A 60,321-nucleotide genomic window follows, 5' to 3' on the forward strand; every position below is an offset into this window, starting at 1 on the left:
TTTCTATTATTACAATATGAATTTGATTAAGTCTATAACGACGTGTAATAAAAACATACATACAGGAAATCAACCCTACTAACTTTGTTAAAACAGTTTTAAGTTCTTGATACAATAAAGACATTTTACATATGAAAATCGTCCGGTCGTCTTTGTGACACGATTCCTCGCTTGCATTTTATATAATTTGTTTTGATTCTCTGTGGGTGTGAGTGTAGGTGTGTGCAAGGGCGAGGGTGTCTGTGTGTTTGTGTGTTGGGATCAGCAGCTTTAAATGTATAAAGAAAACAAGAGGCCCAAAGGGCCTTAACATGATCCACCCAGTGGTTCTTTCGAGGAAGTCCAAAATGTCTTAGCCAAACAGAGGCCAGGGTTGTACATTTATATAAAGCAAGTCATGTTTTCATTTACAAGTTGAAATATAACTTAGTAGATACATGTATAGCTAAAGTAAACAAAAAATCAGATCAGTTTCAAGTCTATCCACAATCTTTTCCTTGCCGAATACAATAAGGCATCCAACTAAAAAAACTCACATAAAACAATGTGGTACTTCGGAGACAGGAATATATATGTATCAAGGCTGAGAAATGTAGTGTTACCACAGGTATTGAACCATATCATACATGTAGCTAGACATAGAAGGTTCAGCAAGTAATAAGATCCGGGTTTATTGAAAGATCTGGCTACACATTTTTTCTCGCCTATATGGTTGTCATGAACACACCACATGTCTTTATTAAAGATTAATCTGTAACAAATATCAGAAGGACTAATTTTGGACCAGTTATTTTTATTCTCACAAACTTCGCAGTCCTTTCCCTAAAGATCATCTATATAAAGTTACACTTTTGGTTCAGGACAACAAGATTTGCTAAGATTTAACAAATTCTACCCCTTTCTGTCCCTTGAATATGCCCCCATTGAGGCCACACATTTTTCTATTGTAAACTTAAAGAAGCTTACGTTACCTAATTTTACTCCTTTTTTACCCCCACCTGGGGCCCCTATTGCAGCCATTACTTTTTTTCCCCTCAAACTAAATGTGTCTTATTACACTGATGCTTTGTGCTTAGTGTGGTTGTAACCCAAAAACATGGTCAATGCCATTAGAATCCATTTAAAAAAAAAATCTAATTGACCGCTTTTTGCCCCTGATGAAGCCCCAGAATCCCTCAGAAACTTTTTTTCAACTCAAAGTCACATGTTCTTCACTAAGGGACCCTATATACTAAATTTGGTTGAAATCCATAAACTTTGAATTTTGACCCCTTTTTAGTGCACCCTAGAGGGCCTGTTTATGACCCAATTTTTTTCTAATTCCTAAACTTTGTAGACCTTGCTCAAAGAACCATTAATTCTTAATTTTAGGAAAATCTGATACTCGGTTCATAAGAAGAAGATTTTTAAAGATTTACCTAATTTTACCGCTTTTTGTCCCCTCCTGTAGCCCCTATTGGAGCCACACCTTTTCTTTCACAAACTTGATGCATCTTACTATAGGGATACTTTGTGCCAAGTTTGGTTGAAATCCATCCAGTGGTTCTTCAGAAGAAAACGAAAATGTGAAAAGTTAATGACGCACGACGGACGAAGACAGACAAATCATGATGGCAATAGGTCACCATGAGCCGATGCACAAACTTAGTCTGACTGTTGGTGCATGCGAAGAAGATTTTTAAAGATTTACCTAATTTTACCCCCTTTTCTCCCCTACTGGGGCCCCTATTGGGGCCATGCCCTTTTTCTTCGCAAACTTTAAGAGGCTTCCCATGGGGATGTTTTGTGCCAAGTTTGGTCAAAATCCATCTACTGGTTCTTGAGAAGTAATCATTTAAAAAAGGTTTTTACATATGGCCACTTTTACACCCCTTATGGGCCCCAAAGGGGACATTATCTCTTTTTCCAATTTAATTTCATATGTCCTTCACTAAGGGATGCTGTCTACCAAATTTGGATAAAATCGGTCGAAGTTGAATTTTTTACCCTTTTGAGTGCCCCATAGTGAGGCCGTTTTTGACCCGATTTTTTTTTCCATTCGCAAACTTTGTAGACCTTGTCATAAGTACACTAAATATCAAATATGAACTTAATCTGACAGTTGGTTCATGAGAAGAAGATTTTTTAAAGATTTACCTAATTTTACCCCCCCTCCCCCCTTTTCCCCCTCATGGGGCCCCTATTTGGCCCACGCCCTTTTTCGCAAACTTGAAGCAGCTTCCCATGGGAATGCTTTGTGCCAAGTTTGGTCAAAATCCATTCAGTGGTTCTTGAGAAAAAGTCGAATATGTGAACAGTTAACGACGCACGACAGACGACGACAGACCTTCGGCTCAGGTGACCTAAAAACACACACAGTGGAAATTATCAAAACCACACAATTGTGTATATATAGAGGTGATATAATCAACATACATACATGAAAAATTCGATATTAGGTACCGTGTACATTGTACTTATATTATTTCGTAATGCTAAATGTTGACTTTGTGAAAACCTCCAGAAATGAAAGGTATGGCTATATGACACAAACAACATCAAAAAACATCCACATTTTATAACAGATAAATCATAGTGACCCATATTAATTTATCTAATGATGTAGATGACGTGTGATTTTCTGACAACCACGTTACTCAGTGATGTGAATAAATGTATACTGTCTATATCTGCGGAAATCAGGAAACACGACAAACTATTGATCAATAAGATTGTCCGAACACAAATACAAACAGTTAAATAAGATGTTGAGAAATGATGATCAAAATGAATCTTAGAGGATGAAATATAAACAAACAAGAAATAAAACAAGAGATAGGGTAAAAACATGTGAGCTGTTCTATGAAAACATAGATTCCATAATAAGATAGCACAGAAACATATAGGCAGTTAATAATGCTTATATCAAAAAGACAAAAATAACTAGTGATACATCATCTCTGTTTGATGAAGATGCTAACTGATATGCCAATGATGAGAAAGAAAAACTGCAAGCATCATTATATTTTGTTATATTTTGGCCATTGCGAAGAAGACTAAAACAAATCTATTCCTGGAGTAGCTAAAAGAACCAATGTCTGAAATATATATTATTCCTTCTGAAGTTGTTTTTATTATCAAAATTCTAGATGTAGACAAGACAACAGGGTGCAATAGGATTATCAATTATATATAATTTATGTAGTTGTCATACCCTTGTCGCTCAGTTTTGATCATTTTCACTTGATAAATAGAAATTAGCAAACGTAATGCCAATTTTGAAGTCTGGTGACAGCCATAATGTTTCGAGTTATAGACTGATATCATTGTTAAGTTCAAGTTTTGAATGTTTAGTCTACAAACAAGCTTTACAACTTTTTATGATGGAATAGTCTTATCTACATATTTCAGTGTAGATTTTAACCAGATCATTTATATTAACTCGTAATGTATCACACTCTCCTGCTAGAAAATCATGAACATATAGGTCTTCCTTTTTAGTGACCCTCTAGGTGTCAGGCATCCATAATAGTACCCGAGTTTGAATACGTTATTGTGGGTTGTCCATAAATAAGATTAACACCAACCCTTAGTTTTGAACTTCTATATTCAAAACGTCAACATAAAATACTCCTAGCAGTTCACATTAACAGCACAAACCACCACTCTCGCCGATATAGGGTATATAACTCTCTTATAATACATATCAACAAATATTCATCATACAACACGAGTTGCCGCCCTTGAATCTCAGCCCCGCCCACAACTACCACAGCGAAATGACATCAGATTAGAAGCATTTATCGGAATCCCTCCACTTGAAAGCTAAAGTTATATTATTACGCTCGGAATATCATCAAAGAAACTCTGCTCTTTCATTCCGATACACTGACTGATAGCAAGCTGAAATAAAAATGCTGTATTTTTTACTTCAAATCACCGCGCTGCAACAGACTATGTAACGATCAAGTGCTGGAAGAGATCATGACGTCATTAACTTTTAAGGATTCCCTAAGTTTTGCCTTGTTCAATCAGCTATTACGCTTGTTATGACATCATCTAAAGTTTTTCCTTGAAAGCCAATCAGGTTTCAAGGCCACATCACAAAAATAAACTCTGTAATTCTAAAAAAAAAACTGCCCGGAAAACCTTCCAGTGGAAAGGCAATTTGTGCCCACACATAACATGATGCCTTCGAGACTAGGTACCATTCATCTGTGTGTGTATTGTTGTTGTACATGTTCGTATAATCCGTGATTGAGAAGTAAAAGAAACCATATTTATCTACTGTAAATGTGAATTCTGTTGTTCTTCAAATTTTCTGATATCTTTAAACTTTTATATAGACTTGCACAGGTCCGTTTTGAGAGCATCGACAGACGAAATAGAACATTTTATTTGTAGAAAATTAGTTTAATGTAAAAACTTAATTATTTGTCACAATTACACCAAAATCATTACATCATGTCAGTTAAGAAAATATTTAACATTGTAGGCTAATTAAACATTTACTATAACCAGGTACACACCTCAGTCATTAACTCCCCAGGTATAGACTAATTAAACATTTACTATAACCAGGTACACACCTCAGTCATTAACTCCCCAGGTATAGACTAATTAAACATTTACTATAACCAGGTACACACCTCAGTCATTAACTCCCCAGGTATAGACTAATTAAACATTTACTATAACCAGGTACACACCTCAGTCATTAACTCCCCAGGTATAGACTTATTAAACATTTACTATAACCAGGTACACACCTCAGTCATTAACTCCCCAGGTATAGACTTATTAAACATTTACTATAACCAGGTACACACCTCAGTCATTAACTCCCCAGGTATAGACTAATTAAACATTTACTATAACCAGGTACACACCTCAGTCATTAACTCCCCAGGTATAGACTAATTAAACATTTACTATAACCAGGTACACACCTCAGTCATTAACTCCCCAGGTATAGACTAATTAAACATTTACTATAACCAGGTACACACCTCAGTCATTAACTCTCCAGGTATAGACTTATTAAACATTTACTATAACCAGGTACACACCTCAGTCATTAACTCCCCAGGTATAGACTTATTAAACATTTACTATAACCAGGTACACACCTCAGTCATTAACTCCCCAGGTATAGACTTATTAAACATTTACTATAACCAGGTACACACCTCAGTCATTAACTCCCCAGGCATAGACTAATTAAACATTTACTATAACCAGGTACACACCTCAGTCATTAACTCCCCAGGCATAGACTAATTAAACATTTACTATAACCAGGTACACACCTCAGTCATTAACTCCCCAGGTATAGACTAATTAAACATTTACTATAACCAGGTACACACCTCAGTCATTAACTCCCCAGGTATAGACTAATTAAACATTTACTATAACCAGGTACAAACCTCAGTTAGGATCAATCAAATACCTTTCTTTCTTTCTTTTACTCACCAAAAGTCTTAAGACTTATAGGTACAGACTAAACATGATATATTGTACATGTATATGTTATAGGAGAGTGACTATAAGCATACAATACAGCATAATACAGAAGCACAAAAGTTATTTATACACAACATAAGAAACGCCATAGTTAGGGTTTACATACTATTTATTATTTAAAACACTACATAACAAGATTTGTCATAAGAAATACATTTGGCTCTTCTTTGGGGCTACTCACCATGTGTATACCTTATAAAAACATTCACATAACACCTTAACTTCCTAATAATTTAACCTGATCCGAAACTTAAATGATAACATGTTATTATCCGAATGAACATGTAAAATTTAGTTATTATCTAAATGGGGAAAAGAATTTCCTGAAATTCTATTGGCCTTAAATGTAACCTGGAACAGGTTATGAGACCAAACCCTGGAACAGGGTAAGATCTTAATCAACTATGTAACCTGGAACAGGTTATGGTGCAAGACCCTGGAACAGGGTAAAATCTTAATCAACTATTTAACCTGGAACAGGTTATGGGACCAAACCCTGGAACAGGGTAATATCTTAATCAACCACATATCCTGGAACTGGTTATGAGACCAAACCCTGGAACAGGGTAATATCTTAATCAACCACATATCCTGGAACTGGTTATGGGACCAAACCCTGGAACAGGGTAATATCTTAATCAACCACATATCCTGGAACTGGTTATGGGATCAAACCCTGGAACAGGGAAAAATCTTAATCTACGATGTAACCTGGAACAAGTTATGGTACAAGACCCTGGAACAGGGTAAAATCTTAATCAACCGTTTAACCTGGAACTGGTTATGGGATCAAACCCTGGAACAGGGTAAAATCTTAATCAACCACATATCCTGGAACAGGTTATGAGACCGAACCCTGGAACAGGGTAAATTCTTAATCTACGATGTAACCTGGAACAAGTTATGGTACAAGACCCTGGAACAGGGTAAAATCTTGATCAACTATTTAAGCTGGAACAGGTAATGGGACCAAACCCTGGAACAGGGTAAACTCTGAATCAACAATGTAACTTTGACTAGGTAAGTGACTAACAAACCCTGAAACAGGATAAATTTTTTCAAACAACCCTGTTACGTGGAACAAATGTAAGTGACTAAATCCTGAAACAGGGTATAAAACTTAAACAATGTAACCTATAAACAGCTTATATGACTAAAATAATACATAATTAAATTTGTAACATACCAGGTAAACACTCACACAAATACATATGCAAAAAAGATTGGGAATAGCCATCAACAAAACATGATGAGTAGCCCAAATACATGTTCTTAACAAAATGTAAAATTAAACAATGGCTTTGAAAATACTAAGAAATATATACAAAGCAAGGGTGATGTACGGGGATGGTGGGTGGGAAAGTTTTATAACTGTCCAATGCCACTATAAACCTGCCCACGTGCTGCTTCTCTCTACACTTTCAACACTTTTCTCTCTCTTACAAACAACTGCTCTCATTGGTTGATTCTGATCACGTGAACTTATACGTCATACTAAATTTAGACACCCTACATAAATGTAAGCAAACTAATATCTACCGTCAGTAATAAGTCTGTACTAATAACCTACATCAATTTGTAACCTATACATCCATGCTTACACACACCAGCCAGCAAATAAGGATGACGATATGTTGTGTATAAACTCAAATTAAATAAATTTCCATTTTATACACAACATAAGAAACGCCATAGTTAGGGTTTACATACTATTTATTATTTAAAACACTACATAACAAGATTTGTCATAAGAAATACATTTGGCTCTTCTTTGGGGCTACTCACCATGTGTATACCTTATAAAAACATTCACATAACACCTTAACTTCCTAATAATTTAACCTGATCCGAAACTTAAATGATAACATGTTATTATCCGAATGAACATGTAAAATTTAGTTATTATCTAAATGGGGAAAAGAATTTCCTGAAATTCTATTGGCCAAACGAATGAATTTTTGCTATGTGTACAGCAACAATGAGTGAGAGCCCCAAGAAGATAATAACGATAAAATTTATAAAATGTAATACTATGAAAGACAGATACCTTCAGAGGACCTAAGGTAGCAGTAAACAGTTAATTTGCATTTTTCCTGAAATTATTTGTCATGTTTGAGATATACAGGTATAGCAGATTGGTTATGGAAAATACATCATTACATGTATATATATTTATAAACTATATAACAATTACATTAACAGTAGAGAGATGAAATTTGTGTAAAAAAAAAATTTCCTCTGATTTCTGACATTTGATTGTCATGGTTACCTACTGAAAAAATGCTAAAAATGCAAAAATACTGCTAATTCCAACCCAACACTACAACTTTCTAGGAGAAATTTAATTCTAAACACCTATCTTACAATCAACAACACTGTCATGGTAACAAAGTACTTACATTTCAGCAAATTCCAACTCAGAAATTCTTCATAACATGACCACATGTAAACACTATGAAAATTTCACTTCCTGTAAAGCTAGTTTTTGGTGCGTAGACACAGATTCGAGACTGCCCAAATAGTAATCTCCAACACAAAGCTAAAATATTATCCTGAAAAAAATGAAACCCCACATTGTCCACTTTAACATGACAGAACCAATTTTAGCAAGGATTTTTTTTTTTCATTTTTAATTAAAACCTTTATAATGGGGTAATCTAATGAGCAAAAAAATCACCCATGGCCACACCGAGAAACTGTGTACTGCTACCTAATGTTTACACATGTTTCTCTGAGCCTGACTAACGACATTTTGAGATATTCTTATATACCTAGTGTAACAGTCAGAATACCAACGTCCTAAAGTCTGAATCACATGATCTTCTATACCAGCGGCAGCAGCGGTAGTTGCTGCCCCTATCCTAAATGAATGACCACTGTAGGGTTTGTCTCCAAGTCCTAACCTGTCCATAATTTGTTGAAGATAAGACAGAAATTTATCTCGGGATAAGGCCTCAGAACTATATCTGTCCTGAAACAGAGGAGAATCGGGAGTAGCCCCTGCACCAAGTCTAAAATTGTAAAGCTGATCCATCGTCGTAACTGGACGAACCATATCATTTTAATACAATACAGCATAATACAGAAGCACAAAAGTTATAAATACATGTAGCTGTAATTAATTAATTACGTCGCTTAGTGGCTAGATACAAATATTTACCTAGATTTGACAACTCTTTGACGTTATTTACAGATGATAGTTGGACAAGTTTGTAAACAGAGGGACTCTTATGATAATACTTCTTTATATATTTTAACCTTAAATCAATATAAAAAGGACATACAAAAATGAAATGAAATTCGTCCTCGATGTCTCCCAAATTACATTTGCTACAGTTCCTATTTCTGCGAATGATATTATTGTGTCTGCCTATTTCAATACTCAGTTTATGAGACGACGTTCTAAATTTAGTTATCATACATTTGTATTTAGATTCAATAGGTTTACGGAGATAAAACTGAATACAATGACTGTCTATAAGGTATTGATATAGTCTACCTTTTGAAGAAGCTGCTATCTTTGCCAACATATTTTGCTTAGTAACATCTTTCAATCTCTGTTCAATAATTTTAAAAGAGTTAACAAATGGTAGATTTGATTCAAAAATATAACCAAGACCTAGGGCAGTTAACTCATTCTTAATATTACAAATCCACGGATCATTCTCGTTGACACATTCATCATAACAAGTTTTTAATATCAAATTATCCGATTTTGTCAACTTCAACCAATACTTGAATACTTTTAACTTTCTTGTAACAATTAACGGTAATCTACCCAATTCACAATAAACTAAATCATTGGACGTAGATTTACAGACTTTAAGAACTTTTTTGCAGAAATTCAAATGGACTCTCTCTACATCAGGAGCTTTGTGAAACCCCCATATTTCTGCACCATAGCTTAAGATGCTGCTGATATAAGTATCAAAGACAGAGCACTGGGTTTCCAGATTCAAACAATGGTTCTTTAAAGAGGCTGATATTGAAAATAAGGCCTTTCCTCCTTGGTCTGCTATACCTAAGCACCACAGAAGTTCAAAAATATCTTCAGACAAGACAAAATGTAAAAACTTGACTAGCACAAGAATGTCCACCAAAATAAACAATAAATATTTCCTAAATAGATAAAATGACACAAGATTACAGTAAACAATGTAAAATGTAAAAAAAAAAATAATAACAAAACATAACAAAAAAAAACAAAAACAAAAAACAAAAAAATTACAGTATTAATCATGTATATAAAAAATCATGTTAAATCACAGATTATTTATGGGATGGAACAACTAAAAACATCAACAAAAAAACCTTTAAAATGATAATCCATAGCTATTTGCTGATTTGAAAACAAAAGTGATTACCAGTAAATTCTTCAAAGACCAATATAACAGTGAACAGTAAGACTCGAGACAATTCAGTAAACAAATGCTCACAGGCTAAAGTGTATATATGCCAAGTATGAAGTTCCAGTTACAAGGACTTTAGAAAGTAAAACCCCAACTAGATAGCAGAAGAACAGACGGATGGAATAACAGACATACAACATTAACACTGAGCTAAAGAAGATCTCTCTCCCCAAATCAGAGTGGAAGATACACTTAAAGGCTTCATTCAATGTATCGTATGGGCTTCATATCAAGTGTATATATCCCATCTGTTAATAAGTTTTATAATTTGTTTTTCTCTTTTACTCTCTCCTGCACAATTACGTACTTCCTTTAACTATGAAATAAAATCCGTAACACTTTTTCACAGACTTGAGAGTATTGTCAAACTAGCACAGTAGCTGTAAACTATAGGCTTTCCAAAACTTTGGATATGAAAGTAAACAAGTACATAAATACATTAAACTGTATCAAATCATTTCAAATTATACACACAGAAACTATAAAGTAATACAGTAAGTATGTTAACACCAAATATACACATGGAGGTAGTAAAATGTTTTGAATATTGGTGATTGTTTGTTCTGAATCAGTACTTTTATCTACATGTATTAGAATATAACATACCTATGTAGTGTACCCGCACTACATCATCGTTTTGTGATAAAACTTGCACACGGTAAATGCCTTCTTTCCATGACTGAGTCACATGTGACCTCCTCCGGGTGACACGGACAGGCACAGGAAAATCATTCAATTCACTGTAAATGAAAATTGCATTGAAATAATATGCATATTTTTGACAAATTTTCAGTGACTGAAATACAAACTTTGGACCTAATTGATATTAAAAAAGAAATTATTAGAATTGTGTAATGGTACTATAGTAGAAACATGGCCAAATATTTGATGTAAACAAGGGGTGTAGCTGGTATCACATAATCACATTATACAGTCATCGAAAGTTTGTTATCTAAGTGGGTTGATTTTTGCATCTGCACCGGCCGCGGTCACGTCTCCAAATTAATTATCATAATTATCCGTGTTCCTGATAATCTCGCCACAAAATAAACGATTATTATCACTACTTACAAAGTACTTACTCGTAGGAACCCACTGACACACCTTCTCTTTTGATGGAGGTGTTGCGTTTTGGTCTTGAACAGTTCCCAGACGGACTTCTACCGCACGTCATGTTTCCCATGTTTTTCAGTAAAAAGGGGAGATAACTGAGGTGAACTTCTTTTGTTGAAAGCCCGCGATTTCTTGATATGCAGTACAATCCAAAGTCTAGGCATCGTAAAATGCAACTCCCCGAACCGAACTAAATTTTAAAGATATTTTATTCTAAACCGTGTCGAGCACATCTGTCTGCTCGAGCCAACAAATCCTCTACGCACGAATTATCACATGTTCTGGTCGGATCCTGTCGGAGAAGTCCGTCCGATTGACCTTATTTCGAGGATAAGTGCACTTTAACATTCAGATAACAACTAGTAACAATTAGTAATTAGTTAATAATAACTGTGGTTACTATTGACAGGAATAATATTGAGTGACCGTGAACAACTAAAAAGCAATTAATATCTCCTAAACTACGGGATTATAACCTAACCAATGGCCAAGGATCAGGGTAATTCGTATATCATACGATAACGGGCAAAACAGGTACCTGCTCTAAATACATATCAGCTCAGTTTGTATAAGTGATTAAGATATTCCATATCATTAAAACAATTTACAGAACAACAAACTACACAATAAATATCCTCATCTAATGTATCAATCAAAATAAAACTCAATAGCAAAAAATAAATAAAAAAAAGATTAAAATATAAAAAAACTAATAATAATGATAGTAAAAAAGGCAAGTAACATATGATGTTTAACTGTATTCTGAAATTAAGATAAAAATATATTCGTCATCCGAAGAAGAAACTTATATGCTTTGTAGTTTCAAAAATATTCAGAATAACCAAATTACAGTAAAACATTAATTGCTACATATAAGGTGTCAGTATTTCACTTCACGTGATTTTTCTCATAAATTTTGGAATTTCCTATTTTCGTGTTGGTTGATGTGTGTATGTGGTGGTGTATTTATATTAATAATGTTTTATTGTATTGTAAAATGTGTTATTTCATAAAAAAAACCCATGTAATTTCCGCATTTATAAACAGCCTATCTCGATTAAAACGATAGTCCAAACGTTTTCTAAGTTTTGTCGCAATGGTAGTTTTTGCTTGTGAATTTATGTCATGGATCGTGTCAAGGCATACTTCACATACTTTCAGATTGTCCTTTCCAGGTGTTACAGATGAAGAGCTTCTTTGACAACGGAGTCTGGCGAAATGCCGGCAAAAGGGTGTTTTATTATCTTATTAACACATAACATATTGAACATTCAAGATGATGTCCAACGTCTCCGTAATTTCTTTTTTAACATTTGTTGATTTCTCTGGAGAACGAGCCGTGTCCAAGAAAGTATTCAATACGTCAAATTTTCGGGTTTCTTTTTTTATTGCAAATATATCTACTGGATGTAAACCAGCAAGGTGTCCTGTTTCACTGTGAACTCGCATTCAATGATATCACGGCGTTTCCGTGCCATTTATATGAATAAATTCAACAATGTCACTCATTTAAGTAGGCGATATCAGAAATCCACACATGAAAGTGGATTACTGCAATTCGTAGAGGCAATAATGCATATTTTAATGGATGATGTCATCTTTTTCTAGTTTAGGTCAATGGTCAAAATGGGGGTCAATGTCCACAACGACCTATGTTTGGTCACCCACCGCCTAACCTTGGTCGACCTAAACTCTATGTACACATACCTAATTCCAGTGATAAGTAGTGCACTGACACACTGAAACACTGAAATTTTGATGCAGGTTAATTGTTGGTTGGAATAACATACATTTGATATATAACAGCCCGCATTGCCTAGATTTACCTGTGCATCAAGTATGAAATCCCAGTAACTTTTTTTTTAATTAGGTCAAAAGTCAAAATGGAGGTCATTTAAACTGACTTTTTTAAATATATATAACACACCGCCTCACCTAGGTTAACCTTTATTGCAAATATGAAGCTTCATTAACAAATAGTGTAGCAAATAGAGTTCGAATAAGGTATAGTGCTGAAGGACGGAAGGACAAATAGCAAACTTCTAATCCCTCAATGTAATTGAATGAAGGAATGGAGAAAGGTATGAATAAATAAGTACAGAAAAATATTTACACATAATCAGTTATCAATCGAACGGTTTAGAGCTGATTATCATACACGTTATAAAATCATATCATTGCCGTCAGTAGTCAGTTCATCATTCCCAAACGATAGTACTTACACAAGAATTTGAATTTACACAATAAAGGAAACTATAATTCAACCTATTCTTCGATAAAACTGTGGCAAAATAGGAACAAAAAAATTCTTATGGAAGCAACAGAAAAAAAGTAGGATAATAAGCCAGGTACGGTTTTTTTTTTGTTTTGTTATTTATGTGTTATAGAGAATGAATCGGGATAATTAAAAACAATGGTACTAACAAGTCAATTCGGAAAAAAAATAACTAAAGGAAGGTTCCTTTCGCTTTAGTGGTCAAATGAACTGTGGTCAACTTCGCCGTTATGGTTCTTAGGGCCCGGTTCATTTCGCTATGCTTCATAATACCGTGTCATAACGAGAGAGGCCAGTACGCACACTATAAAACTTATGCAAAAATAGTTATTTGAGTTGCCTCCCCTAGACCACATATTAAAGGCGGCCGAGAATTTTAAAAAGAGAAATCTCGACAACAAAACAGACACAAAACAAAACAGTTGTATTTTGTTCGAATGACTGCAGCTGTTTACTCATTTTCTGGAATGTCGTTTGAAATAAAATAATTGTTTGCTTATCTTTCATTGCTTTGATTGTGTCATAGCATAGCTGATATTACGAGGTAGTTTCGTATATCAAAACGAAAGTAGAAAACCCAAAACCTGTGTGTTTGATCAGCAAGGAAAGGTGAATTCACGCTGAAATGTCTGTATTCTTGTTTTGAACATCCGTATGAAATTACCAGCCATCATGGCATCCTACTACCGTTTAATCTCGCATTTTCCGCCACAATATGCAGTGTCGCCTTCGATAATGTTAAAGGTAAGACATAAGATGATCTCTGAGTGATTACGTTGACTACGACAATCGTGAAAAGTTTAAAAGCCTTTTTATCGTCTCTCGTTTGGAATTTTGAGGTAAAACTAGCCTAAAACTCTATTGTTATTAGTACTGCTATCATCTCGTACTTTTATTGTCATGACTTTTCTATGTCTATCCATAACGAAACCGAAAGTAAAAATCCTGCCGAAACCAAAGATACCGTGTTGTAGGTATGCTACCCGTTACACTTAATCACAAAACCACAAACGAACCATAGTAATGAAGATTTTCTGAAATTCTCCACGTACGCAGATAAATCATCAATCATATTCCTATGTACACTGAGGGAGAAAATAATTTGACGTGATGCTAAAAAAATACGCTAAATGTTAACGATGTACTGTTGTCGAATCGACTACGCTTTGTTTAATATTTGGTCATATAGAGAGTCAGCATACTCGAAACTCAATTTAAACACACTGGGTAACAGTGTACGCCAGGTAAATGCTATGTATAATGTATTCCTTTATGCTGTATGCTTGTTTATCTTCCTCCTATCTCTCTGACTGTACCTGTAGCTCACTTCACCAGGTTGCAATGTTTCAGTTTTAATTTCATACATTATGCATTGGTTTACCGGTATTTGATATTATCCGGTGACTTTGGGTTCAATCAAATTCCTCTGTCCATGATTTAATCAAACTGACCTCTGTCTTCTAACAAAAATGCCAGTTTCTGTAACTTTAATTTTCAATTGTTGATCTTAACAATTAAAGTATCAAATATAGACTCGATGTTCTAGAAACCGAACTCGTTTCTATATCATCTTTCACTGAAACTTGGTTACATGAGAATGACATTTCTGTCTGGTTACTATACCCAATCTGTCTATCTCGACTCAAACAGATCGGTGCCGAGATAGCCTAAAACGCGGTTTATTTCTTTAATATTAAGCTGAGATTTGTTTTACATAAACAGATTTTATGATATTTGTTTACGTAAAACAAATATCTACAAAAGCAGTCCAGCTTTGAAGTTAAGTTACCTACTTTTGAAAGTGATTGGCGGGAACTAGTTTTGGGCGTAGAGGAATGTTTATATGGCACATTTTACAGACCTCCTAACTCCACTGTAATAATCTAGTCACATATTTCGCAAACGGTCAAGATTCCATTTAATACATGTACATTTGTATAACAAAGATAGGTAATTTCAATGCTTACTAGAAGTTTTTAAGTCAACCCACATAAGTACAATTCTAATATCTTTATATTTATTGCAACTTGATGAATAATTACTGTTCTATACTGAAGCCTCCACATCTCGTCCGATATAGCCTGCTTAATCGATGCCAATCTCTAAGATAACGTTATGCCGGAGAAATATTTCTTCACCAGTCCATGATATATCACTGTCCTACCTACTGATCATTTAATATTGTCAAGACGACTCGGCAAGTCTTCTAGCATCACGTTTGTTTCTTTGATCACACTGATAATTTATTGCTTAGCGAAAAACTGACCACAGTTGATTTATCTATTTTAATTTTATTGTTTATAATCGTACTGATATTTGCGAGACATTAGTAAGTTTATGCGAAAAAAAGAAGTGTTGGGCCCAAGAAGCCAAACATTCAATGAACAAGACTTACTTGTTAGTATTTCGCAATAACCAGAATTCATGTGTTAATACTAAAATTAAGAATAAAATACAGTATGTTTATGCATTATGTTGGAAGTTTTAAAGATCCTCAAATATTAATGCAAAAAGGTCGAAAACTATAAGTTTATTAAAACGAAACTCTGGTAAATTTTTTATATGTTCACTAATCCAAAATGATTTTTTAGTCACAAACGACTTTCAATGGCTTGTTAGTTTAACTATTTCTTCTGTGCCGAATCCAACGTTGATGATACTTATGCTAAATTCCGTCTGTTGATGACGTAATTAACGATATTTTCACATCTGTAAATATAATACTTGCTAATGTAAGAACGCTTTCTAAACTTTCTAAAGCTACGGGTCCGGATCTCGTGAATCTTCGATTTCCAAAGGAAGTCATCAATTAGGAGGCAATCGTCGAAATTGCCTCATATAAGGCTCCATCCATTGTCCTCATATTCATTAATAACGACGTGAACAATATTAATTCCATCACTGAGTCGAAAATCTGTCATCCCTCCATCTCCTATGACTAAATATAACACTAATAAAACAGAAATGGTTCATGGATTAGTGAGCCAGTTCCTTCACAACATAATAACTAATTTTCTTCCTATAACGTGTCTTGTTTTTATAAGACGTCTTTTTTCTCTGCCAAAGATTGGCTCCTTGAACTCCTGACCCGATCCGATAAAGTGTGACTCCTCATTATAAAGAGTGAACAAGATTAAATGGACCGAATGTCCGTCCAATCTCTCTTTAAAGTGGTAGCAGGATAGGTGAGAAATTCCATGCCATATGAAGGATGGAGTTTAGTTCTCTCATACTTGATTTGTTTTATAGACATGTAATGATGTAGATGAAGGCATGGAACACTTCTAGCTTTTTCGTAACTTTGTGAACGTGCCCATAGCGCAATGACCTCTTCTGATACCACGATCTTTACCTACAACGAAACCAGCAAGGACATCTTTCCAACAAGACTTTACGATAAGCGCGATGATATAATTTACATTTTCCCCTAATAACTGGATAGCGACACCCTGTATCTCCACATTATGATGTTTGAATGTCGCGGCTGATTTGATATTCAAGGGCCTGTTCCCAATATAACGATTTGCGTGCAAGATGTCGGCAACTGAAAGACAAACTCACTACACTGGCTTTCGATAGATGCAGGCTGATTTCAGCGGGAAATAATCTTGTAATATGATTGCACGTGTTTGATTCTGGTTAGTTTGTCTGGTTGTTCCAGTGTTGTTGCTTACATTTTCCCATTTTGGAACATGACATAAATTACTCGGAACCATTTATACGACGGATGTCTTCGAAGAAACTTATTCTTTCGGAACAACTGTGAATTAATCTTTTGTTCCCTTTCCCCCTGGTTTCAACGTATTTGAGTTTGAAATAAGATTCTTTTGAGAGTCAATATTTTCTTAGTTGTGTAATGAACATATTAGGGAACAACCAACCAGTTGAAAAACAGACTTTTGAAATGTCCCATGTGTATAGAAGATTGAGCCCTAGAATAAAGATTGTCCGCCATTAATTGGCCAGTAAAAAAGTTCCAAAGCAGATATATTTCCTGGCAGGCAATTATTCATAGATAATGTTGATATAAATTTGGTAAGTCTGATTGGAGTCTTTGTTCAAAATCCAAGTTCATATAATAAATAAATGAAAAAATAAGAATTTTCAGAATTTTCACTGCAAAATTCATAGTTTCAAAATGGCCCACTGGAAAAACTTTGAGCTCAAGTACCTCCCCTATTTTTCATTAAGTGCTGTATGAGACCCTAAACTTTTGTTATAGATCGTAATGTCCAAATTGAATGCAACAGTTTTAATTATATACCCCAGAGCGTTAACACCGAAGCATATGTAAATTCTTAAATATGTAAAGTCCTTGGGACCCTTGAAATGACTTTAAGATTCTTACAGTAAAAAATAACAATAATGTATTGGAGCCGTATGTTTAGCAACTCCACCTTTCCGGTCCTTCTCTTCTTACCTTCGCATGTTTCTATTTTTGTTTGATATATACAGTCAAATCAAGCCAAGTCCATACATTTTGTTCTGGACACGGTTTTATATGTGCAACACTTGTGTTTGAATCAAAGTCGACTTGTTTTAACATGCTTATCATATAATGAATGTATTGTATAAACGAATGAACCATAGGGTAGTGTGGTGATATTTGATCATTAACTATTATATTCTTTTAATGATGAAACGTAACCGTTATTTAGTTCTGCTGTATCTAAATTGTTATCAAAAGGTGCTATTCACTTGTGTGTCTTTTGTACAATCTATTATGTATGATTGACATTTGCTATGTTTATATTTGCAGGAACTTACGAAGGACGCTAAAGGGAAACTGAATCGTCTGTCTCTGTATCTGAAAAAGCTTAATGCTGATGATGAGGTGCGTATAAATGACACCGTTAATTAGTCCCCGACCGGAAAATGAAGGTGGGGGATGGGTGGAGGAGGGGATGGGGCAGTTAGAGGCTATGGGTTTGATATAATGTATGTGTCCCTCCGTCCTGCTGTACATAATCCTATTCGGGTTCTATCCGCTACACTGAAATTTCATATTTACAGAAAAAATTACATAGGTAAGGCAGTGTTATATATAAACTGTGGACTGTTGTGTTGACTTGGATTATGACTTAACCACCAGAATAGATATAGGGTTCTTAAATAGAAGAAACCGACAGCACATAAATCATGGACATAGTATACCGACATAAACACACAATACATTAATGCAATTATCCGCGACATATGGTACAGTTACTTGTGAAGAACGTTTAAAAATAATTGAATGAATACAGAATTACCAGGACTGGCTAATATGAGTCTGATCGATATTTGCTGGGAATAGGACGAAAATTTCCAATTACGTTTTCATCCAATCAAACATCATACCGTACGACATACAGGTACAAAACCTTGTGCTCTCGGGACATAGCTGTGACTGGCACATACACTTTCGAGTGTCCAAGGGCACCATATTAAAAGTAAGTGATTGTATGTGACCTCCATTTTGACCTTTAACCTAATTCAAAGAAAAAAGTCTCGCAAGGGTACGCGTTATTGTCTCTTCGAATCAGAGGTATCCACTTACTCGTTCTGATTTCTGATATCACCTACTAAAATGAGTGATATTGCTGAATCAATTCTACGAATGCGATTAGGTAATGAAGCATCATGGATTGCACAATGTAATTTGATGTAATTTCATAGTAAAACGGGGCAACTCACCGGTTTACATCCAGTGGATGAATTTACAATAAAAACACGGAAACTTATTTAGGTCTGGAAATCGTTCTGTCTATAATTAGTGCTTTCTTGGCATATAATTTCGTATACGGCACGTTTTCTGAGAAAAGTCAACACTTATGTTATATCAATAGATTACGGAAACGTTGATTATCATTTTAAATGTGTAATGTGTTACGTTATTCAGACTTTAAAACAGCCTTTTGTCTTAATATTAGGAAACATTCCACCAGGCTCTTTGTAAAAGGAAGCTCTTCTTATGTTAGATTTGAAAAGGACAATTTAAAATAGTAAACATATCCGAAATTCAACAGTAAAACTGCCATTTTTTACAAAACATAGAAAACGTATGGACAATTCTTCCGCGTGTATCATTATGTTTCGATCAAGATAGAATGTTTATATATGTTACAATTTCCATCCCGATAATCGAGTCACGACTTGAGCTATATTTTTAGTATATTATATATCAGTAGACAAAGAAAGAATATATCTGGTAATGACATTTTATCAAAGATGGCAGACATGATGTACAAACATATTTACGACAAAAACAACATTATATTTTTAATACAGCCAAAAAGACGGAGCATAAAATATACCACAGGACCGCGATGTTGTCAATCAGCGGTCTAGCGCCATAAGATAGGCTGTTTATAAGTGGAGTAATTGCACGTTTTTTAAAAATGTTATTGTTTTGAGTTATGCACGCAACAAATTTTAAAATACCTAAAAACATTAATAATGTGTTTCTGTAATTTTGGTTATTCTGATTATTTTCAAAGTACAAAACATATTAATTTCCTCTTTTATGCAGCAAATGCGGGTTGTCGAATATACTTTTATGTTAATTTCATTATGCAATTGAAAATCATGTAGTCTCTTTTTGCTATTGAGTTTTATTTTGATTGATATATTAGGTGTAAATAAACATTGTGTAGTATTTTGTTCTGTATATTCTTTCTTTTATATTATAATTTGATCACTTTTATACACGTTGATTATGTGTACACTGTACTTGGCTCGGGTGCCCATTTAGCCCGTTATCTTTTGATAAATGAATTGCCCTGATCCGTGGCTACTGTTTGTCCGTGTGACATTGTTTAGGTTTTTATCCCTTAACTCAAGAGATGTTGTTTGATATACAGTCACTCCATGTTACAACACTGTCGGATTCTTTAAAGTATCCCTATCTATATCAAACACGGTCATTATTAACTTATCGCTTGTTCATTATTTTCCTCTCCATGTAATTAAATCAGGTTGGTCGGCTGCTTCAAAAGGATTGAAAAGGAAGTTCGGGTAGTTCAATTTAACGATGTCAAGTTAATTGTTAGAGTACCTTATGTTGATGATTCTGAATACAGGAGTTTGAAACTAAAGATTGGTCTTTATTCAAATTTCTTGCCGACCCACAATGACGCGAGTATTGTTGTTGATGCCTGTCGCTACACCTTGAGGGCCATTTACCGGAACTCTGAACTTGCAATAATGCTCCATGAGGACATTCCACACTAAAATTCCTTATGGCGGTTGTGAAGTGTTAAGCTACTGTACACAGCAAACAATAAGCATTTGATCAAACATCTCCTACCCTGATTTATAAAGTCTAATGACCCAGAGAGGCCAATTCTTCTTTGTAGATCAGTTAGCAGTTTTGCTTCCCGAACATTTGAAACTTCATAAAAGGCAATGTCATCAATACGACTAAACACAACCTTACTACTAAAACATGTATGTTTTGAATGCAAAAGGGTTGCTATAAACGTTGATTAAGAAACAAACGCTAAATTATTATTATTGAAGTAATTACATAAAACAGCATACTCTAGAACACTCATTGACTGTAATTTCCAGTATTGTTTATCATATTTCAATTTACAGGTTAAACTTAAAGCCGCTGAAACCGTGCTTCATGACTTGAATGTAATTATGGAAAGGTTCGATGCAGTGTCAAAGAATTTGGAAAGGGAAAGCAAGCAAATATGGTTTGAAATGTGTCCTAAATGCAAGGTCAATGCAAACAAACCTGGGCTGTCAGAGTATGGAAATTCAGAATGCAAAACAGACAAACGTACGGATGCATATGGTTGGTTTGAAATTGGAAAAGGCAGAGCTCCATACGGAAATGAGGCAACAGCATCGGAACAACAAGTCAGTTTCAAAGGAGATTTGGAAAAAGGTATGCTCAAAGGATTGTACAAAAGACACAAAAGTACATCTCATAACCGATGCTTTTTAGAATTCTTGTTGGTTCATTAATTACTTGAGTTAACATGATGGTGTCGTCGATGAAACAGAAGATGCTTACTCTTCTTGAACGCCTTATTTTCCTGGTCCTTTTTCAGAAATCTCTTTTATTTGCATAGTTTGTGTTAGTTTTATTTGAATTTGCATTATGATAATGTTCACATATCAGCATTTTCCTGGAGTTTATTTTCTCTTTTTTACGAATTTGAAAGAGAGGACCGCAATTTTTCATCATACTATATCAAAAAATGTTTTGAAACCGTCAATGTAAACGCATTTACACTTAATCAGACATAGACTGTTCTTAAAATGATAACTAACCCCTAATGCGTAAAACTGCATTATTGAAGATGATGAAATGTCAGGATTAAAACAAATTCTAAACATTGTTGATATGTTCATGTACGTTGGTTATAATACTTTCTTTACAACACATAATGCAACATCAATCAGAAATTTCATTAAATGTTGAAAAACACAACAATACACGGCCTTCTATGTTAAACAAAATTTGTTTACAAAAAAGTCAAAATCATTCGCAATTTTACTAAATTGGATTACAATGACTTCTCCAGGTGTGGATGAAGTGACAGAAGAATTAGAACAAAGCTTCAAAAAGCTTCCTGAAGAAACTCAAGAATTGGAAAATCAAATCGGTACGTAAAGAAACAAAATCTCATGTATGGCCTGTCGTGTGAATACATTTTTATGGAGCGTTTATGGTTATTGGTGCTACCTCTCAGGTTTTACAAGAATCCGTTAATTGAAATTTATAATGTGTATGGTGTATGTTAAATCGTGTTTGAAATTTATGATTTTAATGTTGTCACATAAATACATAGATCTTATGTCATATTCTTTATATCAGTTTACTACTACCTCTACTATTTTGTATTCGATTCCTAGAGATAGAAATTAAAGGAATGAATAACTGATATATATATATTTATATTTACACGTGATCATTTCAGTTCCATGAAAGTAAATCTCAGTATCCTATGTTTCTTCTGTAACATCCTTGTTTTAAATGTGTCTTCTAATTAATCATTTATAGAAATTAGTTTTCTGAAAATAATTAACATGGCTATGCTTACGTGTTGTCAGCATATTGGTTATCTCCTCTTTCATGTATTATTCTATCTCACTACTGTTTAATATGAACCTTCTTAGCAACGTTGTGATAAGTCTTCAATAATATTTGGTTATTAAATTGATAAAACCCTTATGCATTAATCCTAGGATCCAAAATCTCAATACCAATGTTATATATCCCCGATAAAGTTTCACAAAGAATCGTGTCCATTGTTTTCCCACACCGACGCCACCAAATCTCTGGTTCGACCAATTTCTTTCAATAAGACAATAAAGTCGTAGTAGTTATACGAGAAGTGTAGGGATGGCATATCAATGTTGTGTTGCCCATTGTAGAAACCATAGCCATATCACCATTGATCCAAGATACAAGAACAAATAAGTACACGCGATGGACATTAAGTTTAAGAAATAATAGTATGACGTCATGACATCACCCAAATGAGTAAAACATATAAAGTTATATTCAATCTTTAAGATATTTGTTATTTTAAATACAGAGGAGAGAGACAGAGAAATTAGGCAGCTGAAAACAAAAATTGAAACCTTCAAAAAAGAACTAGAAACTCTCCAAACAGAACGAAAACGCCATCAGACAGAAAATGAAAAAATGAAAATAAAACTGGAAGAAAAGGGTAAGTACATTCCTGAAACCTGGTTAAACAGGACACGAAATGTATTCATTAGATACAAATCTTTTTATAACTTCGTGTTATGTTTATGTCGTCTTTTTCTCCATTCTTATCGAGATTACGAGTGTTTTAATTCTAAACTCTTTATGTCTTTCAGTTTTCAAACTAGTTGAACTCATATGAAAGAAGTAACGATGTCTTTCCAAATATACACAAAACAAACACCCTGCTTATGGTCTTTTACCGACTACTTTGTTCATTCTTGTGACGTATCTGATGAGTGTTATTTTATAACATAAAGTAGGGCTACAAATAATTAACATAGTAAGGTTCACGCTTCTTCAAACCATTTAAGATCACAAGTTCATTTTTACCGAACATAATTTGACATTATTTACAATATGAGTGTCAGTAATCAAATTTCATTATCTGTTATCATTATTGATTGTATCAAGTATTTGACATATTCATGTAAATTCAACAAAGTGCGGTGCTTAAAAACGTGATTTAATTATTAAGTCACTACTGTCGCTGTCATTTCTACCATCATGTGTTCGTGTTTTCAAATGAACTTACCTCTTTTTCAAAAACTATCACGCTACGTTATCAAAGAAGTGGTCAAACTGGACATTGAAAAACGACTGTGAATATCGGAATAACAGAGAAACGAACAACTTAACAAAACATAATGGTTTTACTGTGCTGTCTCTTTAAGGAGTGGTTATTAAGAAAGCTTTATAATGAATTACATGTTCTTCAGCTGAGGCAAAGTTTGTTAAATCTCAACCTTAACCTCAGATTGTGAGGTATGTAAAGGCTCGGAACTCCTTAAAAACTTATATAAACTAGAAGAACTCCCCCATATCATTGTTACCACAACTAATGATAAGTATTTCTGGGATTTATAACGATTATATTTAACAATTATCGGAACACCGAGCCGACAGACGTTATTTTTAATTTTTGCTGCTGGTTATGTTCGGTATGTGTAGGGTAGTGACTGACACCAAACCTTACGTTTTTTTTTTTTTTTTTATCAAACTCTTCAATTTTGAAGAAAAAATACAATAGTCGATTTGTGGCACAATTTTGTATTTCTAGTGAGTTGATCCTGCATTGAAATACATTGAATTACCTATTCTAATGATTCCAATATATACTAAGATTGAAAAAAGCAACTTCAACTTTTTCAGCATTTTGATAAAATAATATTTTTGAGCAATATTCCAAAATATGAAAAGCAAAAGTTAACGCCGAATTCGTCTTCACATTTTTTTCGTTTTTTAAAAAATGATGCATGGATTTGGGTATCCAAATTTACAAAGTGAAAATAACAGCAGTTGCCAGACCGATCCATAATATCGCGCCTTCTGCGAACAGCTACAGCGTCTCCAATTCTGCGTTGAATGGAGTTCATAATGACATTGAATGTTCGTATAGGAATATCATACCATTCCTCGGTAAGTGAATTGGCAAATTGGCGGAGGTTATTTGAGATGTTTGTTCGAATCCGAATTCTTCTGTCTAATGTATTAGAAAAGTGTTCGATTGTGGACACGCCGGTGTTTTGTGGAAGCCAGTCAACAGGGACGATATTCTTGGTTGAAAGAAAGTCCTTACAGATTCTTACAACGTGTGACCTAGCGTTTTCATACTGAAAGGTAAAATGACAGGCACAACATGATGGCTTAGGATCTCATCTCAATAGCGCACAGCCGTTAAATTCCCGTCAAGGATCGCTAAAGAGCCTTCAAACAATTGGAAATTCTTCTCCAAATCATTACCAATCCACCTCCACATCTTTCGTACTTAAAACGCAAGCGTCTGCAAGGCGCTCTCCTTGATGTCTGTTCACTATTGACGGCATCTGATCAAAATAACGTGAATTGAGATTCATCCGTTAAGATCATAGATCTCCGACGTCTCATAAGAAAACGTCTTGGCATATGTGCCGCCAAACATTGCATACGACTTTCTTATTTCCTCTAGCAGTCTGTTTCTCACAGTGTTTAGGTTTATTCAACAGTTTCCATTACCAATGGCATTTCGTGCCGTTTAGGCTGTCGTTATTCTCCTGTCGCGCAAGTGGGCAAGCCTAATGAACCGATCATGACGTCGCGACGTTATACACAGACATCCGGATCTTGGTCTATCATCAACCAATTCCACGGCGTCGAGACGCTTGATCAATTTGTGAACTCCGAAGTGAGTAGTGTCCTCCTTTTGAGTGTTACCTCCCATGAACATTGCAGGAGGCGTTCTTCTAGACGTGGTTTTTATGTGTTTGCAAACCCAATTATTGACTGCAACTGCATTGGCGATTACGTATCTTGGTGATATTGCACTATTTTTATATCTCATTGAATGTAAGGAATTATGATATTGCTTGTGTCTAAATCTCCAAATTCGGAAAAAAGAGAGCGAATGCTTTTTAAACGTACTTTATTGAAAAGTTGAATATTACTGTCAGTGGCAATATTGTTATTCTAAAGATGGAAAAATCTACTCCCTCGAAGAAAAGTTAGCAATGAAAGAGCAGGCGTTACAAAAATCGCAAGAAATGCAAGAGAAAGGAGGAATCGCAAAGGGTAGGCTATGGAACTTACTTTCATCGATGCCTTAGGTACAGGGATAATCTTGGTGTTTTGAAAGCATGACATACCTTTTTTCTGGTGACATTCGGCTAATGATTTCATACGCAAATGCCACCTAATTTGTTTTAGTCACATGGTAGTCCAATTTGTCTTATAGTCAATGAGAATGTAAATGGTCGATGGTAATTCGGTTTATTTACAGACGAAATGGAATCTCATTAATGAGTAACATTAATTCATCTTGCATCAACATTTCTTAACACAAAGTAATGTAGTTTGATGTTGTTTTATAGAAACAAATGATTACATTTCTACGTCAGTGATTCAACAAACATCTTCGATATTCAATCACGAGAATTTCCAAGAGACTGTTAAGAAATTAGACAATATGCAACAATCATTGCGTAAGTAGAATTGTATTTACAACCTTATTGCTGTTGAATGAAAAAGGTCAAATGAAAAACCTGGTACGGACAATATAGGTTAATGTTAAAATGTTTCAATTTTTGGGCACCTCTTTCAAACTAATATAAATGTGTTTAGAATTTGCAAAATGTCGTTACAGGCAGTCATTCATGCCAATTGGGGACTTACATCGACCTGTCGTTGTTAAGCATATTTCTCGCAGGACATTATTGTAACTTCAGCTGCTTTTATAATGCAAAACATGAGTTTTCTGTGTTATGCAAGTTGTGGAGTTGTCTTAGCGGAGATGTTATAATAATATTCTAGTTAAAGCTCTTACAAATTTAGTCTTTTGTATTTTCTGCTTAATAAGATAAAGGTTTAAGGGATTGAGAGGGAAATAATGATAAAGCAGTCTACATATATATGATGTATATAGTTTATTTTGCATAAGGTTTTAAAATAATAAAAAAAATGATAAAAAAATTGTAATATAGCACGATAACAATGTTTACAATGACCAAGGAATCCTGATTTATCCTTTCCAAATTTCTGACCCGACAACATGCTGGAGAACAGCCCTAAATTGGTTTGCAGAGTGCATTATCGGATTAAATTGTTTTTTCTATATATGATACCAATTGTCATGTAAATGATTAATTCATTATAACTACAATTTTGATAATGACATGTAAAAGTAAAATCAATACAGATCATACCAGTGGTGGCCAAGATTGTAAAGACCTTCTGTTGGAATTGCATAAAGTTATGCCTTTTTCGCTACAACACTGAATTTATTTGGGTTTTTTTTATCCATAAACACTAGCAAACACGTTTTATTTGTCCTATACTTTATGTGGTTTATATATGTACTTTGGGCTCGACTAAGGTACAGGAAATACAACAAATTTTGCTGTAATTGATTAAACTGTAGTTCACCTTTCATGCTTTAACGATATTGTCTGTAAACTGTGTTCTTTTATTAAAGCATCAATTTGATCAACCTTAATGTATTTGTATTTTTAAGTTGCAAATCAGGAACATCAACTGACACAGGAGCTGGAAAGAATGAAAGATGCTAATCAGGCACTACAAGACGAAAAGAGGGAGCTAACAAAGACTAATAGTGATCTTGATCAATGCCTTCGTAAGTGAAAAAAAGTGTTATATAGAAACAAAAAGGCTGTATGACTGTCAGGGAATCGACAACTTGACTAGACCGATAATTCGTTTGGGTGATTTTTTTTTACCAAGGTGTATTATTTAATCACCTGTTGCACAATATAAGACGTGCGCTTAATAACACTATTGTAACGTCATGGATAAATGGCGATAGTAAAACATCAGTGTCATCTGATTCCAATTTAAACTCACCTACAGGGATCCGGGAATTTTCCTATCCAAACGATGCGTCTTCAGGTAGATTTAATGTTGCTTTCATGGCGAAGTCGTATTGAATACACGATTTCAATTAATTAAATATCTTATAAGAGTCCAATGAATTATAGATGTATCGAACTTTTGATGCATATGTTATGGCATAACCACGAGTGTAAAAATCAATTGGCCTGATTCATATTTTTTCAGCAATTAATCTTAATTGGATATATTGTATTCACTTTGCCATTTAACACTTTTTAAGCCCGTGGATTATATCGTATTTTTCTTCAGAGCTAACATCAAAATGTAAATTAGTTAAAAACAATATAAAAGAAGTCTGATTAATTTATGACAATTGTAGAAAAGATTTTAAAACACTATCCAACTCCAAACAGGCCACAATAATAATGCGTCACTTTGTAAACTTGTGTTTTGCGGAAGATTATGTACGTCAATTATGACTTCTTCATGCGTAACTTTCTTTTAAAAATAAGCCTGAATAGCCCTTGAAGAGGTGAAAGCACAAGTAAGGGCGTTTATTTTGCTTTTTTATTTACATATATGTACATTCTCGTTAACTTTATCAACATGTAGGTCAGCTTTACGTAAACCAAGTGAAATGTCTGCAACCAGAAGGTTAAATTATTTCAGTTGTTGATGCCCGAAATGCTGTTGCCAGACGCTTATCTATAAGACTGCCTCGGAACACCATTAACATCTTTCATGTATTGAGACGTTTGCGATAGTCTTGCAACACATGGACCAGCCAAGATTCAGTCGTACACATGTGACCTTATTATTACATCCGAGTTGTAGACTCGAGTAACCGCATCCAAACTGTCACGTGTCAATCCAGTAACTGGTCGAACATCAGAAAAAAATAATACGACTGACAGTTGGCCATCTTGTTTTTTCACAGCCATAATCATTAACGTCATTTCTAGAGAAGTCCTAATTGAATCATTCTGAAGCTTCATATGGTGGTTTCTCTAGTTGTGCATAGTATGTTTTAGGACTGAGAAAAAACAAACTGGCTGAGAGATGGCCACCTTGGTTTTTGATAGTCATGGTTCTCAAATTATATATATATTATATATATATATAGTTTCCTCAGTGCATTGAATTCCATTACCAATTTTAGGAATGATCGGAAAAAAAGAAATGACTGAGAGGCGGCCATCTTGGATTTTGATGATCAAAGTTTTTTTGTCCAGTGCATTGAATTGAGAAGTAGCCATTGCATCCTTAGTTGTGCTCCTTTGATTTTGGGGATGATAAAAAGGTGACTGACAGGCGGTAATTATTGATTTTGACAAATATTGTTTCAGTTGTAGGATCGCACACTATAACACAATGTGCGCACAATATTTGAACGATGTATGCACGATGTGTACAGTCAAAAAAAATTGAAATGGCACATCCGTACAAACGAGGTGCGACTCTATAGCACAGCTGTGCAACTCTGCCGAGGAGTTTATAAATCCATACCTTTATGGCTTAGACACTTTAATATCTAACAAGTACAGACCAAATAGCTTTGTACACTCGTAAGAGTGGTTTGTATACAAAGGAGACCAGTTCTAGTGTACAGACACTCATTACATAATAATCATACTTGTAAACATTAGATAACTTTTTCACAGCAATCCCTAAATTTTACACGATCAGACAGATTTTTTTATTTACATTTAGCATGTACTACTTCATTTTTGCATCGTTCTGTGAAGAAAAAAAATATATACTGAAATGAACATGAAGTGTTATATTTGTTTTACCGGAAGCCTAGCCATTATAACCATATATACCCGTAATGACCTATATAGTCATCGATCGATCCTATATCGATAAAATGAATTATAGTTTGTCGATCTTGCTGACTTTCCAGATGTCTTTAGGCTTCTATATCAGCACAATATTGCTGATAAATAAGCCCTGATATTTTGTCATATTATTTATCTTCCAAAGTTCCGTTAATAGGTGAGACAAAAACATTACTCGATCTTTTATAGTCAAACAGCTCGAATATAGCATTCTCATTTATTTCGGTTGTTCGAATGAATTAACGAATTTCCGATCATTAGAAAACGTTATTTTCCACGTCGTTATGAAAAAATCTGATAAATTGAGAAACATTGCTTGCAAGTGTAGATAGCTTGTCTAAAAGTTGTTTTATATTAAAATCAGAGCCAATGTAATTTGTATCGTCGTTATTTTAATCCTAACAATACAGTTTGAGCAAGTTTTACTATGCTTAGTCAGATTCTTAGCAAAAAGCTACTGGCTTTTAATTCTTGAAATGACACTTTCTATTGATCGATAGAATTATTAATCAAGAATCTTCACAGCAACCATCCCTCCTCCTCCTCAACTACAATTTCCTTTTCATGCGATTTTGTTCAAGCTATCAGTTATATCCTTAAGTTTATAACTGTGTATTGGTTTTATCTTAATTATTTAGACATTGATTGTGATTAATTGATTTTCATTGGAATATGCAAATAAAATCATTTGTAGACTTTTAACTTTTGCAATAATTTTTTTTCCATAATTGATGATGTGACATACAAAAAGTAAATTATCAAATCAAAGAAGTTGTTTGCAGAATTCCTACAGTTGCCCACTTCAAAACACGTTTGTAACGCCTCATTTCATTAATAACTGAAGAGCATTTGATGTTTGCTTGAAAAGTACTAAAAATATTTACTAGATCTTAATCTTATGTACAATTCCATTGCTGACTGGTATCTCTAAATTGGAGGAAAACAAGAAACAAAAATAACATGAATGACGTCTATAACACGAACTCCCTCATTTTTACTATTACAGGCGCAAAAGACGCCGAAATCACCTCCCTGAAAGCAGAGAAAGGACCAATATCAATGGAAGTAGAAGCACTTCATGAAAAGTGGATGAAACTTGAACAACAGGTTACATGTTTACAAAAAACAATCGACGCATTGTCATCGACAAATGCGGTCTTACAGAGTCAAATTTGTGAGTTTTATTTCCGATTTCCAAAATAGAGATGTTCATTATAAAACATATTGTATGTCCTTTACATAAAAAGTAGAAGTAAAATGTTTAATTATTTTAGTTAACATATCTTTATTAGAATGATTAGATTGATGCTTTGATTTTTTTGTTGCCTGGTGACGCATGAGGCTAGCTAGCAGCTATTACGTATGTGTGCAAATATGTGACACCAACTGTACTGCAAGGTCAATAAAGGGTGCATTCAAGTGGCGGGATTTTTAAAATGATTAATGTAGATATCAGAGTTGAATGTCTGTTTTGTACGGACTGAAGAAGGGAAATGAACTTCACGCCGATGGTACCTGAACTCATTAAATGATGTCTTACTCATCTGTATAAGTTTTGTGATGGTGAAAAAATAAATTGTGAGGAAATGCAAATCTACTATTAGAATTGATCAAAACCGGAAGATAATCTTATGTTGTATCGCTTAAAATCATAAACAATACGTGTAACTTAGGAGATGAACTGTTTACAAACTTATGTTTCAGATTTTTTTCTGAAAGTTCATTTTTGCAATATTTTTCCTATCTTATAGTTGCTTGTAGAAGAATGGTATAGAGTAAACTGAAAATAAAACGAAAAAGATATTAAAAACTATTATCTAATACTAAGAACCGCCAAGCTGACAAGCTGGAAAATTGTGTTGAAATTGTGTAGGATTTAATCAGATAAGTGATACTTGTAGTATGTGAAATGAGTACTTTGGATCAGCATTACAATTTCGATGAAACAATTTCAAAAATATGCAGATCGAGCAGTTATATGGGGAAATAGTAATGTTACAATGATGATTTACGGACGTCGTTGATAAACCAGAAGCGAAGATTTGGCAGGAATCCACTATTCTAAAAATTATTTACCAGATTTGTTTTAATTAACAGGTTCAAAGGATGAAGAAGTGCGCGGTTTGAAAGCAGAAAATGACAGACTGAATGAAAAGATTTGTACACTCAAGGGAGATCGCAAAATGTTACACAAGGAACTGAAAGACGCAGAAAGTCAACTAGATGAGCTGGAACTCAAAAATAGAGATTTCCTAAAAGATATTGGTAAGATTAATTAATCAATTACTAAAAGACAATGTTTGTTGTCCCACCGATCAATCCGATACAACGTATATGCCGCCTAAGTAACATCATTGCCATTCATTTATGCTTTTAAAATTAATCCATAAATCAATCACCACACTAGGACAAAAGCCGAACATGCAATGAGATACTGAATTATTTCAAATCCTCTGTTCTATCACACATCTACATTCATTGTAGCAAAATCGTAAAAATGAAAACAAAAAATGAATTTCTGGTTTCCTTACTGTTCCTATTTCTTTGCTACAGACCCTATTTACGTAGCATTTTATTTTTCAACATTTAGGGGGAAAATGTTAGCCTGCTTGCGATACCAAGCTGCACTTTTACCTTTGGTCGAATTCACCTTAGACACTGGTTAAATATTCATACAGATCGATATAAAAACATCCAAGACACCTAAATGGACAGATAGTGGTCTCCATATCATCGTCAATTTGGTGTTGAAATGTATGAAATGTAAAAGCTGAGATTAGGTGTTCCAGTTAAGTAAACATCTCTTAAGCATTGTTTTAATATATTTCTGAATTGCTTTGACAGATATTGACGAAACTTCTATTGATTCATTTTTGTTTTCCATTTTGATAACATCTCATATCTAGGTTTCTGTACATGATTATCATACGAAATTACACGTTCATCCCCTCAAAGACGTTAGACTTCCTGTAAATAAGATTTCCCATGTTGACCCAGAGATTGTTCCTTATCTTAGCATCTCAATTGCTTTTTATAAAGAAATGATAAAGTATTTTCAACACACACGAAAACAGATATATTAAAAGTGATGGGTCGCTAATTTTATCATATTGAGAGAGTTCGTCAAGTTAACGCATTGGAATTAAAAAGATTTTTTAACTTTGAGAGTAGTTGGCTCAATGAGTATGTACATCCACTTAAGACTGACTTGATTAATCTACATTGAATCTTAAATCTGTACTCTGAGACAGTTTTGAGTGCACACACATCAATATTCGTCAGATTACATTTTGATATGATTTGAACACTTTTCCTATTTACAATGTATCTACCACAGTCAACTTATCGAATAAACGTAACGTATTGGAGCAAGGATAATCTCACAGTATAGGAATGCACTTAAAGTAATGAGGTAGGGTTATTCTTGTGATATACTGATCTAAGAATGGTAATGCGGTTGGGTCATTGTCATTATATACTTAGTGCTTAGTGGGTAGTACTTGTGTTTTTATGCATATACTGGTGATTAAATAATGAATTTTGTTTTCAACACAAGACGAAGTTCGTAGATAATACGATTAAAAAAACGTTCTTTATCTCAAATTATTTTAGAATGGGGATCGTATGGCTAGTTTTTATACATATTCTTGGGATTAAATGATAAATTTTAGTTTTAACACGAGCCTAAGAAATTCAACAAAAACAAAAAATATGCGCAATTTTGTTCGAAACGGTCCCTCACATGCTCTTACACAATTAGAAAGATCCTTTCAATCATTAGTGGCGTAAAAGTTCCACTTTCAAGTCAAGTTGTCGATCGGGTCAGGATGCTTCTCTGTGTGATTAGTTATATAGATTCAAATTCCTTGTGTACATACTCCTTATTCAGCATATTTATCTCTGATTTGCAATCTGGTATTTGTTCCTAATAATAAATCGATACAACACCAGAGATGGCGGGGAAGAGCCTTGGCAAGTGTCGGCGGAATCGTATTTCTCAACATTATTACAAAATGACATTACCGACAAACTCACTTGAAAGTGTAGAAAAGTGAATCAAAACTTGTCACTATAATTGCAGTATATCATACTCTCCACCTCACATTTCAATGAAAAAACTGATGATATCGTTATCATATATTTCTCCAATGCCCGATCTATTCTTAAATATATATGGATATTTGCATATCCAAGCGATGGTAGACAGGATGCCAGAGATCGTCGTCATTTTCATCTGGAAAACACAATACATGAGGACAAATCTGATATTAAAAAACGGAATGATCCCACTCAGATGTGAAATTCTTCGAACTGTCTTGCGTTTTGTGATAGTTGGGGAGAGATGTAGAGATGAACAAGGAATCAATGATTCAATGAATGAGTAAACTGCATCGTTGGTTATGCCCTCTTATAAGGTCACATCTTGTCCAAAAGTAGTACTTGGCTAATTCGCTTTGTTAGATAGGTGAAATTGAGGTTTCAGTATAAACCTCAGGATACCTTTTAACTTAGGGTGAGCTGTATTTCCTCGTTTTCGTTCTCCGTTATTACACTGGGAGCAGTCGTAACTATTTTTCCTTTTGGCCGATATTATGCCAAGTTTAATTTGAGTTAAGCTCTTTCCATTCTCTCAAGTTTCATAGTCATCGTGTTTAATATTTATAAAACAAATTTACTATATTATCCTTTAAAACATTATACATTTCATTTCACAGAAGAAAAGAAACTGAATCTGAGGAAGCAGGAGAAAAAAATCGAACACTTGACCAGTAATATTCAGGCACTTGAGAACGAAAAGAAACAACTCGAATCAAAACTGGGCGAATTTGAGGTTGAAAAAGAACGTTTGACAGACAATATTCAAACACTTGAGAACGAAAAGAAACGACTCGAATCAAAACTGGACGAATTTGAGGTTGAAAAAGAACGTTTGACAGACAATATTCAAACACTTGAGAACGAAAAGAAACGACTCGAATCAAAACTGGACGAATTTGAGGTTGAAAAAGAACGTTTGACAGACAATATTCAAACACTTGAGAACGAAAAGAAACGACTCGAATCAAAACTGGACGAATTTGAGGTTGAAAAAGAACGTTTGACAGACAATATTCAAACACTTGAGAACGAAAAGAAACGACTCGAATCAAAACTGGGCGAATTTGAGGTTGAAAAAGAACGTTTGACAGACAATATTCAAACACTTGAGAACGAAAAGAAACGACTCGAATCAAAACTGGACGAATTTGAGGTTGAAAAAGAACGTTTGACAGACAATATTCAAACACTTGAGAACGAAAAGAAACGACTCGAATCAAAACTGGACGAATTTGAGGTTGAAAAAGAACGTTTGACAGACAATATTCAAACACTTGAGAACGAAAAGAAACGACTCGAATCAAATCTGAGGAAGCAAGAAGAGACTGAAGATCGTTTGACAAGAAACGCCAACACACTTCAAGGAGAAAATAAACAACTGTCGTTAAATTTGAAAAACCTCGAAGAAGAAAAAGATAATTTGATAGAAAATGTTATTACACTTGAAAAAGAGAGGGCATGGCTGACATCAGACCTTAATAAGAACGCGAAAGATAAAGAAGAACTGAAAAGAAATGTTGACAAACTTGACGAAGAAAAGAAACATTTGACATTAGATTTGAAGAAGGAAAAAGAAGAAAACAAATATTTGACTTCAAATTATCAGATACTTGAGAATGAAAAGACACAAATTGTATCGAATCTACGGAAACATCTGGATGAAATAGAACATTTAACAAGAAATGAGAGGACACTTGAGGGAGAAAAGAAACAACTAAGACAGAATCTAAAGAATGAAGAAATAAGAAGAGAAACTTTGCGAAAAACTGTCCAAGAACTTCAGGAAAACGAAAAACAGCTGTCATCAAAACTGCAGGAAAAGGTACAAAACATAGAAAGTTTGGAGAGAAGTGTAGAAATTTTTGCAAAGGAAAAAAACCAACTGACATTAGAATTGAAGAAACAAGAAATGGAAAATGAACATTTGACTGGAAAAAATCATACCCTTGAAGAAGAAATTACTTCGACGCTTAGAAAATTTAAGGATGAAAAAGAAAGTGCAGCTAGAAATATTCAGAAATACGAGGAAGATAAGAAAACACTGACATCGTATCTGAGGGACCAAGAGGAAGAAACAAAATGTTTAACAAGAAATGTTGAGGCACTTCAGAGAGAAAAGAACCAACTCACATTAGATTTTAAAAAAGAAAAGGAAAAAAGAGAAAATTTGAGAAAAATGTTTCAAATACTTCAGGAAGAACAGAAACAAATGACATTAAAATTGAGGAAACAGGAGGACGAAAAAGACGATTTGACAACACGTGTTCTGGAACTTGAAACAGATATAAAAACAAATGCAAAATGTTTTGAGCAGAAGGAAAGTCATCTCAATAAACAGATAACTGATCTTTCATCCAACATTGGAGTCTTAAAGCATGAAAATAGTAAGTATTACTATCTTCTGATCTGATATTTTTATTATCCAATTTAGAGTTCACGTACATGTATATGTGTATATTCTGAATCATGCCACTATCTAATATATATATATATATATATATATATATATCGGTCAATCAGGGGGTGACACGTGTTTCAGTATAAAGACATACACAGACAAGATTATTTCAATAAGCCTATGATCAGGGTGAATTATATAGGAGTCGAAAGCTTTTGAGAAAGGGCAAAAAATAACTTTAGCCAATATCACAACTTCATTTCCCTTATTGAACAATTGATTAATTAAATGCAAATTGAGACATTGACAGATTTAGCGTGTAGGTGCATCATAACAGCATCTTCACTTTTGCAACTTAAGCTGTCGTCTACTAATTCACGGTATGTTAAGGGAGAACGCAACAGGTCTGCTTATTACACCTTCCTATGAAAAGGGATGTTCCAGTTTCAGTCCTTTACTGTTTTTTAATTGTAGAAGCATCGTCAGAGTAAAAACGTACGCTTTCCCTGCATGAATTTGAATATTCATTTATATACACTTGTAAGTATTCCAACTATTACTACATCTTGATATGAAATGTCATCGTTATCAATGCAATAACATGTGTACATATTCATTGTCTTAAGGTGAAAAAGAAAAGGAAATCCAAGAAATGAAGATTGAAATCAAAGAATTACGGACTCCGAAAAAGAAATCCATAGGTAGGTAATTAAAATCATGAACACCGCGCAGGTTTACACACTTCACAAACATTGCTTTATTCTAGTGTTTTGCGTCGTTAATTACCAATTTCCACTTGTTCATTGCTTGTTTATGTATTCAAGGTATTGTCAGTATTTTAAATTGATTATAATTTTCAAATTGGGACGAAAACTTGTCTGTTAGATAAAACATTGACTTTGTCCATAAAGGCAATGTAAATTCACATTGAAAATATGATTATGACGAAGTTATGCTATATCTCGTTACCTGATGAAATGTTGGCGTGGATGATTCGTTCTTCTTTCCTCAAATGCTTCTCTTTACAGTGTTAGGAATACGATACGGTAATTCTATTGGAAAGACACTGGTGGACATGGTGACGAGGGAACTCACAAAACGTTTAGAACAGATAATTGACTCGACAAAATTCACCCTGGCATTTAAAGTTTGCAGTAAAGCATCAGAAACTCCGAAAGGTCCCCTGGTGGTTTTATGCTTGAACATATCAAGGGTTGGAACAAACATACAAGATGCGCTGGTGGGAATCGAATGTAAGTTGAATCATACCGAAATACTTTTGTGTACCCGTCATCGTAAAATAAGATTATCTGGTCACACAGAAAGTAAGACAGAGATACAAGAAGAACAATGATATAAAAGAAAATAGATTTTTTCCGGTTTAACAATCTACACAACATAAGGAATGAGCAAAATTATAGATACCTGTAAATTGTATTTGGCAATAACTGTTACAATAAATACACATTTCAAAGTCATTTAAGATATTATGAAGATCTAAGCAAACAATATGTTGCGGTTCTAGTTGAAGACAATATTATCATCGATAGATAGATAAATAGATAGATAGATAGATAGATAGATAGATAGATAGATAGATAGATAGATAGATAGATAGATAGGGGTGCTCATGCATTGTCTGTAACGTCATTTATTTTACAATTCTTCTCATAGAGTATATATTAGTATATACTTAATGAAGAATTTGCTATAAATTCCTCAGCTAACAGTGACGTCACAGTCCTGGTGCTCCACCATACAAATAAGGAGAATCTGTCATCTTTAACACCTACAAGTCACCGTGTTACTGGGAAGGAATTCAGAAAACTCGGTGCTATCTTGGACATGGCTTTCAGTAGCGACGGCGGGTTGTATGAATGTGACCTGAATACAACAACAGTTGACAAAATGGCAACAATTCTAAAGAGATGCTAACAACATGTTTCGTGAAGGTAAATGGGGACTTTTCGTGAGCCTTTTTTATTCAGTTTATCATGTGCTTATTTATTCGTGATCTGACTATTGATAAATACACTTACAGTGTAAAGAGCCTTCGGTGTACGTCATTTTGTGTATGTAGAATATGTTACATCTGAAGTGTCACGTGTTTGGAATCACTTTTAACATTGGTCGAATGATCATTTTTAAATGATATGACCACGTGGGTTTTCCGCGGGTACTCCGGTTTCCTCCCACAATAAGACCCCTCGCGCGCTTACATCCGGGCCAACAAGAGTGATTAGTATAAGTTGACATAACTTGTTTCGCAATTGTTGTAAAACAAATAAAGTTTATAAATGATATGTTACAACTTCAATAAGAGTCATATCATGTGCATTGTGATGGCATTTAGTGAGTAAAAGTTACATATAAATCCGTTTATTGTAGCGACATATTAATCCATGAGCATTCAAGTAATTATTAGTAACTGTATACAGTGTGGAAATAAGAAACTAGCTTTTCAACCATGCATAATATTATGATGATGTTTAAATACATAGTATTACATGCTTTGCTTGTCATAGAGAATTATGTATAGAATTGATATTATACAAAAAATTATTTAAATACATGAACTTCCTTTAAGATAGGATGAAGTTTTACACTTTTAATTCCTTGCTGTCATTGTCAATCCACGTTTCATTTCTATTTTATTGAGTTTTATGTTCTGAATAAAACAGGAAAATTATAAATAAATATGTGATTATGCTATTCACTGATTGTGAAAATTGAAAACATAGATATCTAGTGACAACATCATTTAAGCGATGGTGTCTAACATAGTCTTTCAACAAAATGTTCATTCCCGGCTTCAAATAATTTATGCGGGAACGATAAGGTCAAGGCAAGGTTGTGATATTGTGATATTGCCTATAACTATTTTTTATCTAAATACATTATTTTCACAATTAAAATGCGTTTTATCTACAAGGTATAGCTCACGCATTTTTTGTAACACCTCGAAGGTTTGATTTTGTTTTTATGTGTGTGTCTTTCATTGAAGTTTTTTTCGTGATGTTTTTGACAGGTAAAACAATAATACTACCACTAGGTGGTGAAGTAATGATTAAATCACCAGCGTTGGACTTCAAACCTGCCTCCAAACAGGGTGATAGATTTAATTTTAATATAGTGTGAACATCTTACAAGGCTGGTCTCTACATATAAATACATTAAATTGGCTAATAACTTTCAATAACCCAAGGACACAACGTTATCAAGATAAAACTAATTATTTTTACATTTTCCCTGTATGTATACGTTGTATCTATTTTGCACCTAGGTATATTTGATTGTTTTGTTTATAACATGAAAACATTTTTATTATATCACATCATTATGTCGTCATATTTTAACATTACATATAATTTCAATAATTTATTATTTCATTAATATTATTGTATCCATTTACATTTCGAAATTTTTAAAATCATTGTTCGATACCTTTCGGGGTTTTAGCTCAGAAATGTAATCAATGTTCTTTTAGTACACCTCATAGCTATCTTAATTTAAGCTATTTTTTTCGCAGCGGTAAAGTCTTTTTGTTCCTGGAAATCATTTCACTACTTATGAACTCCTTCATGAAATAAAACAATGAAATATCTTAACTTTAATTACACGCATTTGTTAAAACATTGTTCGAAATTTGTATTCATTAATACATTACTATCCATCCTATTATCTATTTTTTTTAAAACACATTTTGAATGAAACAAACTTATATACTTCGTCACTCAATATTATGTATCATGTGACTAGTGACAAACACTGCTGTAGAAACAATACGCGTTTCAGTAATATTTTACCTTGTGCTATGCATTGATTGTTGTTAGAATCTCTATACACACCTTTATGGTAAAACGCTGTTGGTTTTTTTCTTTCAATTTTATGGATTTTGTATTCGTATATTAACATTTTAAAGCTATTACTCTCCCAAAACGAAAAATCAAAACGAAGTTTAATAGTATATATGATTTTGATTAAATGTTACATTTTTATTAATTAACATAATTTCTATTTACTGCTAAATATTGACTTTGTCAAGGTAATTAGTATGAAATGTCTGTTTGATCCACGATCTGTTACCAAATGATCTGTTTATTTTGAATCAGAGTACTTTTTGGTCATTTATTTTATTCGTTAATAAATGATTTTCAAGAATTTTCTGGACGTTGATTACTGTGCGGTATCAAATTAAATTAAAGTGAACGTTCCCACTTTCGCAGCATGTATGTATATTCCTCTTTCGAACAGTTTTTTCTGCTTTTTCTTTCTCTTTTTTAAATAAACCAGCAGAAGATATTTTTAACTTTTTGTTTTGTTCAGTTGACATAATATTTAAGATTATTAACTATTGTTTAAGTTCAGCTTTAGTATTGTGATGCAACTGTGTTTAAAACAAATGATTTACTTCAAGTTTTTACATAATCTGTACGTAACGCAACATTTTCAGCACTCTATTGGCTTCATTATGTGAGAGCTTGGGTAAAAAGCACACACTTAAATTGGAATACTACATTGCGTTTTCAGGGAGCTAGGGTCAAGGTCATGGCCATCTTTACTATTTTTAAAAAAAGTATTATCAGTACTGATGCAGTCATTCCTTGGGGGATTTTAATCTAATTCCAGACACACCATAAAGACCATTACATCTCAGACCAGTTTGAATTTCGAGGATATGGTCAAGGTCAAGGTCACTGTTATTATTAAAAAAAACATATTGTCAACAATGTCGTTACTTCGGACATTACTTTACACACTAATGAAATACCATTTTATCTTGGGCAGGGTTAAGGTCAGTGTCACTGTTACTATTTTTAGAAATTCCTTGTCACTACTCTAGTAGAGATTTTTATCAAATCATAAAAACATATACATTTTCTAGCATTTTTTATGGCACATCACTCATTGTTTAATCGCGTTGGTATCTATATCGCATGCGATATCTTATTATATCAATATTTGTTTTGTTTGCTTTTTTTCCTGTTTATCTGGTCCCTGTCCATCTGGTCCCGGTTGATCAAAGGTTTCCTTGAATTAACCAGTGATTAGTGAAAACATTAATTGCTGCCACTAAGCAAATAAGAGCATTAAAGGCAAAATTAACCCACAATATATATCAATCTGACCTGTCTCAACAAATCTACAGCTGTGATGAAGAATCTTCACAAGATATATCAATATGACCTGTCTCAACAAATCTACAGCTGTGATGAAGAATCTTCACAAGATATATCAATATGACCTGTCTCAACAAATCTACAGCTGTGATGAAGAATCTTCACAAGATATATCAATCTGACATGTCTCAACAAATCTACAGCTGTGAAGAAGAATCTTCACAATTTTGTTTAATTCATGTTTGAAAAATTGTCATTAATTATTTGTTAACTCTAACCAGACTTTGAACAACCGGGGCCTGGTGTTTATACTTAAACTTATCAGTATAACTCATATATCATTGTTTGAAAAATGAACTAAAAAAGACTATGCTGATTTTGATTGTCAAGTTTGTAGATTGTTAATACCTGGATGTTTTTGTTAAATATTCTTCTAAATTTCAATGATAGCATTTTGTTGTGTAGACAAATTATGAAATGTGATGTAAAATGTAGTGTAATACTCACGACTAAAACGTTCACTCTTAAACAGTCTCCAGAGGTTATCTTCCGTGAATTTGTTTTACAGTGTATAAACAATCAGATGTTATTTATTAAGAATATATGTAAGCTTATATTTATATCTGCATTTTGTGACGAGATAAATGGTGAATGATGTGATAACGACGTCAGGTACATGCTAACCACCTAACCACCTACATGTTTGTTGTGTTGTCTCCATATTGTTTGTTGCTCTCTAACATGTATATTGTTCTTGCTTGTGTATCCTATGGTTTGTCTTTGATAAATAAATTCAGATATCAAATAACTAATCATTTTTGTGCTGAAACCGTCAATGTTGCTGCAAAAGATCTAAAAACTCTGAAATCTTTGAAATTTGAGTTTTGCTCTTACATTTGGCGATCACCTGGTCGTATTAAACCAAAATACACGATATCACATTTTTTGTCATACACTTTGTGTTGCAAATGTGCGAGAAACAAATTGGAAGTATAAAAAATCTTTACGAACCGAAACCCAAACCTGTCGGCAGTATTTTTTCTGATCAGACCCACAATCGTTACGGCACAACCAGGGACCAAGGGGAATTTACATATGAAATTTGAGAGAGTTCAAATGAGTACTTCTCAAGTACATGCAATGACAAACTTCGTTGAAAACATCCAAGATGGGCGCCTGTCGGCCATTTTTGTTTATCATACCCAAAATCACACCGGCACAGCCAGGGACGAAGGGGAAGGAACCTGCATATGAAATTTGAGAGATATCAATTGAGTACTTCTCAAGAAAATGCAATAACAATGCTTATAGAAAAAATCTAAGACTGTCGCCTGACAGTCATTTTGTTTTCTGATAAGTCTCAAACAGCAATAACAATTTTTCAATTCAAAATCAAAGATGGCTGCCTTTCAGCCATTTTGTTTTTCTATCAGTCCGAAAAGTTACCATACACAACTAGGGACAACGGGGAATCCACATAGGAAATTTGAGAGAGATCCATTGAGTAATTCTCAAGAAATAGCAATAACAATTATTGTTGACGGACGGACTGACGGACCACGGACCACAGACATAGGGTGATTTGAATAGCCCACCATCATCAGATATAATAGATCATGTTATGTAAAAAACATCTTTTCTGTCGAAATCATGTACCTTATTTAAGAAAAATAATCATGTATGTTCCCGCTAATACTGATAATTCTAACCAAGTTTGAAATTATGTATTTCTGAAAGAAAATAAACAAATTATGCTGTAAAATGTAATATTCCTATACTACACTATTGTAAAATTTACCCCCTCACCAAGCGGAGATGTGAGACCCTGGAGTCATGAAATTCACACTTTTGATAAAGCTCTGTAAGACACTTCTATCAATAAAGAGTATTTATTTCTACTTTATCTCGGAATTGAGAAAATTGTTCATATTTCAGTCAATTTGGCCCTTTTTGGCCCCACCGATCAGCCCCTAGGTGTCAGACGAGCTCAACATGTACATCTCATCATAATGTCTTCGTATACTAACAATTCTAACCAAGTTTGAACTATTTATGAAAGAAAATAAATAAATTATGCTAAACAAAGAGGCCTACGGACTTTAACGGTCAACTGACTATAAAGACCTATATATCTAAAGAGGCCAAATAGGCCTAAAATATCGCTCAACTACTCTACAGTTAACAAAAAAGACATTGTTGGTTTATAGAAATGTTTTTTATACACTCTTATTCTTAATATACACAAATGTCATTACTCCAGACTTCTTATTTATTTAAAAAGATGTTTAAATATCTCAACACATTTGACCCGAGAGACCTTGAATATAAGGTCATCTACTTATGTTAAAGAACCAACATCGACCATTTTATTATTGAGAAGTCTCGTGAAGGTTTTAATACATTTGACCCATGTGACCTTAAAAAGAGAAAAGGCCAATCACATGAACAAATTCGGTAACCCTTCATCCCAGCATGCTGTAGACCCAATATAAGCACCCAAAGCTTTTTTGTTATTTAGAAGAAGTTATTTATAGATGTTGACATATTTGACATGTGACCTTGAAAAATTGTCATATACACACTTGGTAGTCCGTCATCTCAGCACGCTACATGCCAAATATCAGCATTTAGGCCTTTAAGTCAATGAGAAAAAAAATTGTTTAAATACTTAAAGTGGGTCAAAGTCAACAATATGAACAAGATTAGTAGCTCTTCATTCCAAGATGCTACTGGCTCAATATCGGCATTTTGTTCGTTACGTTTATTGAGAAATAATTTAAACATATTTGACTCATGTGACCTTGAATGTGGGTCAAAGTCATTCATTTTAACGAACTTGGTACCCATCATCCGATCATACTTCATGCCCAATATCAGCACTCTAGGCTTTTTAGCTATTAAGGAGAAGTCGAAGATGTGATCTAAAAATTGTATTGAAATAAGTTTTACTATATATAACATTTGGGGATGTGATAGCTCTATTGGTAGGACAAAGGCAACATAACCACTGGTAAAGATTTCAGGTGTGAGGTTCAAAGCTCACTACCTGTGGCAGATTTTCTCTTGTATTTAAGAACTTATCTATTACTATGCTGACGAGATTGAGAATGGCATGTTATGTGTCTCATGTATGTTGTGCAGTGAAGTAGCAACAGTAGTTACAAGGAGACCCAAACTCAAAATGACATCAGCTGTTCATTTGGAAATAAACAAATAATCCAATGAACTAGTGGGGAAAATAAATCTCAACATCAAGTATTTGTTGTAGTCATTTATTACTCAATTAATAAAAACACAAAAGTAGACATGGTAAGAATTTATATCAATAAATGGAATGTTACACATAAAACTGTGTAAAAAATCTATAAAAAGGTGCTTGACAGCAAATCAAATAGATGAATCTAAACAATAACACATTCTGTACATGTAAAGAGCACCAATCTTTATTACAAGAATCAAAATGAAAGCGTATTTTTTTATGCAGATGGGTTTGGCACTTGTTCCTGCTTGATATCGTTTTAGAGATATGTCAATAGCTTTTGCCATCCTTCATCCCCACATTCATACTAAGATGGCTTTCTCCATACAATGCAATAGAAATTCACCTGATAATCACTCATTTCAACATCACACAGCTGTATAGAAAATGACCCTATATGTGTTTTGTTTACGCGAGACAACTGAATATAAAAGGACCCAATATTTGTTTTGTTCAACATGACACAACTGTACACAAAAAGACCCAATATTTGTTCTGATCAACACAATCAATTCTATACAAGATGACCCAATATTTGTTCTGTTCAACATGACACAATTTTATATAAAATTACCCAATATTTGTTTTGTTAAACATGAGACAATTTTGTATAAAAAGACCCAATGTTTGTTCAGTTCAACATGAGACAATTGTATATAAAATGACCCAACATTTGTTCTGTTCAACAGGAGACAATTTTATAAAAAATGACCCAACATTTGTTCTGTTCAACAGGAGACAATTTTATATAAAATGACCCAATATTTGTTCTGTTCAACATGAGACAATTGTATATAAAATGACCCAACATTTATTCTGTTCAACATGAGACAATTTTATAAAAAAATGACCCAATATTTGTTCTGTTCAACATGAGACAATTGTATATAAAATGACCCAATATTTGTTCTGTTCAACATGAGACAATTGTATATAAAATGACCCAATGTTTGTTCTGTTCAACACGATACATTTGTATATAAAATGACCCAATATTTGTTCTGTTCAACATGAGACAATTGTATATAAAATGACCCAATATTTGTTTTGATAAACATGAGACAATTGTATATAAAATGACCCAATATTTGTTTTGATAAACATGAGACAATTGTATACAAAATGACCCAATATTTGTTTTGATAAACATGAGACAATTGTATACAAAATGACCCAATATTTGTTTTGATAAACATGAGACAATTGAATACAAAATGACCCAATATTTGTTTTGATAAACATGAGACAATTGTATACAAAATGACCCAATATTTGTTCTGTTCAACATGAGACAATTGTATATAAAATGACCCAATATTTGTTCTGTTCAACATGAGACAATTGTATATAAAATGACCCAATATTTGTTCTGTTCAACATGAGACAATTGTATATAAAATGACCCAACATTTATTCTGTTCAACATGAGACAATTTTATAAAAAAATGACCCAATATTTGTTCTGTTCAACATGAGACAATTGTATATAAAATGACCCAATATTTGTTCTGTTCAACATGAGACAATTGTATATAAAATGACCCAATGTTTGTTCTGTTCAACACGATACATTTGTATATAAAATGACCCAATATTTGTTCTGTTCAACATGAGACAATTGTATATAAAATGACCCAATATTTGTTTTGATAAACATGAGACAATTGTATATAAAATGACCCAATATTTGTTTTGATAAACATGAGACAATTGTATACAAAATGACCCAATATTTGTTTTGATAAACAAACATTGAATACAAAATGACCCAATAATAAACATGAGACAAATACAAAATGACCCAATATTTGTTTTGATAAACATGAGACAATTGAATACAAAATGACCCAATATTTGTTTTGATAAACATGAGACAATTGAATACAAAATGACCCAATATATTCAATTTCTGTTGGAAAATTACTGATTATTTTATTCATCTTTTGAGACTGTGTGACATCAATTGAAATACTACATAAGTACAAATATCTTCCCAATAAATACTCTTCATTTAATTTCCAAATCAACATTGAAAAAGTTCAACACATATGATGAAAGCATGAAACACCTTCCATCTCCAGTTCTTTAGATGAAGGGATCAAACAACTTAATGGCTCCCCTTCCACAAAATTATAGCAGGCTTTTAATTTCTTTTCTCTTAATCTGCTTGTCACATAGATGTTTATGAAAGAAATCGAGAATTCGTCTCCAGGAGTCTTCCTGTGCGTAAGCATGGTCTGCAGGTTTACCTCCCCATACCATACAGGTCTCTACAATGAAAACAAGAAAAGAGAGCTTGTAAACAAGTGTACTGAGTATTGCTGAACTAATCATAGTCCCCGACCAGCCCTGTAAAGCATGGTCATACCAACCCCACAAAACAGTCCTTAACCAGTGCTGCAAAACATCACACTAATTCATTTATATACCTCTTAAAAGGTGGCTGAAAACCTTTTGTATTACTGTACACAGCTAGTGTGTGGAAGATGTATGCAAGATGAGTGGACAATGCTTGCACAATTAGGAAATGAAGATTTTGGTGTGTTTTGTATTACTATAACTGTTTGTCAGCATCATAACAAAAATTCAGTGAACATAAAGACCCTTTTAACCAACAAGAGACCCCATACAGATCTTGGTTCTCACAACTGTTTGCAAAAGATCCATCAGACTCTTATCAAGAAATAGCGATAATAAACTTTCATTGTCAAAATCAATCCAAGATGGCACCTGTCCACCATTTTCTTTTTTTTAATCAGTCCCAAAATCAGCAGCACAACAAGAGACCAAGGGGAATGTATTTATGACAGCTCACAAAAGATCCATCCAATACTTCTCAAGAAAAAGGGATAACAAACTTTCATTGTAAAAATCCAATATGCTCACCTCACAGCCATTTTTTTTTCTGATCAGTTCCAAAATTGAAAGGACATAACAAAATTAGGATCGAGGGGAACCTTCATATGAAATTTGAAAACCATCCATACATCAAGAAATAATGGGAAAAAGAATTGTTTACATAAAGATGGACAATATACAATGACATACAAAAGATGGATATAGGGCAATTTGATTTCTGTACAGTTGTTAAAGTTTGCACTGCAAAAAAATATTTGCTTGATATTTCATTTCTCATTATCATTCATAACCATGAATATAAAGAAATGAAATCGCCCACAAATATATAACCAATCATTCAGTAGTTGATGGATTAAAAACTTTACCTGAAGATTGTAACAGTGGAATCAGCCCCATTGTTGAACTCATCCAAGATATTAAGGATACAAGTCCACATACCAAGTTTCATCACAATCAATTTATATTTACTTAATTTATCATGTTTACAAGGTCCACAGCAATCAAAACGCAAAAAGCAAATTCTCTGAAAATTTTGATCAATCAGTTCCATTGTCAAATGCATCAGAGATCTTATCTATATATTGGTGCATACTAAGATTTAGACAAATCTGTACATATTTACTCAAACTATCGTGTTCAAAAGGTCCAATGTAACAAAAATGCAAAGTGCTATCACTCTGCAAATAACAATCAAATCGGTCTCATTGTGAAAAGTAATCCAAAGTGTTATTAATACATTACACCAGACTAAGCTTCATCAAAACCCAAACATAATTTCATGTACTCAAGTTAATGTGTTCACATGGAAAAGATTCATGTATGTTGTAAAACGCACAATGCAATAAGACTGACCAAGAAGGACCGCTATAGATCTTCCAATAATTTTCATATTTCACTCTGTAACACTGGTATGTCAGTTCTAACAAACTTTTACTATGTAAATTGTATCAGCATTAAACCATTACTAAGCACACGGTGAACAATCAAAAACCTTTATCTGAAAACTAAACTTGGAGATTTTGATCAAACATAATTAAAATCTATAGATTTTGGTCAAAAACAATTAACGATTATCATCTGAAGATTTTGGTCAAAAACAATTAACGATTATCATCTGAAGATTTTGGTCAAAAACAATTAACGATTATCATCTGAAGATTTTGGTCAAAAACAATTAACGATTATCATCTGAAGATTTTGGTCAAAAACAATTAACGATTATCATCTGAAGATTTTGGTCAAAAACAATTAACGATTATCATCTGAAGATTTTGGTCAAAAACAATTAACGATTATCATCTGATGATTTTGGTCAAAAACAATTAACGATTATCATCTGAAGATTTCAATACAAAAATGAATCATAAGCTGATGAATTTGACAATTAAGCCCAAGATATACTAAAAATGAAAACAGTTTTCTAATTGCACCAAGCAACATTAATGTTGTCTCCTAAAAGTACCTCAACATAATACATCAACAACATAAAAAAATGTTCAGTGAAATAAACAATTAAAAGTTTACCACTAAACCTTAGTCATAGGATGGATGGACAAATAGATGTAAACAAAACCCATAGTCCTCTTCCCTCTCCCTGATGGTTAATCCTCAGAGGACTAATAATACTCCAGCTTCAATGTTACAACCAGTTGATCTATTACATCTGTAAATGATTTAGGCTGAATACAAATTAAAATGTAAAATTGTAATCTCACTCTAGGAATTGAATGGTTTTAAAAGTGCTGGCCACTTACTTATAACATGACACTGTTGCCCACTTAACTAAAACATGACACTGTTGCCCACTTACCTATAACATGACACTGTTGCCAACTTAACTATAACATGACACTGTTGCCCACTTACCTATAACATAACACTTGCCCAATTACTTACAACATGACACTGTTGCCCAATTACTTATAACATGGCAATGTTGCCCACTTACCTATAACATAACACTTGCCCAATTACTTACAACATGACACTGTTGCCCACTTAACTATAACATGACACTGTTGCCTACTTACTTATAACATAACACTGTTGCCCAATTACTTACAACATGACACTGTTGCCCAATTACTTATAACATGGCAATGTTGCCCACTTACCTATAACATGACATGTTGCCCACTTACTTATAACAAGGCACTGTTGCCCACTTACCTATAACATGACACTGTTGCCCACTTACCTATAACATGACACTGTTGCCCACTTAACTATAACATGACAATGTTGCCCACTTACCTATAACATAACACTGTTGCCCACTTAACTATAACATGACACTGTGGTCCAATGCCTTATAACATGACACTATGTGGTACAGCGTTTATGACAAGAATGTGAATGTGCGTTTGAGTGTTGTGCACAAGACAAAATGGTGAACAAGGATTATGGTAATTACAAATTGTTAGTGTACAGTACTCTGTTATTGTCTATTTTAGTAGAGAACAAGATATATTGAGTTACTCACGCAGCAATCTATTAAACGAGGCCCGACAGAGTGGGGAATAAGGTGGTTCTATCAGGTGCCCGGCTCCCTGGTACACCACCAGTTCTATATTGTCTCGTTTATTTGGAGGGAAGCATTTCACCTGTAGCTGCTGCAGGTCTGGATGGACATTCATGTCATCAGTACCACTGATACTTAAGACTTTGACGTCAGACTCCCAAAGCTGTAAGTCAAATATTACAATCATAGTTTGTAATTACTGCTAAACAGTCCCCTTGAGTAAACACTAGACCATGTTATCATATTTGGTGTTTCACATGTTAAATATACATCAGAAATATCAAATCCAACAAGGCATTCTGACATATACATATCCCCTTATAGTTCTATATTGACTCATGCGCAATAAAGAAGATGGCTATGTGTGTGACTTTGATCAAAATTCCTCAAGGAATGAAACCACTGGAGTGCCGGCAAGGATTCTGTAAAAATACACATGGTCATCTTAGCTTTGACCCTACAACCCTGAACCTGGATGTCATCTGTGATATTTTGGTCTTTTATATGAAAGTGAAGTTTGGTTAAAATCCCTTCAGGAATGAATGAAGCCACTAGAGTGTTGACAGGAATTCTCTTAAATATAGTAATAGTGACCTTGACTTTGAGGTTAAAAACCTGGAATAAACCAAGATACCAAAATCCTTAATAGGGATTGGACTACAATGAAAACCTCACAAGAAATGATTCCACTAGAGAGCTGAGAGGGGTTTTCTTAAAATTGTAAGTGTCCTTGACATAAACCCTACAGCCCCCCTTACACTCGAAACTATCCGAGATTTTGAAGTCTGATAGAAATTTCTCTGGAAATGAAGCTGATAAAGTGCTTAGAAGGATTTTCTAAAGATATCAAGTTACATTGACTGTGGCATCCTGACTGAAACATAATCTGTTTAAGACTTATACATCCTCCTATACATGAATTTTATCAAAACCCGAAAAGCAGTCACAAGAGCAATGACAAAAAGTGAACACACATATGCACATATAAACCTGCACCCTAACTCACATGGGGAAAATAATAAGACTTAACAAACACTGAAGTATTAATATATGTCTACATTATCATTGTTATTCTTTCCATTGGTTCTTATGAATTTCTTTTTTAATCTAGTTATGATACAACATATTCACTTCTACAAATTTAGTCCTTATTCCTTTTGCTAATTGTACTTCACTACTTTACTGTTGACTATATCACTGCACATTAACACCGCCATTCAATTCATGGATACTACCTGGAACAAGAGTGCCGTGGACACAATATACGCCGCAACAAAATACAAAGATCAAGATTGGTCCTTTTAATTATCGCTTCAAACATGTATACATAAGCTCAAAATGAAGTCTGTGAGACCAGTTAGCTGAGCTGGAAGAGACAGGGACCTGAGCAAGTTTTATGAAAATCTTATCATTAGTTTAGGAGGAGTTGCGTTCACAAAGCTCTACTAAGAGCAAGCTACAGATACAAAGTTGAAAATGGCATAAATCTTACAAATATCAACGAACCAAAAAATTATCCTTCATGCACATCTATCTATTGCAGTAGTGACATTGAGCAAGTTTCATGAAAATCTGATGTTTAGTTTAGGAGGAGTTGCGTTCACAAGAAATGGACGTACGGACGTTTAGATGTACAGACGGTGTGACGGAGAAGATGACGCCAATATACGACCGCCTCCGGCGGCTTATAAAAATGTATATAACATTTTCAAATATGCACTACCATTATATTTATAAAGGTAAATACTAGAAATATATGCTGAAATAGGTCTATCAGTTACTCCTAAAGAGTTGAGACTAAGTGTACTAATGAGATAAAATGTAGATACACAAAATGTAACTATACCTTGAAAAACTTGGAAGTGTCGAAACAGTGGCCAGGTTTGGCAACAATACCTTCCTCTGTTTGTTCATACAGAGACAGATCTAACCTAAAACAACACAAGAGTTATTAGTGATTGGAGCCACATGATAAAAATGGGACAAATAAGCATATAAAAGTTGATAGCCAGGGCTTAGTGGCATAAAATGATACTGGAATTAAGTTAGGGACATGAAAGTTGATACTGAGTGATAAGTGACACGTGGTAATACTGGAATAAAGTTAAAGGACATAAGAGTTGATATTTAGTGATAAGTGGCACATGGTAATACCGGAATAAATTTACAGGACATAAAAGTTGATAGCCAAGGGTTAGTGGCACATCATAATGATAAATTGAGTTAGGACATAGAGTTGACAGTGAGGGATAAGTGGCACATAAGTATACTGTACTGCAATAAAGTTGGGGGACATAACATTTGATTGTCAGGGATTAATGGACATGATGTACCCTGGAATGTCCCTACATGTATTAGGTCATCTGATATACCCTGGAATGTCCCTACATGTATTAGGTCATCTGATATACCCTGGAATGTCCCTACATGTATTAGGTCATCTGATATACCCTGGAATGTCCCTACATGTATTAGGTCATCTGATATACCCTGGAATGTCCCTACATGTAGTAGGTCATCTGATATACCCTGGAATGTCCCTACATGTATTAGGTCATCTGATACCCTGGAATGTCCCTACATGTATTAGGTCATCTGATATACCCTGGAATGTCCCTACATGTATTAGGTCATCTGATATACCCTGGAATGTCCCTACATGTAGTAGGTCATCTGATATACCCTGGAATGTCCCTACATGTAGTAGGTCATCTGATATACCCTGGAATGTCCCTACATGTAATAGGTCATCTGATATACCCTGGAATGTCCCTACATGTAATAGGTCATCTGATATACCCTGGAATGTCCCTACATGTATTAGGTCATCTGATATACCCTTGAATGTTTTAGTGATCTACTAGCAGAACAGCGTATAAACTAATTCTACAATGTTTGGAAAGAATTGATGCCGATCATGGACAGAGGAAAATGACTTTGTATGTAGGAAATACTCACTCTATGGCATGTGGATAAGTTATGTGTCCATCATGGACTGGGGAGAATGACAAGTAGGGCATTCCATTAATGCTGGCAATAGCTTTAACCTACAAAGTAACAAAAATACTGGCAGATTTAGTAATTCACATGGTGATGCCGTAATGTTTTACATTTGCATAACATACATGTATGTGTAAATAGTACTGATATCACATTATCAGACAATTTCTATAGCATTTAATTATTGGTGTCATAGACATTCATACCAAACTCACAGGTACATACTGATAACACACGTACAATTTTGAACATCTTTTTTTCAAAACACAATGTATTATGATTAATCAAAGTTTTACGAAACATGTAGTAAAACGATAGCTTTAACAGGGAAAAGTGGATAACTTACCAGGGGACTGTGGATGGCCAGGAACTGACCTAGCTCGGCTCCTTTAGAGGTAGCCATGATACCAATACCACCAGATTGTACATGGGTATGAGTGTCCAGAAATGTAACGGCCTCCTGAACACATATCATAATTATAGCTTAAGTCATAAGATACAATAACAGAACTGATTATTAGATAGTTATTGACAAAACCAAGATTCAGTAGTGATACACAGCATCTTTCAAACTTAAATAACCTTTAAAAAAATTGAAGAAATGCAAAATAAATGTCATATTTAAGGAATAAACAAGTATCCTAATTTAATTTCAGATTTATGGAATATACTTCAAATGACACTAATATTGCTTAGAATGACTCAAACATTAATGATATAATGTGCATTACTTATGTTACATGTGTACTGAATAATAAACAAGTTTATACACAATATGATGTACATTAACTATGTTACATGTGTACTGAACAATAAACAAGTTTACACAATATGATGTACATTAACTATGTTACATGTGTACTGAACAATAAACAAGTTTACACAATATGATGTACATTAACTATGGTATGTGTGTACTTAACAATAAACAAGTTTACACAATATGATGTACATTAACTATGTTACATGTGTACTGAACAATAAACAAGTTTACACAATATGATGTACATTAACTATGGTATGTGTACTGAACAATAAACAAGTTTACACAATATGATGTACATTAACTATGTTACATGTGTACTGAACAATAAACAAGTTTACACAATATGATGTACATTAACTATGGTATGTGTGTACTGAACAATAAACAAGTTTACACAATATGATGTACATTTAACTATGTGTACTGAACAATAAACAAGTTTACACAATATGTGTAACTATGGTATGTGTGTACTGAACAATAAACAAGTTTACACAATATGATGTACATTAACTATGTTACATGTGTACTGAACAATAAACAAGTTTACACAATATGATGTACATTAACTATGGTATGTGTGTACTGAACAATAAACAAGTTTACACAATATGATGTACATTAACTATGGTATGTGTGTACTGAACAATAAACAAGTTTATACACAATATGATGTACATTAACTATGTTACATGTGTACTGAACAATAAACAAGTTTACACAATATGATGTACATTAACTATGTTACATGTGTACTGAACAATAAACAAGTTTACACAATATGATGTACATTAACTATGTTACATGTGTACTGAACAATAAACAAGTTTACACAATATGATGTACATTAACTATGTTACATGTGTACTGAACAATAAACAAGTTTACACAATATGATGTACATTAACTATGGTATGTGTACTGAACAATAAACAAGTTTACACAATATGATGTACATTAACTATGGTATGTGTGTACTGAACAATAAACAAGTTTACACAATATGATGTACATTAACTATGGTATGTGTGTACTTAACAATAAACAAGTTTACACAATATGATGTACATTAACTATGGTATGTGTGTACTGAACAATAAACAAGTTTACACAATATGATGTACATTAACTATGGTATGTGTGTACTGAACAATAAACAAGTTTACACAATATGATGTACATTAACTATGTTACATGTGTACTGAACAATAAACAAGTTTACACAATATGATGTACATTAACTATGTTACATGTGTACTGAACAATAAACAAGTTTACACAATATGATGTTCATTAACTATGTTATGTGTGTACTGAACAATAAACAAGTTTACACAATATGATGTACATTAACTATGTTACATGTGTACTGAACAATAAACAAGTTTACACAATATGATGTACATTAACTATGTTACATGTGTACATGTGTGAACAATAAACAAGTTTACACAATATGATGTGTATTAACTATGTTACATGTGTACTGAACAATAAACAAGTTTACACAATATGATGGTATGTGTGTACTGAACAATAAACAAGTTTACACAATATGATGTACATTAACTATGGTATGTGTGTACTGAACAATAAACAAGTTTACACAATATGATGTACATTAACTATGTTATGTGTGTACTGAACAATAAACAAGTTTACACAATATGATGTACATTAACTATGTTACATGTGTACTGAACAATAAACAAGTTTACACAATATGATGTACATTAACTATGTTACATGTGTACTGAACAATAAACAAGTTTACACAATATGATGTACATTAACTATGTTACATGTGTACTGAACAATAAACAAGTTTATACACAATATGATGTACATTAACTATGTTACATGTGTACTGAACAATAAACAAGTTTACACAATATGATGTACATTAACTATGTTACATGTGTACTGAACAATAAACAAGTTTACACAATATGATGTACATTAACTATGTTACATGTGTACTGAACAATAAACAAGTTTACACACAATATGATGTGTGAACATTAACAATATGATGTACATTAACTATGTATGTGTACTGAACAATAAACAAGTTTACACAATATGATGTACATTAACTATGGTATGTGTGTACTGAACAATAAACAAGTTTACACAATATGATGTACATTAACTATGGTATGTGTGTACTTAACAATAAACAAGTTTACACAATATGATGTACATTAACAATGAACAAAACAAGTTTATACACAATATGATGTACATTAACTATGTTACATGTGTACTGAACAATAAACAAGTTTACACAATATGATGTACATTAACTATGTTACATGTACTGAACAATAAACAAGTTTACACAATATGATGTACATTAACTATGTTACATGTGTACTGAACAATAAACAAGTTTACACAATATGATGTACATTAACTATGTTACATGTGTACTGAACAATAAACAAGTTTACACACTATGTTACAACTGAACAATAAACAAGTTTACACAATATGATGTACATTATGTATGTTACAACAATAAACAAGTTTACACAATATGATGTACATTAACTATGTTACATGTGTACTGAACAATAAACAAGTTTACACAATATGATGTACATTAACTATGTTACATGTGTACTGAACAATAAACAAGTTTACACAATATGATGTACATTAACTATGTTACATGTGTACTGAACAATAAACAAGTTTATACACAATATGATGTACATTAACTATGTTACATGTGTACTGAACAATAAACAAGTTTACACAATATGATGTACATTAACTATGGTATGTGTGTACTGAACAATAAACAAGTTTACACAATATGATGTACATTAACTATGTTATGTGTGTAGTGAACACACAATAAACAAAGAAAGCATGGCAAAACGACAACATTAAACAAGAATAGTGATGAAGAAAACTAAACAACTTTGTGTAACATGACTTCTTCATAAACCTATTTCTTTAAGTCTTTATGTATTTAGATGATTTCAGCTTGATCAATATTCTGTTATACACAAAGTCTGGTAAAGAGGACATTTCAAATATACTGAAAAGTTAAAACCGTATCAACTACCTAGAAGGAATGAAGTTACTTAGAACAACCTTGAACTACATTGTATAGCTAAAATATCATAAAATCTATATGTCTCTAAACCATGTACTGTATTAACTATGGTGAAAATCAGACTGGAATGATCAGTTACTGGATAAGAGTAAAGCAAAAGTTGAACAAAATTGCTTAACATTAATAACGAAAACAGTCTTGGATGAATGAGGTGACCTTAGGTCTTGAAAAAAAATGCATGTTTGCTTATCCTTTGATACTTATCAGTGAAGGATGTAGTTATAATTCACCATCACATCACCATGCACTTACATAAATTATGGCACTCACCTTGAAGTAGTTGAGATCAAGGTCATTTAAGTTTTTTTGAAGATCTTGATATCCAAAGAATGGAAGTGCTAAAACAGCATAGCCTTGTGACGCCAGCAAGGCTGCACGGTGCTCCATAATGCCACCTCCAGCACCATAAATATCTATTATTCCAGGATAGGGCCCAGCACCTAGAAACATAGCACCGAAATATAAAAGCAAATGCCAGCACTAAGTAAAAGTTCAATCATGGGTTCATCCTTTGTTAATAATATAAACAGTTTTTTAATCAATTAAATACTTGTATGTGGGCTGAATACTGTCTGCCATACTTTACTGCTCCAACAGAACTCCCTAAAGGAGGGATAAATATGGGTAATTGTATTGACACACATCCTAAAACAACTTTGAGATCCTGTTCATTGAAGTATACTGTATCCAACATACCATTGGGTATGAGCAATGTTCCCCTAAGTCTTCCCGACATCACAGGTTCTCTATTGACATTAGGAGACTTGTACCAACGAGTCAGCACTTCAGTCACTAATGGTTGATTTGAACTGCTTTGACATAAGTCTGTCAGAGAAAGATGACCACTGTGAACAGAAATGTTAACTAACTGAGGCTTGGTGACATCCATTTGTAACAGTCTTAGCCTTGGAGACTTCTGACCTGGATTTGGACGCATACTCCAAATGAATCCCATACCATTTGTTCCTGTAAATAGATACATCATCTGATCAAAACCAATAACATGCATGTTGTACAAACTTATCTTAGACAAGGTCAGAAACGCGATGACATCTCTTATAATCTAACAAAACCATAGGCCAAATAAGTATTCATGATTAATTGTATTCAAAAGAATACAAATATGGAAATGTTTATAATGAGTCATAATAACAAGAGGGATACCAGGGTGTGTTTAAATGATAAATTGTACCAAGTTTTAAATGGATGGGTGGAAAACTAAATCTTAGGATAAAAAATCCTGCAAAGAACAAAGATCAATAATAAATGCTGAATCAAAAGTCTATTCACTAGTACACAATCTCCTGTTTTGGTTGTAAAGCCTACCAAGTTTCAAGAAATTGGTTACGAACTTAAGAAGGAGATATGTGGACAAGATAAAAATGTTTAAAAAAAACAAAGGGTAATAATTTTTTTCAATAATGTAAAATCACAATGCCATTTTGAAAAACACAATTTCATGTAATGGTTGTATAAAGCTAACTAATTTCAGAGAAATTAGTGAAAAATGAAGAAGACTTTGTACTAAATGAACATGCTAATTAAGAAAAACAAAGGGCAACAACTCTTTAAAAATTATTGAATCATACTGCTGATAGGAAAACATATTTCCATTTAACAGTGTTAGAGCCTTCCAAGTGGAAAGAAAATGGTTGAAAAGAGAAAGAGATGTCAAATTAAATTCACCATTCAGGAAAACACAACTTCATGTCAACGTTATCAAGCCTAACATATTTGAAAAAGATTGAAATATGTACAGTGCCATACCATAACATGTCCAGTAAATTTATGAAGAGTGTATAAAAATTGGGGGGCAAGGATAGAACACAAACACGAACAGGAAGTAGACTAAATAAACTAGGAATGACACTATGTGTTTAAGTTAAAAGCACTGCCATTGGTGTAAACCCAATACCTGTATAAGTGCCTGATGAAGCGGGGGTACTTTCTAGATCCACAGTGCCATCATTTTCTGCTTGGTAACACCCACAGCTGGCAAAAATTTCTCCTTTTTTACCCTTGATCCAGGAATGTATAGTCACTTTCTGATTGGATGCTAGCCCCGATACTCTGACAGACACTCGTTCGTCCACCATTACATTGTGTGGATGGACAGACAACTGAACACCTTCCATTACTGTGCTTGTGTGTAGACATCTGCTGTAAAACATCAATGAAAAAATAAGAAAATGTTATACGGGAATCAGGATTATATGTATATCTAAAGTGTGTCATATTCATACCCTGCTGGTTATCATTGATTTATTTCAACAAATCCAAATGTTCCACCATAAAGAGCAGTTTAATGAATAAATCTGTATAAAGTATATCATAACGTCAATAAAAGGAAATTCGAAAAGATGTGCCCAATCAAAGTAAATAATGTTAAAACTTATAACGGGGTCTAATGTACTTATACAAGACTTCAAGTTCTTAATGTACACTTAAAATGGCCCCATACATTTCAAAATCTCCTCATGTTTATATCTTTACATTGTCTTCCTTCTGCACATACATAACGTAGTGTAGATTCTTTCTGGTAATTGCTTGTTCCAATGTTTTATTCTGGATCAAATATACAAATGTGAACCCTACAAGCATATTTAATATTATGTTTGTGTACATATGTATATATATGTATGCATGTAATACATTCCTTACTAATACAATGTACTGAGTGCAAAAACAGTTATAATCAACAATATCCTTATAAGAAAGAATTAAGATTCACCAGTTCATATATTGTATACAAAGTGTTCACCATAACGATGGTGTATACTAACTGCAATACACCAGTGGGCTACAGAGAACTCTTTAGCTTGAACAATTGATAGGTCAGATTAATATGCCTGGGGTCCTGGGTTTGAATCATAGCGAAAAAATTGAACCAAATAATGACCTCTGTTACATTGTGCCCATGCAGAGACTTGGGAATAATGCTTAGCATTACTTTCACAGGCATAACTGTAACACCTGGAAACTTGAGGATAAGTTATTTTACAATAGAGGGTATGTTACCCTGAGATTACAAGCCATAAAACACCACTTTGCTATCGAGAGAACTTTCCTTCAGCTCGATTGGTTGAACTCCGCACTGGTAAGCCAGAGGTCCTGGGTTAAAATCCTTCGCCCGCAATTGATAATAAGCATTTTAGCTAACATTTCAAAAAAAATCTGAAGACTCCTTACCAATTTTTCATAGCAATGATTAACATCATTTTAACATTAAAAAGTTAATGGATGTGAAAATAATATTGAAATAAATTTCATACCATTTCAATGTTAGATAATTTTTTTTAAATATTAATTAAAGTAACTTTATAAATATTTGCTTTGTATGTTAAGCAACATTGACCATTAAATCATACTAAACATTTTGAACAATTAGAATGTTGATTGAACACATGTTATTTGAAAACAGTGAAGTTCTCCATGAAGTAACAACCAGAATGGCTAGAGAGTACCTTTATATGTGACCTTTATATACCTTTCGAATATTTCAGTTGAATAATTTCTTTCTAGTTGATATATAAATATAGATTTAAACAGGGATGTATAATTTTTTTCTGTATATATTCATGATTCAACGAAACACAACATGACAATGAAATACAAGATCACTTCTACACAAAAATATACGTCTAATTACCTAATTCCAATTTTTCGGGTTTTGCTACTAAAATATAGTAGTGGCTCACTGAAATCTGCAAGCATGGACGTATAACGGAATGGAATATTGGTCCCTGCTGCAAGTATTCCGCGCGCTGTCATGCTCGCGGTAATGTTTTCCGGAAATTTCGATTTGTTGTTGGTCGTTCAGTGTTTTAGTTTCTTATCAATGTTTACTATGTCATGACCAAGGAGTATCGACAGGTCAAGCATAAGAGTGACACCACAGCTCACTGATAGGTCATCAATCTGTCGTTAACTTCTACTGTCATGTAAATACTTTACATAGTTCAATTACCTACTATCATCCACGATTTCAGTGCACAGCAGGTCCG

The 60,321-nt window shown here is 33.6% G+C and overlaps 2 protein-coding genes across 2 annotated transcripts; one reads left to right on the plus strand and one right to left on the minus strand.

Moving 5' to 3' along the window:
• The first annotated feature begins 17,440 nt into the window (after window positions 1-17,440).
• Window positions 17,441-37,632, plus strand: LOC132560924 (myosin-2 heavy chain-like). Its single transcript, XM_060225629.1, has 18 exons — window positions 17,441-17,497; window positions 18,062-18,136; window positions 20,881-21,178; window positions 21,822-21,902; window positions 22,839-22,973; window positions 25,463-25,558; window positions 25,858-25,968; window positions 26,997-27,116; window positions 27,853-27,875; window positions 28,166-28,244; window positions 30,176-30,343; window positions 31,267-31,434; window positions 33,885-35,035; window positions 35,090-35,419; window positions 35,462-35,651; window positions 36,292-36,366; window positions 36,694-36,918; window positions 37,389-37,632. The coding sequence occupies exons 1-18, from the start codon at window positions 17,441-17,443 to the stop codon at window positions 37,598-37,600; spliced, it is 3,594 nt and encodes a 1,197-aa protein (XP_060081612.1). The 3' UTR covers window positions 37,601-37,632.
• An 8,220-nt stretch (window positions 37,633-45,852) lies between these two features.
• LOC132560903 (acyl-coenzyme A amino acid N-acyltransferase 1-like) lies at window positions 45,853-60,042 on the minus strand. The gene is made up of 9 exons (XM_060225607.1): window positions 59,967-60,042; window positions 58,233-58,477; window positions 57,014-57,283; window positions 56,588-56,757; window positions 52,771-52,884; window positions 52,383-52,471; window positions 51,271-51,355; window positions 49,386-49,587; window positions 45,853-46,314 (listed from the first exon to the last, which is right to left on the minus strand). Exons 1-9 carry the CDS (start codon window positions 60,029-60,031, stop codon window positions 46,175-46,177), a joined length of 1,380 nt encoding a protein of 459 aa, XP_060081590.1. The 5' UTR covers window positions 60,032-60,042; the 3' UTR covers window positions 45,853-46,174.
• Between the last annotated feature and the right edge of the window lie 279 nt (window positions 60,043-60,321).

Source organism: Ylistrum balloti, unplaced genomic scaffold (genome assembly GCF_031769215.1).
Source record: "Ylistrum balloti isolate Yb309-2 unplaced genomic scaffold, AGI_CSIRO_Ybal_v1 Utg371130, whole genome shotgun sequence".
NCBI lineage: Eukaryota > Metazoa > Mollusca > Bivalvia > Pectinida > Pectinidae > Ylistrum > Ylistrum balloti.

What these genes read in the sequence shown, in the direction of transcription:
- LOC132560924 (XM_060225629.1), top strand. Translation starts at nt 17,441, where the DNA reads ATGGCCCACTGGAAAAACTTTGAGCTCAAGTACCTCCCCTATTTTTCA. An exon ending in CAATATGCAACAATCATTGC is followed by an intron (nt 25,969 to 26,996) that starts GTAAGTAGAATT and finishes TGTATTTTTAAG; the next exon opens with TTGCAAATCAGGAACATCAA. An exon ending in GGTCTTACAGAGTCAAATTT is followed by an intron (nt 30,344 to 31,266) that starts GTGAGTTTTATT and finishes TTTAATTAACAG; the next exon opens with GTTCAAAGGATGAAGAAGTG.
- LOC132560903 (XM_060225607.1), bottom strand. Translation starts at nt 60,031, where the DNA reads ATGCTTGCAGATTTCAGTGAGCCACTACTATATTTTAGTAGCAAAACC. An exon ending in AACATTGCTCATACCCAATG is followed by an intron (nt 56,758 to 57,013) that starts GTATGTTGGATA and finishes CTATGTTTCTAG; the next exon opens with GTGCTGGGCCCTATCCTGGA. An exon ending in TGGCCATCCACAGTCCCCTG is followed by an intron (nt 52,472 to 52,770) that starts GTAAGTTATCCA and finishes GTTACTTTGTAG; the next exon opens with GTTAAAGCTATTGCCAGCAT.